The sequence below is a fragment of the Gopherus flavomarginatus genome, chromosome 2 (genome assembly GCF_025201925.1).
Source record: "Gopherus flavomarginatus isolate rGopFla2 chromosome 2, rGopFla2.mat.asm, whole genome shotgun sequence".
NCBI classification, from domain to species: Eukaryota; Metazoa; Chordata; order Testudines; family Testudinidae; genus Gopherus; species Gopherus flavomarginatus.
Window position 1 is genome coordinate 231,759,727 of NC_066618.1, and position 72,089 is coordinate 231,831,815.

The window sequence follows — 72,089 nt, forward strand, 5'->3', positions numbered from 1 at the left end:
GAACTGAGGCACAGAGAGATTAAGGTCAAAAGTTTCCATTAATTTCAAGTGCCAAATTTGAGTTATCTAGGACCTAATTTTTCAGAGTACTTGGCATTATATAGCACTGCATATGCTCAAAACATTTTACACTGAGTTTCAACTCTGACTGCTCAGCACTTTTGCAAATCAGGCCCTGGAGCTCAAGTCAAACTTCCAGAAAATGAGGCACACACACTTTGTGACACAAACAACCTTAATTCTGGTGTATATTGACTTGAATGCTTGACTTTGCACTCTTAGAAGTGTTCTTTTAACAATGTTTTGGGTGTGTCAAAGATTTAGTCCCCCTGTGGCACCCCATTGGGGTGTGACAGGGTCATGTACTTGGGTTCCAATTATCCAGGTTGGGGCAGTTAACATCACCACACTGAGGACAGAAACTTGGCCCTCTGGCTGACTTCCTCTGGAATCTGCCCTTCCGAGATTCCAAAAAAACAAAAAGAAAGAAGACAAAGGGTGGGGGTGGGGGGGAAAGAATAACCTACCAGCCCTAGACAAGCCATTGGCCACTCTACCTTCAGAATGGTCTTGGGGCAAGCTGCAGTCCAACTCAATATCTTCTGTTAAACCAGCAGAAAATGCCTTAAGCCAGGTAATTGGCTGTAGTCTGTTCCACCTTTCTCTCAAGGTGCTCAGACATTATATAGATAGAGGAACAGGTACTGCTTTACATTTGGCCTCTCACTAGGAGCTGTGGGGGCTGTAGCAATCTGTCCTCCTCCCAGAGCTGCCTCCTATTTAGCTGGGCCCTCCCCCTCTTTTGGGGAGATAACTTATCCTCCATTCCTGACATGCCTTGCAGGCATAGGAGTAGCTCCAATTGCAGCCCGTAGCAACTCCTTAACTCATTCCTGTCTGGTGTGGGGTGCATCCAACCCATCGCAGTCTATAATAATACTAATACACACACACACACGCACACAGTCTCTCTCTCTCTCTCTAGTTATGTTAAGATGAACACTAGTTAACTGTATTTCTCTGGAAAATAAATCAGATGTCATTAGCCATTGAAATCTTTCTTCCACAGTCACAAAGGTTCAAACACTGTATTTAATCAAGGGAATAAATATAGTAACTAATTGCTGCCATCTATACTTTAAAGTATTTGTTGAATTATGGTGTTTATGAAAGGTACCAAAACACCATTAGAACTGAATGTTCAATACTTTTATGTTTGTATGACTTTGTATGACTTGTACAGTAAGGCAAGTAAGGCCCCACTGGTACCTTTGAAAACTCTTGGTTAAGAACTTGTGTTAACCTATTTGTGCACATATCCATGTCCACACCAAAATTGATCCCTGGCTGAAGTAAGTGCCCCATTATGGCAATGCAGTAAAACCACCTTTCTAAATGGCATAGAGCCATGGTAAACCTCGTGAGGTCAACACAGTGTGAATGTAGACACTGCACAACCTGTGTTGACCCTAACAGTCCTCCAGCAGCTATCCCACAATGCTCCATTCCTTATGGCACGGACCTCTGTGGTCACAATTGTAAACTCCATTGCCCAGGGTGTCACATAGACTGGAAGTCACTCCCCCTACCCTTTAAAAGTCTCAGTGTGTTTTTGAAATGTCTTTTCCTTGATGAGCACATCTAACAACTTTCTCTTGTTGTTTGCAATTGTCCAATTGAGCATGCTGGCTTCATGCACTAAACACGCTCCTACCCAGAGTAGCCAGGAGGTATTGGATCTCCAGGACCTGTGAGGAGAAGAGGCTGTGCAAGCACAGTTATGGACCAGCCATAGAAATGTGAACATCGTTGAGTAGATTGCATGGTGGATGCAGACAAAGAGGTACAACAGGGATCAGCAGCAGTGCCATATGAAAGCAAAAGAACCTCACCAAGGATGCCACAAGGCCAGGGAGTGCAACAATAAATCTGATGCTGAGCCACAGACCTGCTGTTTTCACAAGGAACTGCATATCATACTTGGTGGAGACCTCAACAGTACTCTGTAGACCAATACGGATACCTTGGAGGTGCGCAAGACAAAGACCACTGCCATGAACAATGAAGAGGAGGAAGTGGTGGGGGGGGATACCAGCCATGCCATGAGTTAGCACAGCTTCATACTGGGCTCTTATAATAGTCAACAGACATCCACTCCACCTCCGCCCTGGCAGCAGCTTCTCCCCCTTTGCATCACAGGTATTATGCAGGACACAGCAGGCACCTATAACCACTGGGATATTTTTTCCCCTGAGATACAATCTAGTGAGTAAACACCACCAGAAACTCTTCAGTCTACCAAAAACACATTCAGCAATCATTCTGCACCTGCTGAGACAGTAGCTGAATCATTCCTTGGCGTTGTCAAGGTGGCCAGTGTATGGCTTCTTGAGCCAGGGGAGCAAGGGGTAGGCTGAGTCCTCCAGAATCACGCTTGGCATTTCAATATTACCAATGATAATCCATCAGCTGGGGAAAAAAGTCCCTGCTTGCAGCTTTCTGAACAGACCTGTGTTCTTAAAGACATGAGTGTTATGCACCTTCTCTGATATTGGAGAAGTGTCCCGTTGCTTGCATAACCATGGAAAAGTCACCCTTTCTGTTGAGCTATTTGGTGGCAAGGTGAACTGGTGCCAAAACAGAGATATACATGCCATCTATCACGCTGCTGCATTTTGGGAACCCCATTGCTGCAGATACGTCCACAATGTCCTGCACATTGCTGAAAGTCACTGTCCTGTGCAGCAGGAGATGATAAATGGCCTGGCATACCTGCATGACAATGGCCACCACTGTGGACTTTCCTACTCCACAGTGATTTCTTGCTGACTAGTAGCAATCCAGCATCACAAGCTTCCACAGTGAGATCGCCACTCACTGCACCACTGTCAGTGCAGCTCTCTTTTTTGTGTCCCTGCGTAGGATGGCTGGAGTGAACTCAGCACTCAGATCTAGAAATGTGGCCTTTCCTACCTGAAAGTTCTGTAGCCACTGCTCATCATTCCAAACCTGAATTATAAAGCAACCCTACTAGTCAGTGCTTGGGCTCAGAAGTGGCACTCCACCATCTTCAGTTTGCCTGGGAATGCCACCAACAACCTTAAATTGTTTTTTATTATGTCCCTTAACAAGCTGTCCTTGAAGAAATCATTATGTCCCCTTATTTTTGTGATTCTTTTCATGGGTCTGCAAACACTGGAGGATTGTTCTACCTGTATTTGCAACATTCATGAGAATAGTGCAGACCTGTGTGGGCTCCATGCTTCTGCAAGAGATGACCAGAGCAAAAGTGCTATGTGCGTTTGTGGGATTAAAAAAAAGACGCAAAAATTATGGGATATGGATGGCATTATGGGATGGAAAATTGCATGCTGAGAACTTGATCCCCAGCTCCCAGAGGTCCCTGGGCAAGTCATTTCTATCCCCAAAAACACTTTAGAAAAAGCTTCCAAGAAGGCATTGCACTGGATGGTGTCACATGCCACACTGGGTTCTCTCCCTGGTGTACCACACTTGGCATCAACGCAAGCCTCCTGGCGAGTAGGAGCAGAGCTGACGCAAGCAGCCAAGTGTGCATGTGGATGAGTGATAGCATAACTTTGGCAGCTTTGCTTCAATGTAACTTACGTCAACCAAAGTTTGTAGTGAGGACTTAGTATCCAATACCAAACCCACACACCTTGCACTAGCTACATTGCTGTTGAGTCCTTTCATAGCATATCAAACTCTGCTACTGCAACCAGAGTTGTTTCCTCTGACCTCCCTCAGGAGATCTTCAATCCTTAGGGGGTCTTGGCACGGGTAAATCTAGCCCTGACACTTCCCTATGAGTGCTACATCATTACTAAAAACAGCACAGAAATTTCAAAGAGCAAAAGACAATCTAGGAGATTAAAGGCCATTGGCTTTGCAGCAAATATTAACAGGTTACAATGCTGACGAATATCAGGGATAGCATGGCCACTAAGGGTAGGTCCACACTGCAGCTGGGAGCATTCTTCCCAACTCAGGTAGATAGACACACGCTAACTCTGCTTGAGCTGGCATGCTAAAAATAGCAGTGTAGCTGGGCGAGTATGGGCGGTGGCTTCGGCTAGGCACTAGGTATGTACCAATGGGGTCCAGGTGGGTTTGTACAGAAGCAGTGCCCTTGAGCTGCCCCGTGTGAAATCCCGGGCGATCCTGCTATTTTAAGCACGCTAGCTCAAACAGAGCGAGCGCCTGTCTCTCTACATGAGCTGGGAAGGACACTCCCAGTTGCAGTATAGACATACCCTGAGCGAACCATTTCTCAGAAAAGTGCATTCGCAACCACTCAATATCACAAAGGGTGGCAATAGGGTTACACCTCCATTCTATGTTCTCAGAAGTCACACACATGCATCTCATAACAATAAAAATATCAGACAAAATAATGTGTTTGCTGCCTAGCTGGCACAGCCCAACGCAGAATAGACATGCAAAACATGGCACCTCAGCTAGCCAGACTGACATAAGCACTCCACTTGTATCACGTGTAAAAGACCACAACGCCTACAACAGACTCATTATCATCACAAAAGGAACCCTACAGTTCCATATTGTATCCACATTTTACAATCCTGCTCCTCAGGGCACAACTGTTCCCTAAACCTAATGAATCTTCACACATGACTGACACAGAAGAAAGCTAGTTTCTCTCACCAGCAGCAGTTAGTCCAATAAAAGATATTGCCTCACCCACCTTGTCTCTCCAATATCCTGGGATAGACATGCTACAACAAAACTGCATACAGAAGATACATGTCCACTCCCCCTCATTAGGCTGTGGCCATGCGATGAAGGGATCAGACAGCTTCATCAAGAAGCGATCACATTTCATCAAAAGGCTATTTCACCCCTGAATGCCAGCATGCTGACAGGACTCCACATGCCAGGCAATAAATCCATCCTCTTCAAAACTTCTGTGTCCCTGTGGTACATTCCAATGATAGCAGATTTCATTTTAACAGTGAGTCGAAAGGAAAAAGGCAAGACAACCAAGCATGACACATAGAAAGCATTGCCAATATCTGCAGACACGGCACTGTCCAACTAGGAAGATCCTCACAAGACATTATCTATGTGTTCATCTGCCTACTAAAATCAAAAGAGGGACAAGTATATGTTGACATGGGCTGAACTAACACACCTAACAGATCTGTAGCAAGAACAGTGTCATTAATGGGACACGTGCTTTCATGAAGGCAGAAAACTGTGTATGAGATAAGATGAAGTGTGGCTTTCAACTGTTTGCTAAATTTACCAGAAATACACCAGATATATAGTGCCAGTGAATACATGTTCTCTATCATTCCATAGAGCATGACCACCAAATGGTATCTTGAGGGAAATCTAACAAGCAGGTCAATAAGCAGCCAAACAAATGTATGTGTGTATTGGTACAAAACCAGATAAGAATAGTGGGTTGGAGATATTCTCCCAGAAATTTTTGAAACAACCAGAGCATTTCCTGCATCTTAGAAGATTAAAATGTTTCAAAAGACAGATTTTGCATAGAATATCTGATACATTATTGGTCTGTCTTTCGTCTAGAGGGGAAAGGAGGTGGTGGCTAGCTTGTGTTGCCAGATCTCTTTCTTTTCTCTTCCCCCTTGCAGTGGAAGGGAAGCAGGTGGTGGTATACATTTTTCTGCAGAGACTGTAGATAGAGGAGAAAGGCTATTTCTGGCTGGACACCTGTCAGATGCTGCTGCTGCTCCACCCACTAATACCCAGAAACACCTCAGCTAGACATAAGGTTCTCATGGTTCTCCCACTTCAGATTTCTCAGCCTGCTGGGTCTTCACCTTTCTTGCCAAAGAGGAAGGGGAGCAGTTTTCCTTCAAGCAAAAGGAAGGGGAACTAAAATCCTCCACACTTGCTCCACTCAAAATAGCATCCTTCACACAGTGTGACCTTGCATGAACTATACATATGAGGTCATGCCCTGGGGAGGATGGCATGTCCTGTGGAGCTAAATGACATCCTCCAAACAGCGTGAGCTCACATGTAAAGTGCATGTGAGGTCATGCTGTCTGGGGTCCCAGGAGGAAATATTTCATTAAAATGGGATTGTGCCAGCAAAAAGTTTGGAAACTCCTGGTCTAATGATTGCAGGGACATGCGACTTGGGGTGATCAAGAGGTATTTTGTCATGTACACATCCTCAATGTGAATAAATAACTCAGATTTAATAGGAAATGACATAATGGGCACCTGAGGACTTGCTTGTGCCTCTGTAAAGCATGTTCTCAAAACACACACTTCTATAGTGTTATAAAGTTCAGTCTCATTGAGGTGGAATTCCTAAAAATATAAATGTACACCAGAGATCGGCAACCTTTCAGAAGTGCTGAGCCGAATCTTCATTTATTCACTCTCATTTAAGGTTTTGCGTGCCAGTAATACATTTTAATGTTTTTAGAAGGTCTCTTTCTATAAGTCTATAATATATAACTAAACTATTGTTGTATGAAAAGTAAATAAGGCTTTTAAAATGTTTAAGAAGCTTCATTTAAAATTAAATTAAAATGCAGAGCCCCCAGGACTGGTGGCCAGGACCTGGGCAGTGTGACTGCCACTGAAAATCAGCTCGCATGCCGCCTTTAGCACCCATGCTATAGGTTGCCTACCCCGATGTACACAATGCTTTTTTAAAAAAACTTCAGCTTGGAATAAGAAATTGGGAGCAACTTCAGCCTAGTCCCTTACATGAACCTCTCACCAGTCCGGCTCCTGCATCTGGATCATTAGTTCTACAGGAACAATCAATCATAGGTGGAAGCTACTCTAAACCCTCAGTGAGTCTGATTTGTCTGGATACCATCATATGGGGGAAATGAGAAACAATCTTCACATGACTGCTCAGGCTGAAGGAAGCTACTACTATGGGGTGGGGAATGAAACTGCATTTTAGAATTCCACAAGTTCTGTTACAGAGTATAGGCAAGGAGGCCTGCTTGCTAGGTGTCATGATTACTGATTGCAGACATGCTACAGCGATCAGCAGTATTGGAAGCAGTAGGTACCTATTATGTCCTGCAAGAGAGACAGAATAGCATTACACCCTATTCAACAGTGTGTATTGCTATTCACTCACCTGTTCAGGTTACCTATTGCCCTTGCCCTTCTCTTGCAGTTTTTAGTAATTTGCACAGCACGTTAGGCTTTGGAGCCAGTGACCATGAAAACACTCCAATTGGTTCAGAATGCAACAATTTTCCTACTCAGCACATGACCCCCACCCATCCTCTCTTCTTGTTGGCTCTGAGTGGAATGCAGAGCTTTGTAGTTCTAAGCAGCGTTCTGTTTCACCGCCAGTATGATCTACACAGTCACGCCCAGATGCATTAGCGGTTTGTTTTTCCCCATGTAAGCGTTATCCTTGCAACTGTTTAAATAGTAAAACTTGCTGTCCAGGGCCATTGAGAATAAAGATTTTCAGCTTTTTTTTTTTTTTTTTTTTTTTAAACAGTGGTAGTGATGCTATTGTGAAGATATTTGTTACACTTGGCTTCCTACAATTCTTGCTGGCTGAAACATTGTTCATTTAAACTGTTTGGTACCTCTTTCCTTACAAGAAGATTAATTTTTTGCATAATGTAGCGTTGTTTGAAATTATACTAAAAAACCCAGCAATTTAAAGAATCAAGATTCCCATACCACCACACATTCTGCCTTTTTATGCTAATACAAAATCACTAGGCTGTGTCATCAGCATACAGAGGGGATCTACACTCTACACCCTGGATCAATGTTTCCCAGACTTCTGAAAGTTAGTTTCCCCTTCAGGAAATGAAACCAATTATGCCCTCCACAGCTACACCATGTGTTATTAAAGGCCTATCAATTTTAATTGATGTGTCTTCTCCCCATTCCTCCTGAGCTAGTCCTTCATGCCCATTCTCCTACTTCGGGAAACACTGGGGTAGATCTTCACCCAGTGGTTCTCAACCAGGGGTACGTGTACCTCTAGGGGTTCGCAGAGGTCTTCCAGAGGGTACATCAACTCATTGAGATATTGGCCTAGTTTTATAAGAGGCTACATAAAAAGCACTAGCAAAGTCAATACAAACTAAAATTTCATACAGACTTGGTTATATTGCTCTATATACTATACACTGTACTATAAGTACAATATTTATATTCCAATTGATTTATTGTATAATTAGATGGTAAAAAGCAATATTTCAGTAATAGTGCGATGTGACACTTTTGCATTTTTATGTCTGATTTTGTAACCAAGTAGTTCTTAAATGAGGTGAAACTTGGGAGTACGCAAGACAAATCAGACTCCTGAAAGGGGTTCAGTTGTCTGGAAAGGTTGAGAGCCACTGCCCTATGATACTTCCTCTCTTTTCATACATATTTTGATAAGCACTGAGATCATAAGCAACAGTGACATTTAAAGCATTATAAGCGACATTTGAGTTAGCACCCATTGAAATGCATGGAGCAGTTCACACTTCAGTTCTATTGTTTCAAGGTCTCTGTAAGCTTGGACAGACATCATTCCTTTGGTTGCACTCCAGATTTAAACTTTTTTCTTTGCAGTATAATAATTTTGTTTTAAATGAAAGCACAGACTCAGAAGAACATTTGAAAGGTCTGTATTAACCCCTCAAAACTAGTGCTTTATTGTCCTCCTTGGACATGTCCCTCACTTTGCGGAAACACTGCCTCAGATACAACATTTCAAATTACGGCCTATGCGTGGAATGGAAGTGAAATATTCTGCAGAACTAATAAGTAAAGGCAGTGGCAATGTAACTTGTTCAATTCAGCCCTGATTATAATATATAATATTGTCCTGGAGGGACTACCTTTAACAATATGAGATTAGATCAATCTCTCCATGCCCATTAAATCCCACAATCTCTTAGCTGTGAGTGCCCATAAAGGTATTATAGATTCATAGATTCTAGGACTGGAAGGGATCTTGAGAGGTCATCGAGTCCAGTCCCCTGCACTCATGGCAGGACCAAATACTGTCTAGACCATCCCTGGTAGACATTTATCTAACCTACTCTTAAATATCTCCAGAGATGGAGATTCCACAACCTCCCTAGGCAATTTATTCCAGTGTTTAACCACCTTGACAGTTAGGAACTTTTTCTAATGTCCAACCCAAATCTCCCTTGCTGCAGTTTAAGCCCATTGCCTCTTGTTCTATCCTTAGAGGTTAAGAGGAACAAATTTTCTCCCTCCTCCTTATGACTCCCTTTTAGATACCTGAAAACTGCTATCATGTCCCCTTCTCAGTCTTCTCTTTTCCAAACTAAACAAACCCAATTCTTTCAACCTTCCTTCGTAGGTTATGTTCTCAAGACCTTTAATTATTCTTGTTGCCCTCCTCTGGACTCTCTCCAATTTCTCCACATCTTTCTTGAAATGCGGTGCCCAGAACTGGACACAATACTCCAGTTGAGGCCTAACCAGCACAGAAATAGAGCAGAAGAATGACTTCTTGTGTCTTGCTCACAACACACCTGTTAACGCATCCCAGAATCATGTTTGCTTTTTTTTCCCAACAGCATCACACTGTTGACTCTTATTTAGCTTGTGGTCACACTGTTGACTCATATTAGCTATGTTAATTTGTGACCGGGATACCCATTACCTATGGAACTGAGACAGATAATTAAATTCTTTTTTATTTGCTTTAATGACTTACATATATATGTTGAGTGGAGAATATGCCTGTATTGATAGAAAGAAGAGAGAACAGCTGAGGATGAAAAATACTGATTAACAGACAGCTATCAGAACAACGACGACATCTTTAAACACCTAAAGTATCATATAGAAGAGAATTGATCTAAGGAAGAAATAAACCCAAAGAAATAACTCATTATGTCCATTAAATGTTACACATGAATTTGGATTAGCTGGTATCGGACATCTTCGGAGCAGTGTGGTTTTGGTCCCTTCTCTTCCGGTCTCTGACACCGTCCAGATTGTTGAAAATACCAGCATACTCTACAGCAAGGAGTAGCACTTTCTTAGGTACAAAGCTGAGGAGAAAAACAACATTTCCAGTTAGTCTAGATAGTGAAAAAATACCATCCACCCACTAATTCTAACTAACGCGGAAATAAATTAATACTACATATAAACATAAAATCAAATATGTCAGAGATGGTCTAGGTATACTTGGTCCTGCCTCAGCATGGGTGGATGATATAGACGACCTCTTGAGGTCCCTTCCAGCACTACATTTCCATGACATAATACTTTACATCTCCAACATTAGTCTTCACAGCATGTTTAACATTCCAAGTTTACAAACGAGGAAACAGACGCAGAGATATTAAGCCATTTGACCAAGAGCACAGAGCCAGTCAGTGTCAGAGGCAGTTTTAGCACTTGGGACTTCCTGACTTCTGGCCCCGAATGCCTTCCTGCAAATCACACTGTCTTATAATCTGAGAAGTGTGTTGGAAGCAATAGTTGAGACCACCCTTTCTTCATAGTTCTGTAGGTAACTAGTCTGAAAATTGATAGTCCAGTGTCATATCTCATTGCACATTTTTACTAGCTTTGCATTCTGTTTAGCTACCAGGTACTTGGAGGTGGGGGCAGGGAGAAGAAATGCCGGAAGAGAAGTCCCATTCTTACTTTTTCAAAGCAGAAATGCAATTGGTCAGAGGCATGAACACATAAAACTTCTCCTCTCGAATTGCATCCACAATCTTCCTGCTTGCATACTCTACATCCAAAATAGGAAGTAAAAGTGGCCTCCTGGTAAAAGAGGACATGTAGCTGTTACAAAACTGTAAAACTTTACTCTTGGAATCACTTATTTCAAAACTGATAATTTCCCTCCTTCCTCCCACTTCAAATGGAAAGTTTTGCTTCTTGCAATAAGTAAAGATTCTCTATTCTTAAGCCAGGTTTACACAACATTTAGGCTGACCAAGTTACATCACTCAAGAGTGTGAAAGATTCACACCCCTGAGCAGTATAGGTAAATATATGCTATACTGACTTTCCATAGGTCTTGCATTGACCTAGTTACCGCTTCTCAGAGAGGTGGATTAACTAGTGATGGAAAACCCCTTTCCATTGCTGTAGGAAGCATCTACGCTAAGGATCTAAAGCGGCACAGCTGCAGCACCATAGCTGTGCTACTGTAGCACCTGTAGTGTAGATGTAGCTTTAGAGTCCCCCTGTAAGTAAAACGATTAGTAAAATCTGTTGATAACTGTGAAATTTTAACTAATAAATAGCACTCATACAGGGCCAGTTCTGGAGCTCACTGAAATTAACAGGAGTCTTACGCATAGAAGTTTATATGATAAATGTTTACCAAACAATGCTCTTTTGTGGCTAAGTTGTCCGATCTCTGTATGTGCAAATGCACCCATCAACTCTTACTGCAGTTACATATACAACTATGTGGGCAATTTATGCACTCACATGCACACAAAGAGGTCACAAAATTTGGCCCCTACATCAGAGTAGTTGTCTTTTATGGTCTGATTTTCATTTGGTCTTATCACTGACCATTTGAGTTGTACGCTTTTGCCAGCTGTGTGTCAAAGTGCTGCATAAACTAGTTATTTTATAGAGAGAGCTAAAGTTTAGTGCTGGTGAGCTGTGCAGGTGGCAGAGCTCTAAAGACTAAGTTCTTTCTGCAGAATAACTTCCTCAGCACATCTGCCAACAAGGCTTCTTGCCTGCCTGAGTGAGGACAGTTTGTAACACCAGCAGGTGTCCACTTCAGGTTGATTCAAGAGCAAAATTTTACTTCAGGTAAGGCCACGGAATTGATGTTGGTCCCTATACACTTTGAGATGAAATTTGAAATAGTGACCTATAAAATAAGGCTATCTTGCTACCAAATCCAAGCTAGTCATTCGTGTTTGAGTGCACACAGTGCATGGTGTCCACACTCCAGGGTTACAGGGTCTGTGAACTGTACCTATCCCACAGCATCTGGTATTATTAGACTATGTCTACATTATGGAATGTATGCCAGCATAGCTGTGTCGGCACAGCCCCCTAGCACAGACACAGCCAATACCAACAGAAGGAGTTTTTCTGTCAGTGCAGGAACACCACCTCCATGAATGACAGTAGCTACACTGACAGAATCACTCTGCTGTTGACATAGCTGCGTCTACTCTGGTGGTTTTGTTGGCATAGCTATGTCAGTCGGGGGTGTATTTTCCTCCCCCCCCAACAGCTGTGACTGACGTAGCTACACTGATACAATTTAAGTGCAGACCAAGCCTTAGGCATGTACATAATGATATCATTATCTCTTGTATATACCATACATTTGGACATGTCACATTTCTCATTTGTTCCAGTGGATGATTTCAAGCTATCAGGACTAAACCCTGCTGAGCCCTCCCTCTTGCAAAATACTATGTGGAAGTTCCCCAACGAAGCTCTTGCTGGAATGTTTGTTTGTCTGACATGGCAGGGCTTCCCCTTAGGTTCCAAGCATATACTGCCATGCCCAGTGTCCTTTAAGTAGGTATATTATCCAAACGTAAGCAAGTAAAACAAACAAAAAACAATCCATCAGTTCACCTTATGCTCTACAGTTTCGTGGGCTCCCCTCCCAGGGGTCTCCGATAATCCTTCTTGCAGCTTCCCAGGCCCAGCCAGCTCCTTTCTCAATCACGCCTTGTTTGTTAGCTTTGCTCTCTTCCAGCTCTTCTAGCACAGCAGCTCCAGGACACCCTTTCTGAGCACCTGGCCCCCACCACAGGAGTTCACTTCACTCCACTGTGGTTCCTCTCTCCTAGTCACTCCCCCTACTCCTGTCCTCTGACAGGCCTTTAGAGATCCAGGTGTAGCCGCACCCCTTCTGATTGGCTTCACTGGCCACAGCTGCTCTGACACAGGGAAGCTGGACCAACTCGACCTGCAGGGGTCAGTTACTCTGTCACAGCATTTGCTACTCTGGGGGTTGTGGAGAGAGCCCTGGAGAGGACACTGGGCAGAGCCCCAGACTGGCCAAGTACTACTGCATGCAGACAGCACTCTGAACTGTCAGAATGGTTACTGACTGACTGACAAGCAGAATCACTGCGGAAATGCACAGAAAAACCGAGAACAACAACAATTGCATTGCTTGCAGCTGCTAGACCAGTGCTTTTTGTCTACACTGCACTACCATTGCAGTGCCATTAGGGTGGATAACATAGTTGTCAGTCTTGCTCAGAGGAAGAGCAATTACAATGATCATGTGAACATCTGTGCACCATTGGTAGTGATTGTATGTGGCCACGTGATGTGTTACAGGTGGCTAGGGGGCTGGGAAAGTGATTGCAAGGCCAATATTCTCTAGTATAGGTAACATCATACACCAGTACACGTTTAGACTTCTGTGACAGTTGCAGATGTTTTAAGGGATGACTTAAACAAATTTGACTAAGTTTCCTTCCAGGAAAAGCAGCACTGAGGTGTGGCTCAGGAGGATGGGAGGCAAAGCTGGCTTTAAACGACCTGTGTATTTCTCACATTTTGGGCTGCTCCGGGGGCTGGAATGGCCTCCGAAGTAAATCAGAACAGCTCCAGGGCTGCTCTGACTTATGGAAGTCTTCCAAGAGCCATCTATGGGTCACTCCACACCCTAGAACAGACTCAGGTTTTCCTCTTATTTGCAACATTCCTGCATACTCCTATATAGGTTTGGACATGGAGTTCAGACATTAAGGCTTTGTCTATGCTAAAGAGCCTATGCCAGCATCACCCCCTAGTGTAGATACAGCATACATGGACAGGAATTTTTCTGTCAGCATAGGAACACTACCTCCCTGAATGTCATTAGTTATGTCAACAGAAGCACCCTCCTTAGGCATAGCTGTGTTTATACTGCGGGTTTTATTGGCAGAGCTACGTTGCCGGAGGTGTCTTTTTCACACCTCTCACTAACATGGCTAGGCCAGTACAAGTTTTAAGTGTTGACCAAGGGTTAGTGTTCTGCATTTCTCAAGCTGATGCAAAAGTGAAATGAACTAAGGCCACTTTACTTCTTAATGAGAGAATCCACATACGGGTACAATGCACTTTAACTAATGCACTTTGAATTCATACTTTTAGTTAATGCAACTTAACTTCTTGGGTAGATAAGTCTTCGATCATCGACACACTACCATGCCTAATTTTCACCTGCCTGAAAGAAGTGTCCAGTTGAGGCATTATCCAAAAGCCAATTTAAGTCAATGGGCTTTGGTTCAGGCACTTAGTCCTCCACTTCAGCAATGTCCCGCTTCTTTACAGGTAAGTCAGCTGGACCACATACATGCTGTAGAAATGCATTTCTGAGTAAGAGTCCACAGCCAGTAAGACTTTTGTGCCCTCTGTGCTCATGTCAATTATTGGTCATGTGTGCTTAAGTGGATTCATTATTCATGGTTTTGTGCACTTATAAGCCATACAAATGGTATTAAAAAGCAAAGCCAACCTTAAAATGGCTGGAGACTGAAAAAATGATTTCTACTGTATACTAATTCTATTTTCATACATGCTGTGACAGACTGACAATTTCCTGCAATGTCCTGAATGAATTTCATTGAATTAAGTTAAACCATATTGAATTAGGTTAATACCTTTGGTGTCCATTATATTAAAAATGCAATTGTGTATGTGTTATTGTAGCATTGCATATATTTCCATAGGAAGAGTAAATAGGAGAACAGCATGGGCTGATAAGGCAAATGCACTCAGACCATAACATTGTTAGAGAAACCACTCCCCTGGAGAGGCTCACATATACTAGTTCCAAATGGATTATCCAGGGACCAGACAAAGAAAAGGTTTTTGGATAAATAACTTGATTTTCAACTGGCTCAGGGCCTTCTTCTTGATCCAACAAATTGACAGAACCTCTGGTCCACAAAGGTCCCCCATCTTTAGGGTAGGGTTGGAAGGACAGGGCAAACTGAGGCCCCATAAAACTGTGCTTGTTCTGAACTCAAGCAGTGATGAACTTGTGACCACAAAGGAAACCCCTGGATGTGGTGTTGTAGGACTGCTGCTGCCAGAGCCCATGTAAGATTACGGGGGTGGGGATCTTTGGTAAGCTTATTAGCATGCGTATAGGTCCTTTATTGATTTGAATGTGTTTTCTCTGTAGTGTTTTTACGTTAAGAATAAAGTAAAGTAGGCATGCACAGGAAGTGTTGTGTGGTACCTTATTACTCTAGCAATTATACCTGTTAACTGTCTCTGAGGAGAAAGCAAGCAGGTGTCCTCAGGCAACCTGTCTGTGCTGGGCATAACAGAGTGAAGGCAGGGAACTGTGCTGCCTGGGAATATCTTGGTCAGAAGGGAGAGAGATGTGGGTCTCCACCCAAGAAATACAACAGCTGGGGAGCTGGAAGCATGAGAGTGGGTGCCATTGGCTGAACCACGGAGGGAGAATTAGACCACTGAGAGGGCAGTTGCCCTGAATGGTGACAAATGCTAGATCTGAAGTCAACCATTTTTAGTATTCCAGATGCAATTGCTTAATATGCAAAATATAAGAAGTTTTACTTACGACACACGAATACCTGTAGATAATTCTGTATTTATGAAAGAAGGACAGACGATGGTGGTTTTAATGCCTTTCTTTCCTGCAGCCTGCAACTCAAAAGTTAATGACTCCAGAAAGCCAATTATTGCAAATTTACTTGCACTATAATCTGTAAAGAGAAGAAAAAAAGAATATTCAAAACACATTATTAGCATCAGAGCAAGTGTTACTGCCTGAATTTAAATTTTTAGGATAAAATACTTAAACTTTGGTAACAATGAGTTATGCTATGCTACTTTCTGTTTTGTTTTAGGGCCCAATTGTGCAACCCTTACTCATGTTGGTGAGCATTTATTGATGTGAGTTCAACAGAACTATTCATGCAAGAGCTCACTAGCATGAGCAAGGTTTTCACAACTGGACCATTAGTTTGCACAGCATAAGACCTATAATCTGACAACATACTCTGACAAGAGTAGCTGAGATGTTGAAACAGTTCGGTTTGTTACTGGAGCTCAGGTACAGCATTGGTATGCATGGAAAGAGCATCCTGGATATTTACATGCAAATAACAGACCAAACATCCTATTAGTTTCAGAACACCTGGAACCAGAACTACCCCAAGAAGCTTACACTGGAACAGAAACTGTTTCCTTTGCTAAACTCTAAGGGCACTACCTCCTCAATGCTGCCTTTAACACAGACGATTCCCTTCAGACCCTTCATCCAACAAACCATACTTTTTCTCTTCCAGGTTCTCACTATTATACTCTTCCCCTACCTTACCCATTACTCCATCAGAATCTTCACTGATGTCTCTTAATCCCCCATTCTTTCATGTTCAATTCCCTTCTCTTCCCTGGATATAACCTCATCAAACTCATCTGCTCCCAAGACTCTCATCATCATCATCCTCTGATAGTTAGTTAGATTTGAGATTCTTGCTATCTCTTGTCCAGTCTTGTGGCTCTAGTTGTCTTCGACATCTGCTCTTGGATATCCTTCTGCATGTCAAACTTGATCTTTCCAAAAATGAAATTCTCATCTTTCCTACTAATCCTTCCCCATGTCATCTTCCTCCATTACCAACAGCAACTCCATTATCCTTCCATTGCCCAGGCCTGCAATGTGGATGTCATTAAGGTTCCACAAACATCCTTAATACAGGCTATTCCTAACTTTTCGTGTTTGTCTTCGCAATTTTAAGAACATTCTTTTAACAAGTTTTTTTAAAGAATAAAGAGAAGTGTAATATTCCTCTCTCTCCACTTGTGCTTGAAGACTAAATTCAATAAATGATAGCAGGTGTAGTCTTATTCTTTGAAGCAGTGTGTTACATGTGCATGAGTAGCCTCATTTTACAGACAGAAAGATTCTGCCAAATCTAACTACTCAGATATGCTGACAGGAAGTGTAATTAAGTGGCTGAAAGTTAGGTCGGCCACGTTAAAGGCATGATTGAATTCTTAGATTCTCAATGGAGTATGCCTAACAGAAGGTTGGAAGAACACAGAATTATTAATACCAATCAATGGAAGAAGGAAGATATACTCCTAATTGCCTGGTTGTTAGCACAATGGTATTTTGAGAGGAAATATGTGGAGCTGAATGATCCATTTTGTCTGCGTGGAATGCAAAAGTGAGAGGTCGGGAAGCATACAACATGCGGATGGTCTGTTCAGGAACTTTAATAGCAAGCTCGACTGAGAAAAACACAAAAGGAAAATGGAGCATTTTAACAGCTTATAACGCATTGAATCAGAATGGATTTTCATGGTGATCATAAAAGGCACCTCTTATGACATCAGGAACATCCCCCTACTAAATATAAAGTTCTAGTTGCAAACCATGGAGGCAATAGAGCTCTTTTCAAAAAGTCAGAAAAAACGATAATGGGAAATTTTAGGCAATGTTCTTCCAGGGATCACCGCTGTGTCCCCGTAATAATTGAATTACTGGTTTGCTATGGTGCATATTGCTCTTTCCAGTCCATGAAGCCTGCAGGAGGCTTGTTTATGCTAAACAGGCATAATCATCATAGTTCTCTCCTTCAATCTGCTCATAATTTTTTACAACTACTTGCAGGCTTTTTATGAGTTTATACTATCTTTGCATAATAAATTAGGACAACTTTCCTTTAAAAAGCTGGATGAGATTTCAGAAGTAAAATCATTAACTCTGAGTGTACATTTAAATTGATTCAGAATACCTCTATAGCACACTAACCTGTCAGTTTATTGGCACCAATAAGTCCAATTCCACTTGAGATACTAACCAAGTGTCCACGGTTACAGGCAATCATAGCTGGAAGGAAGGCTTTGCAAGTCTATGGAGTACAGAAGAAACCACACAATTAGGCATCAGTTAAAATTAGTTCATTCTATAATTAGGTTTTACAACTTCAATTACTTTTCAAAGCTTCACTTTTGAAAATAGGAGACTTTTAAGATAATGACTTTTCAAGGAGTAAGCTTTTCCCTAAAATCATGGAGGTTTATCAGCACAGAGATTATTCTTATTTCATCCGTTTAGTGTTTCCTTCTGGCTTTACTTTGCAAGACTCACTGAAGTGTTTTCAGTTAGGTTTTTCCAGTCATATTGATCCACTAGGGGGAGGTAGAAGCCAACTTGTCAGGCAGATGGAGGGAAAAGGATGATAGTTGTAGGCAGAGGTGGCCTGTTAGCCATGCGGCAATTTTCCAAAAAGAGCCATATTTTTGGATTTTAATGTATCTACCCTAAACGCCCCCACATTATACATCATTTGAAATCTGATTTTATGTACTATGGCAAGACACCTTTCACCTGAGCTGGTTTGGTGTTTCTCCCTCTGACTGTGGGGGTCTGGTGCCCCACTCTAGCAGTTTTTAATTCCACACTTTGGTTTATTTTTCAATATTTACAAGGTGGGCCTCAGAGTAGGCCAGAGGAGCTCTCTTGAACAAAACAAAAGACCAAATTCACAATGCAAAAATAAATACCTTTCCCTGCCCCCTCTCCGTGGTGTTGCCTTACCACGCTGACTTCTCGTTGGCAGTTCTTCCACAAACAGAAGTTAACTTGGGTTTTTCCCCTATGGGGAGGAGAGCAGTCTTCCACCCAGCAGAAGCCTTCCCTCCCTACTGCCACAAGTCCTCCTGCAACTTGTTTCTCTACCCTCCCTCAAACCAGAAAAGGGTTTTTTTTTTCTTTTTTAAGGATCACCAGAGGCCTTTAATTGGTTCAGGCATCTCAAGCTAACCTGAGAAGTTCTTTTCAGTTCACACGGAAAAGGGCCTTTACCATTCTAGGGCTGATATATCTGTCTTCCACCACTCTTTTATAGCTGTCTGGTCTGATTTTGCCACAATACATTTAGATGAAGTACGATGTGAAGCTGTCAAGTAGTGCCGCAAGCCTGCAGGCCGGGTGAAACAATGGTACCCAGAATGAGAAAGTGTCTTTTTTTGCACTGTTCCAGAACATGGCTGCAACATGGCTACTGTTTAAGTTAATTTCAACACCTTACTGTGCTGTTTATTGGTCAAATCTATCAGACAACAATTTAATAAAAGACTTTTATTGGTTTTGCATGGGCAAGTTTGTTTTTTTTCCCTCAGAAGTGATGAAGCTGTTTAGCATGTGGCAAAAATAGTGACTAACACTTTGCAATTTGCTAACATGAAATACTTCGACTATTAAGAATATGTGATGTGAAAACATCTCACCGCAGATTATAAAGTTTCTATACAGTATTTTCGATTAAAATTTGCTGATCAAGTCATTCTCACATTGAAGGTTGTGCACCAGTATCAGTAGATTGTGTGCCCATAGCCTGTAGTGCAGAGTGGATAGATATAAATGTATGAGAATTCCTAATGCTTCACCATTAGTACGCTTTTGTACACACAGAGTAGCTTCTAGCAGGGCCAGCTCCAGGCACCAGCATTCCAAGCAGGTGCTTGGGACGGCAATCTGCAAGGGGCGGCAGTCCATGTGTTTTTGCCCCCAAGCAGCGCGCTGAATTGCCGCAACGGATGGCGGGGGCAGTCCGTGAGCCGTTAGGGCAGCACGTTTGTTTCCGCAGCAGCGGAAATTCAGTGACAGCTTCTATGTTCAGCTGTCCGCAGCGACGCAGCTTCTGTCTTCTGGGATGAAGAGAGAAGCTGCTGCTGAATTGCCGCTGCTGCGGAAATGCACGTGCCGCCTTAACGGCAAACAGACTGCCCCCACCATCTGCAGCGGCAATTCGGCGCGCTGCTTGGGGCGGCAAAAACAGCAGAGCCGGCCCTGGCTTCTAATCTGCCTGGTAGAAGGTTTTCATTTGTAATTGTCTATGTATGTAGTACTAGCCTTTGAAATATTCTAGAAACTAGCCTTTTAATTGACTTATACATAGGTCAGTATTAGAGATGACAATACATGGCTTCATATTATGAATATGCAAAAACTATGAGAGAAAGAAGTGATATAACAAAAGTAGTGAAAACAAAATCCACAAACAAGTCCTTGCTCTGCGGTGAAGAGCATGGTACAGCTTCACCACCTGTCATGGGGTCACTCACCACACCGGCACCTCCTGCTGGGCACTTCAGGAATTAGCTCAGTCCCAGTGGGTGCACCCTCAGGTGGTGGTGGCTCTCCTGTCCTCGCCTCCGCCTACAGACCTGTTACGGCTCCAGGACCGGCGCTAGGGGTTTGAGCGCCCTAGGCAGACGGCAATTTCGCCGCCCGGCGCGCTGGTCCCACGACTCTACTGGAGCTGCCGCAGTGGTGCCTGCGGAGGGTCCGGTGCTCTGTGGCTCCAGCAGAGCTGCTGCATTCATGCCTGCGGGCAGTCCACCGGAGCCATGCGAGCAGCCGACCGTCCGCAGGCATGACTGCGGCAGCTCCACCGGAGCCGCCTGCCTCCCCCTCCGGCAAAACGGTGCCCACCAATTATTCTGGCGCCCTAGGCAATTGCCTAGGCTGCCTAAATGGTAGCGCCGGCCCTGTACGGCTCCTTTCTCTCAGTGTCTGCTTTGTGGCACAGCCCTCCGGCCATGTCACCATCCGGTTTCTCCCTCTTCCAGGAGACTCCTCCAATAAAAGAGTCCAGCTGCTTCTCGCAGCAGCTTGGTAGTCCACAGCCGGGCTTCTCCTTCAGCGGCTAGTGTGGCGGAGGGATCCAGGCCTGCCCACTACTCCGGGCCCCAGTCCAGGGACCCTACAAACAGCTGCTTCCTGCTGCCTCCTCCTTCCACTGTCTCTATTCCCTGGCCACTTCCCCGCAGCCTCAGTGCCTTCTGCTCTTGCCTCTGGCTCCAGCTCCTTTGCCCTCTTCCCAGGGCATCAAGGCTGTAAAGCCTGGCAGCCTGCCAGGAACCCTCTAGGAAGCCAGTTGTCTCCCCAGGGCTCCCTGCAGCAGACTCCTTCAGTTTGGTCTACAGCTTCCTTTTATTTGGGCCAGCTGGGCCCTGATTGTCTGCAGCCACCACCCTAATTGGCTGTTTCCTGTGCAACCACTCCTTTGGCTGCCTTGCCCTCAGCCTCCCTAGGCTGGTTTTAACCCTCTCAGGACCAGTGCGGGGCAGGTGCCCCGTCATACCACCATATCCACAACAATATGACAAACCCATTTGACCCTGAATCACATCCAGAGGTCCTTATCAACATATCTAGTGGAATATGTGTAACATCAGATGTATAAGACTACTGGAAACAGATAATGTTGGTGAAGAACAAATTCAGTGGCAATTGTTCTTAGTCACTCAATAGGACCTGTGCCTACGTCCCTCTTGCATGCTGATGGACCACTGAGAACAACATACAAAACTGAATTAGGACATCAGCTGAAAGATCAGGCTGAAAGAAACCATGACCTAAGATCATGCAACAGAGAAACTACAGTATACATCAGAGATGCTATGGCTGTCATACAAATGATGTCTAGAGACAAATTCCACACATCTGATAAACTGGCTGCTGAGTACTTGAGGCAGATTCTAAAAGGATTTGACAAAGCCAGTTCTGCAACCAAAGTCTGACCAATATGACAACAGTAACCCTGTGAAAATTGGAGAAAAACAGCATCAGACAGGATCTAAGGTTGGCTGCAAGAAATATCAGGCAATTGGTGGATGTCCTATACATCCATGGAAAAAGTTTCTAAATATGGCATCCAACAAGCAGTTGCTTGTAAAATTCCTCTGTGAATGTATGGTTCAAAATGCAGCTGAGAGTGTAGGGACACATACAACACAAACAATCCTTCTTGCTGGAGGCTTTTCCAATGGTGAAGTAACAAAGTAGAAGTATCGAAGAAGCCCGAGTTTGTACAGTACTCAAGAGGTAGCGGACACAAGGATGCTCTTTATGTGTATGTGTCAGTACAGCTTTTGGATCTCTTAGGGTCAAAGGAACCATAGTAATTATGTCACCTGATACAGATGTTTTGGATCTTTCTGGAACACATGGATAACACGTGGATTGAAACAGGCACCATTACCGGCACATCGGACAAGTGTAACTTCATATCTGCCTATGCAATCTGTGATACACACACTCCTGACATCTGCAACATACTTCCTGCTTTACATACAATAACAGGATATGACTGTGTCATCCCTAACTGGTATCGGGGGAAAAAAATCTGTGTTTAATCTTGTCAAAACAAAGGAAGCGGACTTCTTCAGAGATCTTGCCAAATAGGGAGAGGGTGACGGAAAACTTCTTCATTAGAGAAGTTGGTAGCAGTGCTGTATGATCAGAGCGAGAAAGGACAGGAGACTCACAGAGACCTGAATCTAGCCATCATAAAAGGACAAGTCATGGGCCAAACTCCTCACCATTTGAGAACAGTTTTGAAGAGCATCTCCAAAGAGCATCTTCACAAAACAAAGATTTGGATGTCTTCACACATAGGTAAACGAGACATTGGATCGTCATTGCAACATGGATGGAAAAATGTGGATGATTACTTTCTGTATTCTTCATGGGCCCAAAGGCACCTGAGCTTCTACAAGACCTATCTGTGCCTGTACCAGTAGGGTTTGATGCACAATCAACTGTGTCTGTGGTCAGAAATTCTTTCTTGCACAGAGCTGTGTACTTGCCAAGGCAATGAAAATTGAGGTAACTCACATACTCTTGACAGAGATCATGATGATAATGACGACTAGAAATGTCAAATTATATCTGTATAAATTTATTATTAGGTTTTATTCTTTAAACTGTTGTTGTGATGCTTTGAAGCCACAAAAATCTAGTTTTATGTCTTGAAATAATACATAGTGTCATTAAGCTAACAGAAAAGAATGCAAATATTTCAGACTGGTCAATTTACCGTGTTTATGGTGTCATTGTTTATCTTTGTTGCTATGGTACCAGCACCACTTGACAGCGCCACATCATACTTCATATTTAAGTAGACATAATAAGCTTTTAAATTATGCACAATGTGGATGTGTGTAGATAGGATACATTAAGTCGACCAAATTGGTGGTGCCTGCCGCTCGCCTATATGAGGCTATAATTTTCCTACCCACAAAGAGTTCAGTCGCAGCAAACTGCTGAGTAAAAGCTTCTAAGTGTAATAAAGCTATTTTCCATTTTGCCCTTAAATATCAATCAAATAGAGGAACCTGGTAGTCACAGATTTTCCATAATCACTAACAGATTCAGTTACGCTCTGCCCTGTTTCATTTCTCTATTTTCCAGCAGGTGGGACAAAGCAGAACACTTTGCATGACCCCTCTCCAGAACTTTGAAACATGAGGGTTGGCTTCCAACACAGGAAGACACAGGTTGGATTACCTATAACCAAAATAAAAAGTGCTCTGTCAGAGCAAGCACGCCAAAATTAAATAAGTACAGAGTGCTTTGAAACTTGCGATTACTAATTATGACTCATTCTTTGTAAAGTAAGCACTCTTTGGCAAATCCTCTCCCTCAGCTTCTCCAAGGCCATGGAGGTCACTGACAGCTGCAGAATCAGTGTGGACCCTCTGCATATGTTGGGAGAAGTACTATTATAGGACCTGGCATAGAGCATCCATGAGTCCTACATGCTGGGGAACTGTGCTGTTGAGGCTTATTGCAGTCCAGCACAAAGGGATGGAGGAAGAGAGGCACAGAGTAAGGAGATTTGCATGGTCTGAGGAGGAGGCGACCCATGATGGTCTCATGGAAGCTGTAAAGTAACCTCTGCTTCTTCTCCTATTACTTAGGCTTTGTGCAGTGACCAGGATTTTTCCCCGTGGAAGAAAATCTTGTGAATGTTAATCTGCCAAAATCCCAGTGGCTCAACTGGCCAAATTCTCCAGGTATTTTCTTCCCCACCTGGTACCTGCAGAAACATTCTGAGAAGGAATTGTTTGCAATGACGCTCTGTAGAGAACTGGATCTTTCATTACTGGAAACCATGCACTGAAGGTGGATAAGTGAGTCTTTTGCTTTGTCTCTATAGGCAGGAGAATGCTGAGAGATGAGAGAGCTCTCTACTGAAAACAATATTAGCACATCTGTGAAGTTGCTTGGTGTCTCTTTCCTTTCCCTTTCCTTTCTATGCACACAGAGAAGCTAACTGTGGTGGCTTTATATTAAAGGCATTCACTGTCCACATTATTTCAGCTACTACTGTTACAAACACTTTATCTCTGGAGGGCTACAAGCTTGGAACTATACAGCATGCTTTCCCCCAGTGGCAGCTTCTCGCTGAGCTGGAAGTGTTAATTCCACCTTGAGACATATCTACGCTAGCTCAAATAGAGTGTAGCCATGTTGGTGTGAGAAGAGGGGAGGGAGAGCTGCCCTGAGCACATGTTAAGCATCTCAGACATGTACATGTGTGGATCGGCTTGCCCATCCCGCTCCCCACACCACCTCAGCTATGCTCTATTTTTAGGATGCTAGCTTCATCAGAGCTAGCAAGGGTATGTCTCCTCAAGCTGATATTTACACCTTCCAGCTCTAATGCTGACAAAGTCATAATTATCATTGGCCCAGAACGAGAGAAAACTCTTGGATGGGAAGTGCAAATGGCTTCAGTACTAGCGAACTCAGAAGTAAAGTTACTGATAGTACTATTGACCTCATTAATTCCCAGAGGACTCAGTTACAGTGTAGATCAGGGCAGGGTTGGGTTGCTGTAAGAGCTGTTATACCAATTCTAAGCCACTGGAGGATCCCCTGTGCTGGGGTGATAGGCTTGTGGCCCTAAAGCCACCATAGTCATGTATTTTGTGTACGTTTTCATATTACAATGTGCCTTCAATGCAAGCGAAGATTTGAGCCTGTGTCTTCTAAAGGTGTCTGTCAATTCTAAGGAGGCAGGGATGCACTGGGAATAAGATAGTTAATTAAATCTTACTTGCAAGTGAATTAAATATAGAGAATGGGAAGTTAGAGCAGTAATGGAAAAATATGCAGCTTGAGTATTATTACTATATTAACAACCACTTTTATTACAGTAGCACCTACAGGTCCCAGTCAAGACCCAGGCCCATTGTTCAAAAACAGTGAGAGAAAGTCCCTGCCCGAAGTACTTGGAACTAGATTTTCAAAGATATTTAGCTTTCTAAAGATGCAAACAGATGACTACTGGAATTTTCAAAACTAGCTAAGTGCCCACTAGGAGCATACGTAACTTGCTTAGCTATTTTTGAAAATCTCACTAGGCACCTATTGTTCCTAAAACTTTTGAAAATCTATCTCTTATAATCTAAATAGATAAGATACAAAAGCACAAGGGAAAGGAAGTATTACTATCCCTATTTTATTATTGGGAACTGATGTATAAAGAAGTTAAGTAAACTTCTCGTTATAGGGAAAATAGGGTGTTATTTTAATTACTTAAAATATAAGAGGGGCTCGGGAATAACATTTAATGATTTTTACCTCTATATAGGTTACTTTGGATTGAAGCTGTGAGAAATAACCCAGTTTGGTGCACCTTCTATAAATGTATTAAAAGACTAAGCAAGCAGTTATAGAACAAATATGAATTTAAGCAACATATGTCACAAGCTAATTTAAGTTAAAGTTTTCCTAACAACTTACAATGGTATAATGCAACAGTCACATTAAGGCTATAATTAAAACCTAATCAGTAATTCAATGGTTCAATTTATCTACTTTGCCAGTGAACAAGTTAAGTAAAACAATTCTGTTAAGATTTTGCAGGAAGGTTAATGGGAGAAGCTATTCCCTTTTATTTTAAGCCTTTAGCTAAGGTTCCATTAAAGGCAGAGGTTATTTCTTGGTCTTTATTTTGAGGAAGTACAGCACTTAAAATAGTTTCTTAGTAACTTCTTCCTCTGGTTGCTTTCTCCTGCTAAGCTTTGTGTTCACAGAAATCACATCAAGCTTCTATTCATTTACTCTATTTCCTCTCCCCCCTTGACAATACCTGCATTTTTCTGCCAGTCATACACAGTTATAGAAAGTTTTCTAGAGACCTATACTTAAACCAATGTCATTCTAAAGCTGCTATGACCCAGGATCTCTTCATGTTAGATAACACTTGGGGGTTCAGTGTCTACTTTGAAGGGCAGTTGCGACACACATGCACGTGCATGCGCGCGCGCACACACACACACACACACACACACACTAATGGGCCCTGGAGCGATTTCAGTGTCCTTGAATTGCTCTACAGAAGGATTTTCGTATCTTCTTCTCAAAGTCTTTAGCTCATGTGATTGGTCTTAGTTTGGAACTATGTTTATTGATAAAATGTAGCTTGGAGTTCTTTTGCATGTCATGAGGAAAGTTTGGTCTCCTATTTCTCAGCTATAGACTTCAGGCTTGGCTTAGCTGGCGGTCAGAGTCTTTCACCTCTTCTTCTTTGGATGTCTGGTCCAGGGAACAAAGCATGATACAACTTTGGGTGTTATGTGATCTGAGAGAGCCCCACCTTCTTTCTGCATGGTTAGCATCTTTTGAATCAGTGACTTCTCTACTCAGCCTTGGGACACTCTTGTCTAATTAGGGGTTCCAGCATGTCAGCTATAGTTCATTGTGCACCAATGACTTGACACCTTGATCCTGAAGTCATATAGAAGATGCCAGTTCAGTATGTATGTATCTTGCACCAATTTGTTGATAATCACAAACGGATGTTCTCGAAAACAAGACGCAACGTGCCGCCATGTGATAAGGAACTGGTAGGCAAACTTCTGCTTATGACCAAGACATGTCCTAATTGTTTAAATATAATTAATAGCTATTCAGCATCCACACATCCACTCATTCCCACACACCATTGTGACTGTGAATTAATTATGACAGGGGGAATGCAACTCTGAGAAGTGGGGCAGATGCTAGGACAAGTGAATGACTGTACTCTAATAACCTGTTGCCTACAAGCCAGAAAGCTGCTTCAAATATCTCTTAGTAATGCTAACTTTCATTAAGCATTGAACATTAAACTATCATTAAATATTTCACACAGGACATCTGTAAAAGATCCAAAGAATTTAACCTAGATTGCCTCAGGTCTCAGTCCAGTGTCTTAACCCCAAGCTCATCATCCTTGTTCACAGTTAAGCCCCCTATGTTTTCAGTCTTTTTTAAAAATTGGGATGACTACAGCTACAAGACTGTATGGAGTCAGTTGTGGCTAATGATTTCCTGTCCAATGAAAGTCAAGTCACTTAAGGCTAAATTTTCAATTTTGTTGTTTAATGATGAGTGCCTCAGTTTTTGGGTGCGCAGCTTGACACATCTATGGCCTGATTTCTGGAAAACTCCAAAACTCCAGCTGAAGTCAGTGGAAATTGTGAGTATTCAGCAACTCAGAAGATCAGGCATTATGGGCCAGATTTTCAAAAGGACCTTAGCACCTAAAAACGGGGTTAGATTTTCAAAATAGATCAGCTCCCATTCAAACACCAAAATAAGTGGCCAGATTATTTTTTTTAAAAGCACTCAGCACAATGGATAACAATCCAGTCATAAATGTCACAGTGGGAATTACTGGCTGCTGAGCTGTTTTGCAAGTCGCATACAGAGTTCTAAAAATATGCACTAGAGTTAGATGACACTTTTCAAAAGCTGACACTTCACCACTTTGTGTCTTTCCCTGACTCCACAATCTCTAAAATGGGACAATTCTCTATTAACCATTGAAAAGTGCTTTCAGACCCTAAGAATAAGGGATCTGTACAAATACCGGCTGCTGAGGACAGATGGTACAGGAAAAAAAACAAAAAACCCAGAATTCTATTTGAAATTTATGGAAAGCAAAGGAAAAATACCAGTTACAGATGTGCAGTCCTGCAGACTGGTGTAGGAAGTATAGTTTAAATATGTAACAGCTTGTGTTTTATGAAGGTGAGAATAGGAAGAGACACAAAAAATAGAATTCTATCATCACTAACTGCAGTCACAGCTGTTATAGAGAGTTCTGTTTCTTGACTTAGCAATACAAAGCCTTTGGATTTACACTAAAGAGCATTGTCATGTTTTGCTTTTAAGATCAATGCACGTAATTTTTTGGCAAGAACAGTTTGGATGCCTGCTCCTAGTCAAATCATACCTCATAGAGGAGCAGAGTTTGCAAGCTAGTATTTTTTCAGCCTGGCATTTGTCACAAGTTGAACCAAAACCAAACAGTGCTCCATTTCTAAAAGGAGTTTCTGAATACTAGACAATCTAAGTTAAACATATATTGCCCACTTCTGAAGAAATTGGGTGCTAGTGCACTTTCAGAGTTATCCATGGAAAAAATATATTACCCAGAACTGGGCCATGATGTTCACTCTTATAGTTTTCTCCATATCAGCATCTGGAAGGTCGAGAAATGTTTTCATATTTGCTATGCCTGCATTATTGACTAGGATATTAACATCCCCAACTTCTTTTCTAACCTGAAAGGAAAGAAGGGAAAACCAAACTATTATATTCATGCTATTTGTGCTTTATGTTTATAAAAACATGAAGTGATCTATTCTATGTACTGCCTGAATATTTGCCATTATTATTTATTACCAATACTGTGGAAGCAGACTACATTTGGCAGGTGTTTTACAACACAGAGAAAGGCAATCCCTCATCCTGAAGAGTTTATACTCTCAGAGGATTACTTTCAGATTCACATATGACTTTTCAATTAGTGTACATGCCTAGAAAGGAGTTAATGTGAATGATGGTATTTTACCAACCAACTTCTAACGCTTGAGTATGAAAAAAATCTTCAAGGAATAGATTTCTGCCTGTAGTTTAAGGGTGTAATTTCTAAAGTGTTGCACACTAACTGGCTTAGGTAAACCCTGCTGGTGAGAACTAAGCACTACATTAATGTGCAGTAGGAAATGCATAATTTGTGTCAGCAAGGTCTACGTGGGCCAGTTAGTGCATAACATGTTAGTACACTTTAGAAATTACACACCATCTAGCACACATTGTTCCACATGTAGACAAGCCTGAAGTCTGTCCATTTAAGAATAATCCATGCTCACAGGAACACAGAAAATTCAAGGTGCTTGATCCACTTATGTTTAGCTGGCAGAGTCAATGTGTTGGAAATTTCATATGGACCTGGGATAATTTCAGTATATTAGCTTACCTGGTAATGTGTACTGTGTGCATATGATTATTCTTGTATTCCATTAAAAAAAACAAATCACCAACATCATTACTAGCATTGGATGAATTTTTTCAGAGGAGTAGTTTATTCATAAAAAAATGCAGTTTTGGGTGGACTCAAACTATTTCCGAATTTGTGTCAAGCTCACCAAATAGTTTTAACTGAGCTGAAAGAGTCTAAATGTTTTGATAATGTTGAAACATCCTTTTGATTTTCAGGCATTTTGACAAAAGCAAAGCACTGACAAAGTAGCTAGAAGAGGAGGTGCTTCCCTTATAATCTTTAGCCTAGCAGTTAGGCCACTCACCTAGGATTTGGGAAATCTGGCTTGAGTTCCACACTCTGCATGATGTGTTGAAGGTATTTAGGTAGTGGTGTACTCTAAATACCTTCCACACTGCAGGAGAGCACCATAACCACTGGACGATGGGGCTTTCTTAATCTCACCTGTGGAAGCTGTTCCACTTTGGCCAGGTATAGACTACAGACCTATATCGCTCAGGGGTATGAAAAATCCGCACCTTTGAGCAATGTAGTTATACCGACCTAACCCCCCATGTAGACAGTGCTATATTGATGGAGAGCTTCTCCCCTTGACATATCTACCACTTCTCAGGGAGGTGAATTAACTATGCTGACAAGAATAGCTCTCATCAGTGTAGTAGCATCTCCACTAAAGTGCTACAATGGTGCAGATGCACCTGAAGAAAAGCCCTTAGTATCAATAATTAAATAGTCATGGAGGAAGGACTTCAACTTGGGTCTCCCACATCTTAGGTGAGTGCCCTAAGTACCAGGCAATAGAGTCATACTTACTCATTTTCTCTCGCCCAGTGGCTATCCATTGTCATCCACAGTATCCAGTGGCATTCATAGTCATAGAAAAGTCTTTGGGCCTGGGAACGAGACTGAGAATAACTCTGTAGCCTGGTAGTTACGGCACTCATGTAGGATATGGGAGATCCAAATTGAAGTCCTTGCTCAAAGACTATTAATGGCAAAGTGGAAAAGCTTCAACAGACGAGACTGAGAAAGCCCTACACCAGAACAGTTCAGAGGCTTGGCACTCTCCTGTAGTGGGGAAACCCAAGTTCAAAACTCTTCTCCATATCAAGCAAAGTAGGGAAACAAACACAGGTCTTCCATGTGAGTGCTTTAACCACAGGTCTAAAACTTATAAAGAGAGGCAACACTATCACCTCCTCATCCAGTGGTTTTTGCTTTTGTCAAAATGCCTGCAAATCATAATGGATTTTTTGGGTCAAAATGAAACAAAAACATTTCAATGTGACATTACCAAAACGTGTCAACTCTTTTTAATGTTTTGATTTGCTGATAAGTGTCATTTGACAAAAACAATTTTTTTTCAGCATTGCCAGCAAACCAAAAAATAAATACTTTCTTCACCCAACTCCACTCACTACATTCAGCAGTCAGTTAGGAAATGCTAATATTAAGATTGCATCTACCAGCTTAACTGCCACTTTTGCATATGCTTTCACAAGAGAAATAGAGTACACCACTACCTAAATATAATGCCACCAAATATAACGTGAATTTGGATATAACACAGTAAAGCAGTGCTCTGGGAGGCGGGCAGAGGGGCTGCGCACTCCAGTGGATCAAAGCAAATTCAATATAACACAGTTTCACCTATAACGCGGTAAGACTTTTTGGCTCCCAAAGACAGTTCCTATATCAAGGTAGAGGTGTATATGGAAATTCAGACTTTATATCAGTTTTAAAATTGTATTTCTTAAATGGTTTAATTTTGATAGGTTTTAAAGTAACTTCAAGATGAAGATTCCAGAAGATAAGCGGTTTGATGTACAGCCTAATTTCAAAATAGAAAGATTACTGTAAATTGTCTTGTTTGCAAGAAGAATGACCCCATTGATCCTTAGTTGTTTAAAACTTATTTTTAATGTAGTGAAGGATGAATGTTAAGTGACTGAAATAGACCATAGCAACAGTCAGTCAATTTTATAGGACTTTTGTTGAACTTTTCGTAACCTGATGATTCCATATCATCATAAGACCTTTTCACCCAGATAAGACCATGTCAGCTTCCTCAAAAGTAGTCCGGTGTTCAGGGTTTGTTTTTTTTTGGGAGGGGTGGAGGACCCTGGAGGAAGGACACAGTGTAACAGTCTCTGTAGCATGGGAAACACTGAATATTTTTTAAATTGCTGATTTAAGTGGGACTTTCCCCAATATAGATGCTAGTTTGGGGTAACCTAATTTAAACCTGATTGAACCAAGTTGAATGGCTCTAAGGTAGGTCTCACACTCAAGGTATATGTTGGACTTAAAGACAGGCACTGCAAGGCAAAGTTTGAAAATCATAAGAATCAAGGGTAAGGCTGAGAAGCCTTTACTTTTTGGGTCAACAAGCCACCTGGGGGAAGACTGATGTTCCTGAATCCTCAAGACCCAGCCACATTGGGGAGAAGTTGTCAAGATATCAACAAACAGGCCATGCCAGCCTTAGGTCAGTCTCTCTACACCTGAAGAAGGTTTGCTAGCAAGAAGTGCTGTGCCGGTATCATCATCCTCTGGTTCCTTGACTGCATACTCTGTGAGAGAGACAGGGTGAATGAGGTAGTATTTTTAAATGGGCCAACTTCTGTTGGTGGAAGAGACAAGCTTTTGAGCTGCATAGAGATCTTCACCAGAAAAAGAGATCTGTGCAGTTCAAAAGCTCGTCTTTTCCACCAACAGAAGTTGGTCCATTGAAAGAAATTACCTTACCCACCTTGTCGCTCTCATATCCTGGAAACAACATGGCTAGAACAACATGTCCTGTGTTACATGTTTTGAAATTGTATTCCGTAATTTCGGGTAAGCAAGGGTTCTCAAACTTATGCTTATGAAGAGTGTTCTGTTAAAGTCTATACTATACTGTCTCTTTTAGGGCATGGAACGAGGAAATTATTAGCCATTCCATTGCAACAGAATTCTAAAAATAAATCTTTACAATTGGCTTTGAGGATGTGATGCAGACAGATAAAAAATTGGTTTCAGTATTAAGATTCTAACAGGTACTAAGTTGTAAATTTCACTAAAGTTGGTAAAATTCTTTAGTTGGGATTTATAACCAAATAGACAGCCACCTTCTTAAAAACTCTCTAGAATATCTAAGGATTGATTATTTGTACTTTGTTAAATCCTTTAATTGATTACTTCATTTTATTCCAATGATCTTTTTATTGTATGTGGAGCTTGCCAAGCCAATTTGCAGCAGCCCTCATCAGTGAGGTGCAGAACCCTCAGACCACCACCAAATCCAGTCATCAGTGATGTGTCATGTTGTCTGTCTTTAGCCACAGCTACAAGTGGGATCCTCTCATTGGCCTCAGGTGTGAAGGCTGGCTGCACATTGAACCAGGCTTATTCAAAATTGGCTTAGAAGGTCCCATGAGCAGAATGGCAAATCAAAGCCAGATATACATGCGGTCAAGTCAGTTAAAAGAGACTGGTTTCTGACGTCAATGGCAGACCATTCTTCATTCTACACTGACATCACAGAGAAAGTAGTGTCAAGTAAAGGCACAACAGGTGCCTCAATAAGCACACTCTTGGGCAGTGGAAGAGGTCTGTGTAAAGTGATAAAGTTGGATTTGCCTGATCTTTGCAACCATTCTGTACGTAATATCCTCACAATGGATGTGAGGAGAAGAGATGTTACTTAACACAGGAAGCCACGGTACTGGGGCTGGTCAAATTGTCCTAATTATGATGTGCATAGTTGAGAGTAGTTGTGTATCAACCAACTTGATGTGAGATGAATGAGGCTGACTGTGTTTCATGGCATTTCTCTGTCTGAAAGGATGGATCCCGCACAGCTTTCTACTGTTGAGATCACTGTTATAAACACATTGCAGATGGTCATGCAGTATATCAGGAGCTCCCACTCTGAACAGGAATCAGAGCTGCCTGACCTGCTGCGTGCCATGGAAAGAAACACACCAGATTACTTCTGGCATTCACGGAGCAGCTGAACATGGTGGACAGTTGCTTCTAGGCTCGGAAACAAGCACTAAGTGGTGGGATTGCATCATTGAGATCACACAGGTTTAAGATGATGAGTAGTGGCTGCAGAACTTTTGGATGTGGAAAGCCACCTTCCAGGAACTGTATGAGGTGCTCACCCCAGCACTGTGGTGCAAGGACTCCAAAATGGAGAGCTGGCCTCTCGGTAGAGAAGTGCATGACAATCACTTTGTGAAAGCTGGCAACTCCAGACTACTACAGGTGGGTCATGAATCAATTTGAAGTTGGAAAGTCGACCATTGGGGCTGTGTTAACGTAAGCGTGCAGGGCCATTAATTGTATCCGGCAATGAAGGACTGTGACTCTTGGCAATGTGCATGGAATAGTGGATGACTTTGCGACAATGGAATTCCCTAACTGTGAAGGGGTGATAGATGGCACACACATTCCAATTTTGGCCCCGGACCATCTTGCGACAGCGTACGTCAATAGATGGGGTACTTCTCTATGGTATTGCAGGTGCTTGTGGATCACCATGGGCATTTCACTGACATCAACATGGAGTGGTCCAAGAAGGTGCATGATGCACGAATCTTCAAGAATGCTGGCCTGTACAGAAATCTCCAAACAGGAACTTTTTTCCCAGACCAGATTCCAGTGGGGGATGTTGAAAGGACAGTGATCCTGGGAGACCCAGCACACCCATTACTTCCATGGCTCATGAAGCCTTACATGGGAAAACTGGACAGCAGCAAGGAGTGCTTCAAAAATAGGCTTAACAGGTGCAGAATGACAGTGGAATGTGCCTTTGGCAGATTAAAAGTGCGCTGGCGCTGCCTTTATGGCAGGTTAGGGCTAAATGAGGAAAACATTTCCATGGTCACAGCGACTCGCTGCGTACTCCATACTAGAGTGAAAAATTTCTCCCAGGGCACAGAGGTGGATTGCCTTGCTGCTTAATTGAGCAGCCAGATACCAGGGCTACCAGAAGGGCACAACGGTGGGCTATTCGAATCAGGGAGGATTTGGAGGAAACATTTGATAATGAACACCAGTAATGTGTCTTTCTGTACAGCACTCTGCCATGCTTTGTTAACTTGCTGCCTTGCATGAAAATTCTGATGATTCCTAACTGGGTTTGTAGTCAGCAAATGATCAAACAGCCACTATGTATTATGACCAGTAGCAACCACCTGTGTAGGAGACAAATAAAGATTGGCTATCTTTCAGAGAGTTTGTTTTTATGAAATACCAATTAACAATACACACAAAAGGATTGGTGGGAAGGGAGATAACAGTGCAGGGTAGTGTAGGCTCTCATAGCTGTGTGTAAGTCCAGCTGTCACTTTGGAAGCAGTTCGAAGTGGTGGAGTGAACAGGGTACTGAGACGTTCCAGAAAGTTGCAAAGAATGTGTGGGAGGAGTTTGAAAAGCAGTTCTGTATTGGCTGCAGGTGGGGCGAACACATGTGTTTGGCCTCAAGCTTGATTAGGAACTTCTCTTTTTGATCCTCCATGACTTTTATCATCCACTCCTGGCCCTTTACAGTGCGCTTCTCACTCTTTTTTCTGTCTTGCCTTTCTATTTTAAATTTTTCCTTCAGAGTCTCTCTCCACTCCCTGCATTCTCTTTTGCCTCTGAGGATTGGCACACCTCTCAGAACATGTCCTCCTTGCTCCACTTTGGTCACTTCCTTATCTGGCAGAGGGACTCAGCTGGTGTACAGTGGGTTCCCCTGAAGTCCACATCTGCAGAAGCACAAGAAACAATAAACAGAAGCATGATGGTTAGTTCATGCCCAGCATTGAATCATTACAGTAAAATACACCTCTTAACATATGAATCACTCTCATGTCCCTTGGCAAGCACACATCTTGACGAATACCCTAAAAATGGTGAGTTCGGCCCGGGTGGGAGTTGGGCATTTAAGATGGAGCATAGGGTCTAGGTGGTTTTTTAAGGGGATCAGTGCATGCGACTAGGGACAATATTGTAAATTCTGCATGAGTGCAACTTCAGACTCAGGCCCTATGCTGCTCGCCTGCGTGCCACTTTGGTCCCTGCACAAGTGATTGCCAAGGGAAAGTTTCCTACAATGGGGGAAGACACAAAGTAGCTCTGCCAAGGAATCTTCGGCAGAGGATGTCAAGTGCCTCCAGGAAAGTTTCCTAGAGATCTCTCTGGAAGATTCCAATGAAATCTCTGTGTGCATTAACACACTGTTCCGCCGCATTGCTTAGCTGCACAGGGGAATGTGGAGCACACTCAAACACAGCCAGTCTTGTATGTTGCTATCCTTTCACCCACTTCTAGATTATACAGAGCAAAGGACAGCTCAACCTCATATAACCGAGCAGCATCAACTCAAAAACATCACTTACCAGGGCTCTCTCTCCTGCATCAGGCATGCCAGAGATGAACTGCTGGGACTGGCTAGATCCCTTTGGAGTGGAAGAGGGGTCCTGACTTGCCATGCCACTGGACGATCCTGTCGTGTTCTCCACATTGTCCTCCAACCTGACCTCCTCATCCACAACTTAATCCTTGGGGTTGAGTCCACTGCCTTCAGCCCATCCTGAGTATCCACACGGTTCCTGGTGGTGGAGGTGGGGTTGCCACCAAGGATAGCATCCAGCTCCTTATAGAAGTGGCAGGTCTTTGGCACAGCGTTAGAGTGATGATTTGCCTCCCTTGCCTTCTAGTACACCTGCCTCAGCTCCTTTATCTTCACACAGCACTGCTGCATAGACTTTATCCGACAAGCCATGAGAAATCTGACCATAGGTATCAAAGTTCCTACAGCTACAGCGGAGCTGGACTGCACAGCCTCCTCTTCCCACAGTGTCAGCAGAGCCAACAACTCAGGTGTGCTCCAAGCAGGAGAATGTTTGCTGCATGGAGCTGCAATGGTCAGCTGGGCAGATGCAATGTGAGCTCTCCACACTAAGCAAACAGGAAGTGGAATTTCAAAAATTCCTGGGACTTTAAAGGGGGAGGGACAGAAGCCTGTGTACCTGGGTGCAGGGCAGTGGAGTTCAAATTGCTGACCAGAGTGATCAGGATGGGCACTGTGAGACATCTCCTGGAGACCACTTACAGTGACATAACCAAGCATGGTGTCTACATTGACACTTTGTCAATATAATTTTGCTGCAAAAAGCTCTATGCCTCTTGTTGAAGTAGTTTTATTTTGTTGGCCAAACAGGAGAGTTTTGTTGGAAGAAGGATCATTCCAGTGTGTACACCTCCACTGTTTTATTGACGAAACCTGACTTTTGTTGACAAAACAGTGTTTACTTAAGATATGGCAACAGAGCAGCAAAAGTTAAGTTTGTAGTGAGATCCTATGATGTCTTCTTTTCCAGCTTACGCTGAGGAAGAATAAGTCCAAATTGTACATCAGGAAAACTAGGATGAGACCCTCCTGGTTGCTTTTTTGAAATGGTTATATCCCAAGGCATCCTTACTTAACTATAATTCACTGATAACATTGACAAATAGCAGAAAAATCTCTTTACTGTGTTTTACTGTTTCTCAGTAACATTTGCAAATTTTGAGGCTCAGCAATGAACATGTGAAGTCAACTACAACCATATGCTTTACCCTGGTCTTGACTTGAAGCAACTATTTTCCTTTAGAGGGAAAACTCACAGTATTTCAGTCTCCACCGTACATTAGATCAAACCCAATTATTTTATTACAAAAAACAGATTAAGCATTTACAAATACCTTCAATTTTTTTTTTGTTAAATTGCAATAAATGGATATAAGTGGTAAATCCCTTTACCAAACATTACTGCTTCTAAAACTAATTCTTTGAAAGAGGTAACTTTTAATTAGATACAGTATTATACTGGAAAGACAAGCAATGTAAAATATTACCTGATCTGCCACTCTGTAGACTTCTTCCCTATTGCTGCAGTCACATCTGTAGGCATACACTCCTTTGGCTCCATTTTCTTTGGCCAGTTTAATCGTCTCTTTGTTACCTTCTTCATCAATGTCCCAGAAAACCAGGGTAGCCCCAAGACGAGCAAAATTTAAGGCAACCTGCCTTCCAATCCCATTTGCAGCTCCTGTAATAAGCACTATTTCACCAGCAACATTCTTTTTACATGGAGGACAAATAAACAGAATGAAAGCCTCAAAGCAGTAATATCCTAATAAAATCAGGAATTCGAGAGTCTCCAAGATGCTGCTTAACTTGCACATGATTTTTCAGATATGAAGGATAATTTTTCTAATTAAAAAGATAAAACAAAAATGCTGCAGTGAAACTTCAGAGATAAAAAAAGGAATTAGCTTGTACCCTAAGGATCTAGTTAGTTAATAGGTCACAGTTCTTTTCTGCAAAAATGCATTTTATTGCTAGATATTTTTCTTGTCTTTTCCTAGGAAGTCATGGTATAGTACCAGTTGCTAAAGATTGCTTAGGCCAGAGGAGCAAGATCCCATAAGTCTCCTATTCTCTTCGTTCCAACACTCCATTTTCCATTGGTTATAATGTCATTATAATATATATATATATATATATATATATATATATATATATATATATATATATATATATATATATATATATATGGACTTTTGTATAGACACATTTTGTGTAATTGTTCACATTTCTGCCAAATAATAGATTGTTTTTGTAGTAGTTTGTTTAAACGGAGTGAAAGTCACCAGAATTCTCAGACTGCAATAACCTCCGAAGATAGACTGCTAGAAAAGTTTCCTTCTCCCAAGAAAAAATGTGCACCACAGTTTCAAAGCACTGGAGAAAATGATTTGTCCAAAAACTGCAAATTTTCCATTGATATTATTATTCGTATTTTCATAGTACCCAGGAGCCCTAGATTTAAAAATCACACCCAGTGTTTTATGTTATGGTAAGGGGCACCAATGCTCCTGAGCAGCGTAGCATTACAATCTTACAATTTTATTATGACATCACATCATTCTGTTTCCTTTAAATTGTTCTCTGTTGTACATATCTATTGTGCCTTTAAATTGTAGGCTCTTAATTCTAGGGTCCTGTTATAAATTTGGCACATTTCACTTCTGAAGTTGCCCTGTGTAAACAGACAGTGCTATATAGTTAGTTTGTGATAAAACTATCTCAGGTTTTTCGGGTTACTTTGAACAAATGGGTGAAATCTCACCCTTTCCAGCAGCAGTCAAGATGTGAGGGAAAACAATGTTTGCCAAATGGAACAAAGCAATAATTTGGGAAATAAGTTTATTTTCCATAGATGACAAGGCCAAAAAGGATCATCAGAATATCATGATCTCCCAATTTGACTTGCATAAGACAAGCCCTATTTTATCCAGCAATTACTGCAGCCAGCAGATAATTTCTGTTTGAGTTATAGCATATGTTTTTAAAAAATATTCCATCAAGATGTAAAGACTTTAAGTGACAGAGAATCCACCAAGTCCCTAGGTAAATTATTCCAATAGATAATTACCCTTATTGTGAAAACCTGTGCTTTATTCTGAATGGGAATTATGAACTAAGAAAAAATTACTTGTCTCTGTCCTTTATAATACAGTTAAAAATCTCAGTATAACAAGTTGTGAGATACTGTTACATTATAAAAAGGAGTACTAACAATATTTTTTAAAACAATCAAACAAGACCTAAGCAAGGATCACATATATAAGAAAAGTATAGTATTGATTCCCCTTTCTTTTTTCTGTTGCAGTGGCCATTACATATATACAAACGTTTTTGTGAATAATTTTCAACCCTCCAAGCTTTATGCGGATTTTGTTTACAATGGTGTAATGAGGGATAGAGGATATATATCAAAAATAGTAGTCCAAAGCTAGATCTAAGGGGGACTGCCCGCTACCATGCCTAAGCCTAAAAGCACTTTTCAGATTTTGCATTTCTAAGACCGGTACTTTATGGGGTTGGAGGGGGGGGACGGAAGATCTCCCTTGTACAAGGCAGCGATACACGCGATTCTAAAGTACCACTGAAAGATACAATGTGTTTGTTAGTTCTCGGCACACTTTTAACTGTCTTCTGACACAATCGCAGCTGCTGTAGCTATCGTATTTCACAGAGCCTGCAGCCAATTTTCCTCCCAGCCCAAGAGATCCCACAAGCCACGCGTTTGCGCCAACTGCATGCACAATTGTAAAGCACTGGAAAGACCAAGTTTTCCTCCTTTCAGATCCGCTGCGGAGAATTCCCCCCAACCCGCTCCTCCGCCCATCCTCCTGCCGACAGACGGGAGAGGCTGATTTCCACCCGCCCGTGCGTACTCTCCTCTGCGGGAGCGCTAGCTCAGCGGCGGCGCCAGCCTCGGGGGGTGGCTCCCCCCTTGCCCTGTCCCGCCCTCGGCGCATAGCGCCAGAGAACGACGCTCGGCGCTCCCGCCAGCCCGGGAAGCGCCGCAAGCCGGCGCCGCTGCTAGCTGGGGGAGAAGCCCGCCCCGAAGTGGCAGCGCCGCGCCGCGCCTGGCTCCGGTCCCCGGCACCGCCCCGCCCTGCCCCGCAGACCGCGTAGCTCCGCTCCCCACTCACCGGGTTGGCAACTCGGTCCAGTGGCGGGCGCTACGCGCGCCGGCGACGTAAATAGCTCCCCGGTCCCCGGCACGGCGCCCCCGCGCGGCTGCCCGCCAGCAGCCCTGACTCAACGAGGCGCTTGGCCGGGGATTGCAGCCTGCAGCGGCCGGGAGCACCGAGGGGTCTGCGCCAGGGAGCAGGGGCGGGTGGTGCCTCGACGTGGGGCAGTTCCCAATGTGCCCAAGTATTCCCCGCAGCGGGGGGGTGGGGGTGTTGTAAAGCCAGGCGGGAGAGTCAGTGGCCGCTTTGGGTGAGTCTGCATCGCAGTTTAAGTGCAGGGTTGTGGGACTTGAGTCAGCTGAGCTGTGTTAGGGAGCCCTGGGCTTAGGGTGACCAAAGGTCCCAATATTAGAGGCTTTGTCACATATAGGCAATTATTCCCCTCCCCCACAAAAAAAGTGTCCCAATTTTTGACACTTGATATCTGGTCACCCTACCTGGGCTTAAACATCTACCTTGTATTTTAACCCTACGTTAATACTTTTCTAACCCATGCTCACACCTAGGCTCTGATGTCCAAACTGAAGTGCCCAAATGTGAGTCAAAGTAACCATAGCCCAGTGTCCCTGGTGCCCCCCAGAATATGGCTGCTCTAGCCCTAGGACTGCAGTGCACCCTAGGAAAATTTTACTGCTTGCCATGCAGTGTTACCAGGAAGTAGCTTGCTTTGCAAAAGGCTTGTTCAGTTCATTCCCAGTGCAAACCCTGGAGACTCTCTGAAAGTGTGCTTGTAGATCAGTGATCAAAAGAGACTGGGTTAATGCTGACCTGAGCTGGTGCTGTTTGCAAAAGGGGGACAGAGGGGAGGGCGCAAGGGGAAGGGTGGCCTCTGTTTTAAAAAGAGTGGTTTGAATATTGTTGGGGTAAAGAGGACTAAGGAAGTTGTCCCATGGAATTGTGGGATATTTCTGACTGATTCCTGGGGCCTCAGGCAGGTGGGGCTGCATCTACACTGCAAAGCAATAGGGCTTGGACCCAGTATCATGGCTTAATTCAAGCTCAGAGTTTCTAGCCCCAGGGGCGATGAGTTGTATGTGCCCATGCTCCACCAATATGAGAGCATGGGAGCCTGGCTCCACCAAAGTTCAGAGCCGGGTCTTCCCCCTGGCCTGCTGTTCCTGGGCCATTTAAAAGGGCCTGGGGCCCCCGCCGCCACCATGAGCAGCACAATGGGTCTAAGGTGGCTTCCTGCTCACCCACCTGCTCCGCTTCTGGAAGTGGCCGCACGTTCCTGTGGCCCGTGGGAGAGAGGGGGTGTCTCTGCGCAGTGCCTCTGCCCCGAGCTGCAGCCAATGGGAGCTGTGGGGGCATTGCACTGGGGCAGTGGCACGTAGAGACCTTTCCAGCCTCCTGCCTAGGAGCTGCTGCCAGAGGGGGATGTGGGTCATTTTCGGGAACTGCCTGAAGTAAGCGCTGTGCCCCGACCATCTGCCCCAGCCCAGACCCCACACCCAAACTCCCTCCAAGAGCCCACCTCTTGCGCCCCAACCCCCTGCCCCAGCCCAGACCCTGCACCTAAACTCCCTCCCAGAGCCCACCCCCTGCACCCTCTCCTGCACCCCAACTGCCTGCCCCAGTGCAGAGCCTGTACCCAAACTTCCTCCCAGAGCTCAACCCTTCCCCTCTCCCACCCCTAAACTCCCTCCCAGAGCCTTAGGCAAGTTGGGGTGGAGGGAAGACTTGGATCCGTTCTGGCCACCACCAAAAAGTATACAAATCTGCCGCCTCTGTCCAGCCCTGCAGGGTTCTGGGACCTTGGGTCCGAGTCCTGGGTTAGTGTAATTGCAGTGTAGACATGGGGTGGGGGAGGGGGCGGTTAGGCTTGAGCCTGGACTCAAGCATGGGCTTATGTTGCAGTGTAGACATACCCTGAGGAGGCAGCTGTGTGCCTGGCAATTGTACCACGTGGCTGCATAGTGCCTGAAAAGAGTAGCATCGAGAGGGTTCCTCAGCAAGGGGCCTTAGGGTCATCAGAGTCTTGCTGCTATTAGAAAGTTACAGTTGTATTAACCACCACTGTGCTAGCCCCAGCTTTGCACTTAAGGTAGACAGGGCCAAGGCATTGCCCCTGCCCTCATCCCACCCTCCACACCGCTCTGCAAACAGGTACCCTTGAGCAGAGGTGCAGAGTCCTCCTATGCTATCTTGCTGCATCAGGGTTCCCATGAGGTTGGTATGACGCACAGACATCTCATCCCACTGGGGTAGACGAAGCCTCCTGAATCAACGGGTGCACTCTACTAAACCGCCCTTAATCCCGTGATGGAGGGAAGGCCTTGGGGTGGGTGGAGTAGGGCTGGAGAACAAGTATACCTCACGTTCGCTGTCCAGTAATAGCTCCTGTTCTGTGGGTCTGGACCAAGCTGTCCTCTTGAGGTGCTGTGACCTGGTGCATAGGGCTGCAGTGCCACTCACGTGGCTCAGTGATGCTGGAGGGCCTTGGCCAAACCTGAGTGATGCTGCAACCCTGTGTGCCCGGTCCCAATGCTCAGAGAGGGGAACCACGCCCAGCCCTGCAAGACAGGAGTCACTGCTGCAGAGTGAGTGTGTTCACAGGCTTGTGCTCCTGACCATGTTATTGGCAGAGTTTAGTTTTGTGGTGGGGCAGTGAGCAAACCTGGCATCCTTTGCCAGTTCGCCCAGTTATTACTTTTCCACATGAATCTGCCGACATGGTTGTTATGCTTAATCCGATGACAAGGATGCAGTTCGTTACATGGAGTGGCTGCCTGCAATAGGTTGCGAACCCTGAGTTTGCTTAATTTCCTCAGCTTTTGTGATGACCTGTGTCTTGCACTTGCATTATATAACATTGGCTGGAGACCTCCTGTATCCTTTCAGACTGCGTCTGGCTGCTGGAGCTACAAGTGAGTACTTTAGAGCCCTCTAATGCAATGTGAGCTCTGGTGTACTGGTTACTGGCCTGTCCATCTTCTTGGTACATGATAGGAGGCCTGCCTTTCTGTAACAAGGCTGCCTACTGCCACAGTGAGTGAGTACAATGCACCTGCACCTCATCCCAGCTCTGAGATCAAGTTGGAATATAGAGAATAGCCACTTGCAAATTTATTTATTTGTTGATTTGTATTACCACAGCACCTAGGGGCCCTAACCATGGATCAGGATGCCACCGCATTAGGCCCTGTACAAACAGAACAAAAATATGGTTCCTGTTCCCAGGAGCATACAATTTAAATATAAAACAAGCAACATAGATACAGACAGACTGGGAAGAACACAGCAACAGTGACGCCAGCATGGTATTGGTCAGCATGACAAGCAGTGATATCAGCACGACAGGCAGTGATATCAGCACACCCGCAGCTTAACCAGTGCCAATATTTTTTTAGGCATCACAGCAAAGGAGAGTTTTCAAGAGAGTTTTGAAGGAGTGGAATGAGTTAGTTTTGTGGATGTTTATGGGGAGCACCTCCCAAGCACATGGGGCAGCGGAGAAAGTATGGAGATGTTGGTTTGAAAATTTAACAAGCTGGCAGTGGAAGCTGGCAGCATGTGCTGATTGGAGGTGAGAATCGACAGTTTGGTAGCGAATGAGAAATGATAGGTAAGGTGGAGACTGTGAAGGGCTGTGAAAGTGAAAATAAGGAGTTTGTATTAGATGTGATAGAGAAGGAGGAGCCAATGGAGGGCTTCAAAGGGAAGGTTGATATGGTCAAAGTGATGGGATAGGAAAATTATCTTTGCAGCAGCATTCTGAATGGATATGAGTGGATGAGGCTACATTTATTAAAGCTAGAGAGATCTGTAAAGTAACTATTACGGTTGAACTTGCTAAACACAACAAAGGGTATGCTAATAGTTTTGCAACGCTGAAAATTACATCTAAAGCAAAGCAACTAGCTTACCCTTGTTTCAGGTCTTTAAGGAGACACCCATAGCAGTCAGTTTTCCTTGCATCCTAATTAAAACTATTTCTTTTTCCTTAGTAATTAAGTGAATGCTTCTATGACATTTAATTTAATTTAGCATTCTACATACCTTGCCCTAGCTAGCAGTTTTAAAACTAGTTTAACTCACTTTAATTAGTGTTTGTATGCAAGAAGATCAAACATATGGTGGATAGACCCACCTAAACTTCTCCAATTTTACTGTGTATAACATTAGTAACTTCTGTCCACACGTGCTTCCTGCCTATTTACGTCATGATCATTTTAATAGCTTCCACGGTATAAATTAATGTTTACATCTTTTTGTGTTTTTTAAAGAGGTAAGTAAGGTTATTTTAATCTCTGGATCTCCATTTTTGAATAAAAGTGCTCTGGTCCCCTACACAGTCATGAGGAAGGCCATAGAGGGAGTGGATTTTTTAAAAAGTGCTAAAATTAAGTTGAATTCCATAATATGCCTTTTCTATGCAGTATCATTGGATATTTTTCATTTCAAACATTTAAATATTTAAATCAAATGGGTTTTGATGTAATTGAAGTTTGAAAATGTAAAGGCAAATTCTGCTCTGTAAGCATTGATAGCATATTTGCGTAGGGGGTATTTAATGAGATTTACAAATAACCACTCTATGTTCCACTACATCTGCTTATTGTGGCAGAAGACAGGCATGTTTTTTCTATTCTATTTGGGTTCTTATCCTTTGCTCATCACCATAGCATCTCAGCACCTTCCAGTGGTGCATTAAGCAATGTTATTGCACATTTATCACGTTGTGTCATTTCTCATTCTCTCCACAAAGAGTGAAGTGTGTGCAGTGGAGATTTAATTTAATGTAAATAGTCCTTTGTATCTATATAAGAGAAGGCAAGGTCAAAGAAATGCACTTTACATTTGGAGTGGAAAGTGGTGAGGTTTGTGATGGTCTTAATTCCTGGGGGAGTTCATTCCACAGTCTTGAATTGTCCCTGGAGAAAGTTCTGTCTCCCACACAGCCAGGCTTTGCTTTTACTGTTTAGAGTTCTGTTGTGCCGGAGGAGCATAGCTGTCGACCGTGGTTTTTTTCCTGGGCTTCAGATGTTCTTTTAGATATCCTGGGCCCAAACCATGGAAAGCTTTGAACATGAGGACTGAGACCTTGAACTTGAGATTCAATATTCTATAGAAAGCCAGGGTAGAGAGCAGAGGACAGGTTTGATATGTTTTCAGTAGCCTGTGTTGCTGAAGAGACACACTGCAGCATCCTGAACTAGCTGGAGTTTCTTAAGGGCTGAAGGCTTCATGCACAGGTGATCCAGCCGAGAGGTGACTAAGCATAAATAACTGAGTTTTCTAGCAAAGCGGAGATGGCAGAAAGCATCATAGGAGCTCAATGTCAGTGAGTAATCCAGGAATGCTCCTAGATTATAGACTAGTGGACCATTTGTGGCTCTGTATAATCAATAGAGACATCACTGTGGCTGAAAGCTCTTCAAAATACTTTCTTCTGCCCACCAGCATCACCTCTGTGTTGCCTGGGTTCAGCTTAAGTCAGCTGTTCTTCATCCAAGAGCTGATCTCAACTGAGCCTTGGGCAAGGTTGGTGGTGGTGATGTGATTGTACGTGATGAAAGATAGGTAGAGCAGTGTATCACCTGCATATTGCTGGCACTTGAGTCCACATCATCTGATCAGATCACCTGGTGATTGCATGTAGGTGTTGAAAAAGATTGGAGAGAGAATTTATCATCATGTGATTTCACAAGCAAGGAATCTAGTGGAGGAAATGCAGTTTCCCATCACCATATGTTGCATCCCTCCAGGAAGGACTCAAACCATTTTAGCACATTACCTTGGACCTCTGCCATCTCTCTCAAGTGAGCAGCAGACTCTCATGATCAACAGTGTCAAATGTTGCAGACAGGTCCAGGGGGATGAGTGGATGAAAGTCAGGCCCCATTCAACTATCTCATGGTAGGAATCCAAAAAAAATCAGGGCACCCAAACTTGCTTGTTACTCTTGAAAATCTGGGTTAATGGATATTTGACAGTGTAAATGCTGTGGTGCAGCAGCAGGAGCCAGTGCAATGTTTAGGTAAAAGGAAACACAGAACATGGCACAAACACATGCGAAAATTAATGCTAGCATGGTACCTTGCAGGAAAGAAAATCATCCGTAAGCATCAAGTTCCCTACCCAATGGACTACAGAATCGTATTCTCTTTTGCTTTGGCCTAATGACTGTTTAAGTATTTATCCATAGTGAAACAGTCATTTTTAGGGAGGAAGAGAGAGAGTGACTTTGTAGTCTAGTGGTTTGGGCACCTATCTGGGAGACCCAGGGTCCAGTTCCCCTGCTCTGATCACTCTTTCATTATTTATCTAGAGTGCAACAGCTTCAACAAGTGAGACTGAGGGAGTCTGCACAACAGACTATCCCATAACTCAGTGGCTAGAGCATGCTCGTGGGAGGTCCCTGTTTAAATCCTTTCTCTTGCTTTTGGCAGAGGGGGGGAATTGAATGTGGGTCTCTGTAACAAAAAGATCTGCCCCTTTAATAGCTTGAGGGGTGGGGAAGAGGGAGCAGTCAGAGAGAATTGTAGCAGACAGGTACTGAGAGTTAGGTGACCCAGCAGATCATCATCATATGATTGGCTCACACTCTCAGCTGAGCAATGTAAAGGGGGAAAACCAGGAGAGAGGAGTGGTAACTATAGCAAGAGGCTGCAGGCAGGCTGGCTGGCTGGCTGGCTGGCTCTCCCTGTGGAGCCCACTGCAAGGTCAGAGAGGGTCCTAGATATCAGAGGACCCCAATCTGAACTGCTAACCAGACTGTTGTTTGTACAGAAAGTAACACACTTTGCTTTTCTTGTTTGTGGAGGCATAAGCACAACCCTGAAGAAAGGGACTAACCTGGGTGTGGCTGATTTTCTGTTCCCAGCTGGTGACTAGAACCACCAGTGTATAGACTCCCACATTCCAGGTGAGTGCTGTAACCACTGGACTAAAAATTATAAGGTTGACATCACCACGACCACTTCCTCCCCCCCTTCCCCCATTTTGTGTGGTGTACCTAACTCAGTCCCACATGAATGGGGCAAGGGGCAGGGAGGGATAGCTTAGTGGTTTGAGCATTGGCTTGCTAAACCCAGGGTTATGAGCTCAATCCTTGAGGGGGCCATTTGGGGAATTGGGGTAAAAATCTGGAGATTGGTCCTGCTTTGAGCAGGGGGTTGGAGTAGATGACCTCCTGAGGTCCCTTCCAACCCTAATATTCTATGGTTCTATGATGTGCCTTAGGTACTGTGACAGAGCTTCCTCTCCACCTCAGTGGGTCACTTGTTTCTGTTTAGCAGCAGGCTGGGGTATTCCTCTTTTCCCTCAGAATTTTCCCCACACCCCTGGGTCTACTGTCCACACCCTGTTGGAGCAGGGTTCCTCTTGACCTCCCTGATAGGGGGATGGGGACAGGAGCCTCTCAGTCTCTGGTAGCCCCTCTGGGTATGGTGGCAACAGACCAGACACCCAGTTCAATCTTTCTCCTCTGGCAGGGTCTCTTCCCTCAGACAGCCAGGGCACAGAAGGGCTGTCCATCCTGTTGGGCAGGGATTCTCCTAACCTTTAACTCTGTACCTGCGTTGTTTCTCTCCTAATGCTTGTCAGTGTCTGCACTGCCCAACTCTCTAGTAGCTCACCTTACTCCCTCAGCTCTTATTGCATGCCACTATCCGACTGGAGGGGAGGCTTTTAACAGGTTCTAGCAGGCCCTTGATTGGCCCCAGGTGTCCTAATTAACCCTCGCTCCTCTTTGCCCAGGTCGCTCCATCCCTTCATGGCCCCTGGCTAGTCCTTGGCTCCCCTCTTCTCCCACCTAGACCTTGCCGGGTGGTCGGTCATCCGAACTCCCAAGATCGAGGCTGATCATGTAATTTAGAGTGAATCTTCCCTGGGTGGTTGGGAAAGTTCCCTGGCCATCATCCATCTCTTCACCAGTGTGACCCCCTCGTTGTAGGAGGAAGGGTCGTTCTAGTCTACCCATTTGCAGAGGTCTGGTGGCAGTCCCCTCATGTACTGGCCAATGACCAGAATTTCCAGAGTTTCCTCTGGACTGTGGGCCTCGGGTCGCAGTCACTTCCACGTGAGGTGGGTGAGGTCGAATAGTTGGGACCAGAGAGACTTGCTCTGCTGGTACGTCGCCTCATGATACTTCTGGGCCTGCACCGCTGCCATCGCCCCCGACTGGGCCAAGATCTCTGCTTTCAGCTGGGGGTAGTTGGCTGCAACTTCTGCAGGCATGTCATAGTAAGCCTTTGTGGGCTCCCCACACAAAAAGGGGGCAAGGATGCTAGCCCACTGGTCCTGGGGCCAGGCCTCATGCAGTGTGGTCTTGTCAAAAGAGGTATGCCTCCGCATAGTCTTCCACAGTCATCTTTGCTAGATAACTGGTGGCCGTCAGGGCTCGCATCCCATTGGGCCCATGGGCTAGGGTGGTCAGGGCTTTCAGCTAGTCCATCACCTCTTGCAGGAGGACTCAGTCCTGGGTCACATGACTCATCAGTAATTGGTTGCTCTTGTGCTACAACCACATCGATTCTTGCTGGGATATCATCTGGGCCTGGGTGGCCTCCTGCTGGGCCACTGTGAACTGTACTTGTGTCCTAACCAAGTAGTCCATTGTGGTGAGGACAAGAAAATCTCCCTCTCCCCACATTGACTGTATAAGGATCCTAGCTGCCTAATTTGGCTTTGTGGATTGCAATATTGTTCCTGTGACTTACTAGAAACACTTAGCATCACGGCACCTAAGAATCTTCGTGGATTCCACCCTTATGTTTTGGCCTCCTGAAAATTGCACCCAGCATCTTTTAGACTTGCCGTGAATGGAGAATCTGTGTTGATTTTGGGGGAGGGGAGAGTTAAAAATGGGGAGCAGGGTCTGGAATTTCTTCCTTGGAAAATTTTGAAATACCTACAGCAAATCCTAGCATTTTGCAAGATGAAAACATTTCAAAAGACAGACTTAGCATGTGTGGAGGCATGGGGTGGGAAAACACGACAGTGACTGTGCATTTCCTGGTTTCTAATGTTTGTGTTTTTTGTGGGTCAGTGTTTCCTGGTCCTCAATTGTTGCTGTTTTTGGCTGTCCACTTTAATGTTCTAGAAGGGTATTAGACACTACTGAGCAACCGTAGCTACCCTGAACAAAGCTTTGTTAGTGATTTTCCCTTGTCTTTTGAGAAACTGGTGGTAAGAAGGCGATCATAGAACTAGAAGGGATCTCAAGAGGCCATCTAGTCTAGTCCCCTGCACTCAAGGCAGGACTAAGTATTATCTCTAAACCATTCCTGAGAGGTGTTTGTCTAACCTGCTCTTAAAAATCTCCAATTACAGATATTCCCCAACCTCCCTAGGCAATTTATTCTAGTGCTTAACCACTCTGACAGTTAGGAAGTTTTTCCTAATGTCCAACCTAAACTGCCCTTGCTGCAATTTAAGCCCATTGCTTCTTGTCCTATCTTCAGAGGTTAAGAAGAACAATTTTTCTCCCTCCTCCTTGTAACAACTTTTTATGTACTTGAAAACTGTTATCATGTCCCCTCTCGGTCTTCTCTTCTCCAGACTAAACAAACCCATTTTTTCAATCTTCCCTCATAGTCATGTTTTCTAGACCTTTAATAATTTTTGTTGCTCTTCTCTAGACGTTCTCCAATTTGTCCACATCCTTCCTGAAATATGGCGCCCAGAACTGGACACAATAATCCAGTTGAGGCCTGATCTGCTCGGAGTAGAGTGGAAGAATTACTTCTTGTGTCTTGCTTACAATACTCCTGCTAATACATCCCAGAATGATGTTTGCTTTTTTTTTTGTTTGCATCAGTGTTACACTGTTGACTCATATTTAGCTTGTGATCCACTATGACCCCCAGATCCCTTTCTGCAGTACTTCTTCCTAGGCAGCCATTTCCCATTTTGTACGTGTGCAAGTGATTGTTCCTTCCTAAGCGGAGTACTTTGCATTTATCCTTATTGAATTTCATCCTGTTTACTTCAGACCATTTCTCCAGTTTGTCCAGATCATTTTGAATTTTAATTCTATCCTCTAAAACACTTGCAACCCCTCCCAGCTTGGTATCATCCGCAAACTTTGTAAGTGTATTCTTTATGTCATTATCTAAATCATTGATGAAAATATTGAACAGAAGCAGACCCAGAACCAATCCCTGCGAGACACACTCAATATGCCCTTCCAGCATGACTGTGAGCAGTTAATAACTACTCTGGGAATGATTTTCCAGCCAGTTCTGCATCCACCTTATAGTTGCATTTCCCCAGTTTGTTTATGAGAAGGTCATGTGGGACAGTATCAAAAGCCTTATTAAAGTCAAGATATACCACATCATGATTGAGAAGCACCTTGGAGGTGGGGGCATCCTGAGCACATTTTGCTGCCCCTCAACTGTCATCTCCCTTCTCCTCCTAGCATCTACACCTTCAGTAGGGAGGGTCCGTGTGGATGAAGAAAGGAAGTAATCAATGGGCTGCAAAGAGTGCAGTGGGAGGCAACCAGTCTTTACTCCATATCAAAGTTTATTGCAGAGACAAGGAGCTTTACATATCAGTTGCCCCCAGAAGTAGGAAATGGAGAATCCCACAGTCGCAGGGAAGGATCTCAGGGCTACACTTTATCACAGGAACTGGGGTAAGGGAAACTCCACAATGCCTTACGTTCATCAGACCTTGTTCTTCACTAGGAAGATGGTATGCTGATAACTTTGAGCCTGAATAGTTGGAGACTTGCAAGTAGGAAGTGCAGAGCTTTTTTGGCAGCTGACCTGTAACTGTGGAGGTCACACCCTAAATATGTTAAAATCATCATGACTCACTGCCCTCAGAAAAAAAACGAACATATCTGCATTGCTTTCCCATGATGAAGGTAATAAAAATTCCTGTGTGGTAGGAGGGGAGAAGAGAAAAACAAATCCTAAGACATTTGTAAAACTTGTCTTGTTAGCTTTCTAAGATTGGAAGATGCATTGGCAGAAAGTGCAATGTGAAAACCTAGATATTGATTTTTATAGAACAGTTATGCAACACGTGAAGGGTGAGGAAACCCTATCATCATCATTGAAGATCCCAGTGTAAACTGAGATGGGGCCACTTTCTGAACATAGTTTCTGTAGTTAAGAAATCGAGAATGTGGGAATAATCATACTGCCAGTGGTTGTGAATAATCATAGTTTCTCATACTTTTCCACACCAGGACCCCCTTACCGGAATCTTAGCCTCTTCAAAACTTCTCATTTAGCAACATGGGAAGGGCAAGATGGTCGCAGCTACCTCACAACTATTCATGACCCTCTGGCAGCTGAAAAGCAAACACATCAGTGGATATGTAGAACAATTGATCACTGTCCTCTTTATAAGAGCCCTTAATATATTTGAGAGTCTCCCCCTCAGTTTTCTTTTCTCAGGACTAAACATGCCCATTTTTTAACCTTTCCTTAAAGGTCAGATTTTATAATTTTTGTTGAGTTCCTCTGGATTCTCTCCAATTTGTCTACATTTTTGCTAAAGTGTGGTGCTCAGAATTGGACACAGTACTCCAGCTGAGGACTCACCAGAGCCGAGTAGAGTGGGACAATTACCACATATGTCTTACATACAACACTCCTGTTAATACACTGCAGAATTATATTAGCCTTTTTTGCAACTGCATCATATTGTATAACTCATGTTCAGTTTGTGATCCACCTGATCCTATTCAGCAGTACTATCACCTAGCCAATTACTCCCCGTTTTGTAGTTGTACTTTTGATTTTTAATTCTTAAGTGTTGTACTTTGCATTTGTCAATGCTTCTGTCATTACTTTTTGTGAATAGGCTGAATTCATGGGAAGGTGGCATTGTGTTTCTAGCACTGGATTTGATTTGCTGCTTTTGGAGTATTGCTGGATCATCTTGGATAATTCCTTAGTGTAAGAGATGTTAGGTTCAGGTGTTGAATGAAGGCAAAGACTTACCTGCCTCTACGGCAGATGAGATGCAAGCTATTATAGCGTCCAGCACTGTGGTGGTGTAGTTTTAGAGGAAGTTACCTGGGGTTTTGCTGAAACCAAAGCTCTTGGTAACTTTACTCTTTGCAAGGTGGTGGCATGACACAAATCAATGGGGACACACATCCAACCAATAGATAGTTGATGCAAGCAGGCAAACAAAAGTGCTTTCACTTAAAGCTTCTACTTCACTTAGTTTCCAGCACTTACACATGTCCACAACAGGTTAGTAGAGCACCCCAAATTACCTCCAGATTCATATTTACCCAGGGTCTTAAGGAGATCTCAAGTGGATAACTGTAGATGTCCAATGGCCAGCCTTCTATCTGCAGGGGAAGTTGAGAGATATCCAAGTGTCCGCTGAGCTCAGATTTCTTCCTCTATGTATATTCAATTTGTTTATATTGCATAACTTGTTCACCAACAAAACTGCTGAATAGAAGCTAAGTGTGGAATTTTCCAGCCTGTAGTTTTTCAATCAGTTAACCAGTTGTATTTCACATAGCAACAGTAAATTATTGCCAGACTTTCCATCTTGCTTCAGTAAAAAGCTCAAGTCAGGAGGGCACAAAGTATGTTTACTCCACTCATTTTCCCCCTCCCCTCCTGGTCTGTTAGTTGTGCTAAGGCTGTTACAAAGGCCTTACAGCTGCTTTCAGCAATAAGCATAACAATTGGTATTCCAGCTGCGGGCAGTGGTTTAGGCATGTTACTGGGTTAACAATATTTCCTCTTTACACCAGAACACATCTTTTATTCCAACCCTGTTTGAGCTGAGCTTGTTTTCTGTTACATGTTGCCTGAATCTCAAAGGGTTCTATGTGGGTGATCAAGAGTGAAGGATCACTTCTGTACGAGCACTAATTCTTCTACACCCCTGTTCCTTGATTGAGTGTATGAGTAAGTTTTGGCATTTGTCAGACCTTAGGAGTTTTGGGGGTTTACTGTGATAGTGCATCTTCTGATCACTATGTAAAGGAGAATGAGGCCTGTGGCCTTAGCAAAAAAGATTTTATACTTCTCATAGCTACATTCAGGCTGAGGATGCAGCCCAGAGTATGTCCAGAGATCACCTATGTGAAACCAAAGGTGGAGAAATCAGATAGGACGTTTTCTGCTGTTGCATCTATGGTAGTAATACTCAGACTGAAGCTCACAAGCCACAAGTGGCTCTTTAATGTTTCTCTTGCCACTCTCTACATCACATAATATTAAAACACAGTGTGATTTAATTATTAGCTAGTCTTTTATTAACCAATCAGGATGCTTTTACTATGTTATTAACCAATTGTAGTTGATAAAATAATACTACTTGGTCAGTCATTTTGCTGTGAGAAAAAATATATGGTGTGTGTGTGTTTATATATATATATATATATATATATATATATATATATATATATATAAATGAAACAATGAATTTACACTTTTGGGTAATGTTGATTGCTAATTTGGCTCCTGATCCACTGAGGTCTGAGCATCACTGATTATGGAGTCATCTGCATGGTTATAGAGGGTCTCCTGGAACCATGAATCTGGAACCTGAAAAGCTGCTACAAACAGAGGAATGAAACAAGGGCAATGTAGGAAAAAAGTAAAAACTGTGTCCATAGCCGAACAGAAAAAAGCACTATAAAGACACCTCGGAAGTTATATGGTTCACAAAATGATTGGTTGCTCCAATGCTATGCGGGGCCCTCCACTGCAAGTCACCAGCGTACCTAAGAAGAAGAGGTTTGTGCAACATCTTCCAAGCTGGGGAAATAGAGTCACTCAGTGGCAGAGGCATCCTCCAGGCTATATCAGGGAGATTAGAGAGGGTGGCATAAGGTCGCACCTTGACATGCAGACTATAGAGTTACTTCTTGCTCATGATTGCAAAAGGAACATTTACCAAATCCTTCCAGGACAACAATCTTCCTTGCTGCACAAGGATCTCCTCCACTGAAGAGGAGACAGCTAGTGAGAGGAACTGAGGATTTCCTCCTGGGAGGACATTACCTACAAAAACTTTCTGCAACTACTAAGCAGCCTACTGAGGGAGCACTGCCTGGAATTCAGTGAGGATCTTTTCCATAAAAAGAGATGCACAGACTGGATTCTGGTCTGAACAGCGAGAGCCATCACCAACTTCCAACTTTATCAACTAGGAACAGTCAGATGGGACAGCTTGGTCAACCTGGCCTGGGTAAAGGCAGAAAACAGGCTTCTGGAGGAGAGAGCACCTCAGCAGGAAAAAGTGGGTTAAAAAACATCAGCTCTTCCAAGAGCCATTAACTGGGAAAAGCCTGGTGTAGCCAGTTATTTTATGAGAAGATTTATCATTGTAGTTCAGAATAACCAATTAATGTGTGATGAATATGTCTTTAGTACATGTAAAGTAAGGCTGTAATACAAGGCCTACAGGCTGAGGCCTGTAAGATTTCAGCTTAGCCATACTAGGCCTCAGGAGAGTTGACATAAATAGCTGACCCAGCAATAACTCTGTATCGGTAAAGTTACAAGATTACTGTAAAGAATGTGCTGGTGGGTAATGTTTGGGAAAGCTGTGACCATGTACCCATCTAGACCACAAGACACCTAATTGCAACATCGTGGGAAAATGTGCTGTAACCTCAGGTTACCATGGGGAATTGCATATATAGATACTAATGAGATTAAGGGGAACTAAGAGGACAACCTATTAAGGGCATCGTGGGAAATTCTGCTGTCATCTCAGATTACCATGGGGATATGTGTACTTCAGGGGCGGCTCTAGGCATTTTGCCACCCCAAGCACGGCAGGCAGACTGAATTCTTTGGCGGCTTGCCTGCGGGAGGTCCCCAGTCCCGTGGATTTGGCAGCATGCGTGCGGGAGGTCCGCTGAAGCCATGGGACCAGCAGACCATCTGCAGGAATGCCGCCAAAGGCAGCCTGCCTGCCGCCCTCATGGCGACCGGCAGAGTGCCCTCTGTGGCTTGCCACCCCAAGCACGTGCTTGGCGTGCTGGTGCCTGTAGCCACCCCTGGTGTACTTAGATGCTAATGAGAATAAGGGGAACTAAGAGGACAACCTATGAAAAGGAGGACATCCCACTGTTTATGGTGTTTTGTGGTCACTGTATTCATTCTTCATGTATGCCTAAAGTCTCCTGACCTAAGGAAGTCCCTCAGGGTGACTCTCACCCAGTTGATCTTAAAACTGCAGCAACACAGGCGACTGATTCACTCACCAGGGACACTGGGTTTAACACAGAACTATTAATTACTATATCAATTCAATTTAAATAAAGGTTACACTGGACTGTCTGCACACTTTGCAGAAATCGCCACACATTGAAGAGACCATTATAGAATGAAGGTAAATCTAGACTCTAATCAACTAGATACCATTCAAAAATCTATGCTCCTGCACCCTGCCAAAAAACCAAACAAACAAACAATCCCAGCTACCCCAGCAATGACATTGTAGGCAAGGCTCAAGAAAGCTTTACCTTGTCATTCCTTCAACCAATTCCCCTCATTATCAGGGTCTAAGTGCATCTTTTCTAAAAGGACATCAGCCCTTTTTTGTCTGAGAAATTCAAAGAGTTATGCCTTTTTATGACCACTCAGGCATCCATTAATGTTTAGAGAGCCAAAATCAAGCAGTAGCATCATAGAGACTAGAAGGACAGAGCCAAGGAGCAGAGATAAACAATAGAAAGTGGAAATACTTTGAACAAAATGAGCCACTGGGAGGCGAAATCAGGTAAATAGGCCTCAACCTCAACTCCCTGCTTCCCTGTAGTGCTATCCAAAAAGTCAATGATCTCCTTTGCACTTGTAACCCCTTTGGGGTTTAGACAGCATGGCCCCTATAAATCTGTTTCCCAGGGGGAGGGGGAAAGTAAGAAAAAGGAGGGAAACTCCAGGGGACAGCGCTGGAGCTCCAGGGAGAGAGAGAGGCAGCCGGCAAGCCCTGGAAAAGTGAAGCAGGGAGAACCTGCCTGAGGCCTGAGAAGGACAGCCCGATCGGGGACAGCCCAGGACAGGAGCCCGGAGCAGACTGTGCCAGGGGGAATTGCCCGAGAAGGACAGACCGGAGCTGGACCCAGTATCACGGCTGCCCAGAGCTGCATGGGGCTGTGAGTACTGGGGTTTGTGACTCTGCATTGGGAACAAGGAGGGAGGTTGTAGCTAGTTAAGTGGGGAGGTGGTCGCTCTGTGTGGCTTTGCAGACAGCAGCAGAAGGCGGCACCGGAGGGGTTTGCTGGGGAGAATTCACTGGCACCGAAGATGACCAGGAGCACCCAAGACTTACCACTGGACTGAAACTTTGCTCAGGCCTCCTGAACTCTATGTGCAGACACATTGCTCAGTGTCTGCCTTTCCAGACTGTGCTACCACTGGGCCCATGGGGTTTTGGTTTGAATGCAGCCCTGTTTTACTGCTCCCCCTATATTTCCCCTTGTTGTTTTTCTCCTCTCATCCCTCTGTAATTAAATCTCTCCCTTTGTTATATCCATTGTACTTTTCCTGTGGGTGTGTGGGTTCACTCTGGAGGGTTTGGAACAGGTGCCCCTGGGGTAGAAGGGATTTCTCTTGCTGCATTCCTGCACGCATCTTCTCTTGGCCAGAGCTGCCTGCAGAGCAGACTCCATCTTGGCCACGAGGGTGCTAAAGTTACACTTGGTGGCCCGTACGGGGAATTTGCAGTACACACACACACATACCCACACCCCTACGTTGTGCACCCTGAGCTCTTCTTAACAGAGCAAAGAAACTCCTAAGTGACTTTCATCTCAGTTTAAAAAAAAAATGGAGAGAGGATTATTAGAAGACCTGAGCCGAGGGGCACGAATCCCAGTAACCAAAGCTGTGCTGGTGACAGGGTTCCCAGATGAAATGGAACCAAATGAAATTGAGGAGAGCCTAGATGCAGCTGAAATACTGGGGAGGGTAAAGGTCCACACCCATATTTACAACCGCAAAGTGAAGGGCATGGTAACACTATGTACTCACTCCAAGGAAGCAGATCTTGATAAAGTACCCAAAGAGGTGAAAGTAGAAGGTATCCTCTGGACAATTCTCGGTGCAGATCAGTCCCCTCCTAGTGTGCCTGTGTCACTTGAGTTGGATTCTTTAGCGCAGAAATTGCAAACTCTGATGGTGGATGAGAAGCGGACAAAAGAAGAATTAATTTTAGCATTAGGAGGGGCTCCAACACCTGCAGCACCCAGCCTGGTGAGATGGGCCAAAGAGCTGAGAAACGCTCTCAAAGATGCATTGAAGCTAGTATATGAAAGTGCTCCGTACAAATGGTTACGTTCATTCTCGGGGGTGTCACCTGTACCCTCAGGGGAGGATGATTATGAGACCTGGAGGGATTTTACAGTGCCACTTGTCCAAGAGTGGGAATACTCTGATGCTGAGAAGCAGAAACATGTGCTTGAGAGTCTGAGGGGACCTGCCATGCGAATTATCCGAGCCCTGAAAGACTCACAACCAACTGCCACAGTGCAAGACTATTTAACCGCTCTTGAGAGTGTCTACGGTACTACTGATAGCGATGAAGACCTGTATTATCGTTTCTGCTATCAGGAGCCTCATGAACGAATGTCGGATTTCATCAGGAGACTAGAGGATTTGCTACAGCAGGTAGTGCGGAAGGAGGGCATCCCCACCTAGCGCATTGATTCCGCTAGGTTGGACCAAATCCTTCAGGACATCCGACAAGATGAGTTGATGTTGTGGTGACTGCAGCTGAGGGAGTGGGCCCAAAACCCACCCCCATTCCACAAGCTCATTCATTCGAGAGATATGTGAAGAGGAGGAGCGATTGTTGCAAGTGGATGCAGTGGTGCAGCTGAAGATCGTAGGGAGTCACACCACTATAGTGCTTGGAGAGATGGAAGATGTCCCATCAGTGGCAGCAGCACTGAGAGATTTGACCCGAGAAGTGGCCATGATAAAGGCTCAGGGACATACTGTGCCATCCTCAAGAGGGGAGAGTAGCAGGAGAGGTGATAACCAGCGAGAAGGTTTCTGTTATAACTGTGGAAGAGATGGTCACTATGCCTTGGACTGTCAAAACAAGGCAGATCATGCAAGGGTATCTCAGAGATTGCAGCAGACCGTTAGGAGGCTTCAGGGAAACACCAACAGGGCTTGGGAAAGGAGCAACACAAGACCCTGAAATTCCAAGGCTCCCCAGAAAAAAACACAAACAGGGGTTACCCAGATGGGCTGATAGGCCCCCAGGCTATAGTACCTGTTAGTATAGAAGGACGGTTGTGTGAGGCATTGCTGGACAGCGGATCACAGGTCACCATACTTTATGAATCTTACTACCGAGAACACCTGCAGCATTTACCCTTGCATCCCCTGTCTGGTCTGACAGTCTGGGGAATTGGCTGTGACTCCTGCCCCTATCGGGGATATATCCTGTTAAATGTTCAGTTCCCAAAGAACGTTGTGGGGATAAACCAGGAAATAGAAACTTTGGCACTGGTCTGCCCAGATCCAAAAGGAAGAAAGTATGCACTTTAATCCTAGGGACATTTTCAAACCTGTTCCAGAGATTGACGTGGAAATGCCGTGAGATGGCAGGGAACAACTATCTGTAGGAGCTGCCAATGCACGCTTTATGTAAAGCCGCATACTAGTGAGCAAGGGGGCCCCCATCCCAAGAGAAGACCAAGGCTAGACCTTTTGGAAGCGATAGTTTCCAGTTTGGGGATTCCCCCATTCCTGCTGAGTGGAAGGACCGCCTGTGTGAGAAGTTAGTCAAGAGGAAGCCTGTTTTCTCTAGGCACGAATGGGATGTTGGGTGTGCACATGATGTGGAGCACCATATCCAAATTCAGGATGGTCGGCCTTTTTGAGAGAGGTCAAGACGATTAGCTCCCACTGGTATTGAAGATGTGAGGCAGCACCTACAGGAACTTGTTCAAGCAGGTATCATTGAGGAATCCAGGAGCCCCTATGCATCTCCGATCATTGTAGTATGAAAGAAAAGTGGAAAGGTGCGCATGTGCGTCTACTGTCGCTCTCTGAACCGGCGGATGATCCCTGACCAATACACAGTGACCTGGGTGGATGATGCTTTGGATAGCCTGAATGGTAGCTGCTGGTTCTCTGTCCTTGATCTCCGCAGTGGATACTATCAAGTGCCCATGGCACCCGAGGACCGGAAGACAGCATTCATCTGCCCTTTAGGTTTTTATCAATTGAATTGCATGCCTTAAGGAGTATCTGGAGTTCCAGCCATATTTCAGTGACCTATGGAATGGGTGGTAGGGGACATGCATCTGTTGGAGTGTCTGGTATACCTGGATGACATTACAGTGTTCGGGCATACTTTAGAAGAACACGAGACTCAGCTGTGCAAAGTCCTAGATCGTTTGGAACAGGCTGGCCTCAAGTTATCCTTAGACAAGTGCATCTTCTGCCAGACATCTGTGCGGTATGTGGGACACGTAGTGTCTGCAGATGGTATAGCTACAGACCCAGAGAAGGTGAAAGTGGTAACTACCTGGCCGAGGCCCACAACTCTCAAGGAATTAAGATCGTTTCTGGGATTCTGTGGCTATTACCGCAAGTTTATCAAGAATTTTTCGCACATTGTACATGCACTCACAGAGCTCACCAAGGGATTACCCCCCCACACAAATAAGAAGGGGAACTCACCTAGGCATCAGTACTTCAATGTGGGTGCACCTTTTGGAAAACAGTGGACTGCTGAGTGTGAAGAAGCTTTCCATAAAATCATTCAACAGCTCACACAAGCACCTGTTTTGGTGTACGCTGATCCCACCCAGCCATTTGAACTTCATGTTGATGCAAGCTACACTGGTTTGGGCGCTGTCCTTTATCAAGAGTGCGAGGGCAAACTCTGACCGGTAGCGTTTGCAAGTCAAGGTCTCACACCGCCTGAGAGAAACTACCTTGCACATCAAGTGGAGTTCCTGGCATTGAAATGGGCCATCAGAGAGAGGTTCCATGACTACCTCTATGGGGCCAAGTTCACTGTAAAAAACTATAATAACCCTTTGACATACATCAAGACAACAGCAAAATTATCTGTAGCAGGGCACCGATGGTTAGTGGCACTCTCTGCCTATGATTTCACTCTGCGGTATCGACCCGGTCGAACAAACATGGATGCAGATGCCTTGTCTTGGCAGCCTCACTCTAAGGATTCATTACCCAATGATCAAATGAATGTGGGGATCCCTGAACTGAAAGCTTTATGGCAATGGGTATCCATTGTGGAGGAAAAATCCACAGCCAATGGAGAACGAGCAATTGACTGTCTGGGTGCACCTCCAGAAGCCATACCCATAGCCTACTCAAGTTTTCCTAGAGTACAGGACCCACAGCTGCCCAAACTAAAGGATCGAGAGGTAGAGCATGGCTAGCGAGCTGATCCATGGATGAAGGACATCCTTTATGCATTGGAAAGGGGAAAAGATCCCAGGGCTATTTGACCGAGTCACCCAGAAAAGGCTCTTTTGCTGAAAGAATGGGATCGCTTATTGGTTCGGGATGGACAACTTTACTGAGGGCAGAAGCATCCTCAGAGGCCTCACCATAAGCAATGCGTGCTACCGTAGAAGTACTGGCGAGGCGTGTTACTGCCACGATCGAATGGGGCATCTGAGAGTCGAGCAATTGGAGGCCCTAGTTAAGGCAAGATTCTATTGGCCCCAAATGGGGCCTGACATGGCCCACCATATTCGCACCTGCACCAGATGTATGCAACGAAAGACTCTTCCTAAGCAGGCGGCTCCTCTTGTCAGCATCACGAGTTCTGCACCCATGGAGCTTGTCTTTATGGACTTTCTGTCATTGTACCCTGACCGCCGGGGTACTTCAAATATCTTGGTGGTCACTGACCACTTTACTTGTTATGCCCAGGCTTATCCCACCAAAGATCAAAAAGCTTCCACGGTTGCCGAGATCCTGTGGGAAAAGTTCTTTGTCCACTGTGGGTTGCCCGCCAGACTACACTCAGATCAGGGATGGGATTTTGAAAGTCAATTAATAAAAGAACTTTGTAAGATCATGGGGATCAAAAAATCATGCACCACCCCTTATCATCCCCAAGGGGATCCACTACCAGAAAAATTCAACCGCACACTACTGAACATGCTGGGAACTCTGGAGCCTCAGCAGAAAAAATACTGGAGCCAGCACATGGAGCATTTGGTACGTGTATAACTGCACTCGACACGATGCAACTGGGTTCACACCATACATGTTAATGTTCGGTCGAGAGACCCGGTTGCTGATCGATCTCTGTTTTGGAGTGTCTTCAGATGGGGCACTCCCAGAAACATACTTGGGGTATGTGACTCGCTTAAGAGATCAACCGAAAGAGGCATATCGGATAGCGATGCAAGCAGCTGGTCACTAGAATCAAAAGAATAAAACCCGATATGGTCAGCGAGTGAGGCAACAGGAAATTCGGCTTGGTGACAGAGTTTTGGCCTGAAATCTCGGACTACAGGGAAAACACAAAATTGCAGATCGTTGGGAGTCACACCCGTAAATTATAGAGAAGAAAGTTGGGGATCTACCAGTGTATCGCATACGTCCTGAGGGCAGTTGCAGCCCCACCAAAACTGTCCACCGGAATCATCTGTTACTTATAGGACAAGTATTGTTTCCCCGTGAGGATGTTTCCACAGTTTCTGAGACTCCCGGCCCTGCAAGTCGGACACGGTCCCAACGACGGAAATATACCTGTCCTCTGCAAACACTCAGCTCCTCGGAGAGTGAGGATGAAATAGAGTTTGGTGAACATCCAGTTGGGAATGCCCCGACCCTAATGGATCCTTTTGTTGTCACACAAAGAGATGGTGAAGGGGAAAAACCCACACTGAGCACTCCCGAGGCTTCACTGTCCCAAGCTGTGAAGACTCCCCAAGAACATGATGAGGAAGGTTCAGGGCAGGCAGAGAACCCTGTACCCCAAACAGCCACTTTAAACCCAGATGCACTCGAATTGTGCCTCCCATCATCTTGCCTCCATGTCCAGTGGTATCACCTCAGCCAATATCTGACAGCCAGCCTAGATGTTCCTCTAGGGAAGGGAAGCCCAGGTGTGTGCTGATGTGTGATTGTTTAGGGGAACCCAGTGACCTACAGATCCCTGGGGTGCCACAGGGGGCGAGTTGCCTCATGGGAAACCTGTTCCACCCCTCGGGGTCCTGTGGGATGGATGATGGGAATGCTTCTGCTGAATGAGGGCCCTGGATCTCCTGCTGGGGATCCATGGCTTAAAGTTGCCTACCTTGATGGGGACATCAAGGATTATTTCTTTTTTTGGGGGGGGAGAGTGTAACCCCTTTGGGATTTAGAGAGCATAGCCCCTTTAAATCTTTTTCCCGGGGGAGGGGGAGAGTAAGAAAAAGGAGGGAAACTCCAGGGGACAGCGCTGGAGCTCCAGGGAGAGAGAGAGGCAGCCGGCAGGCCCTGGAAAAGTGAAGCAGGGAGAACCTGCCTGAGGCCTGAGAAGGACAGCCCAATCGGGGACAGCTCAGGACAGGAGCCCAGAGCAGCACTGTGCTGGGGGGAATTGTCCAAGAAGGACAGGCTGGAGCTGGACCCAGTATCGTCGTTGCTCAGCGCTGCATGGGGCTGTGAGTACTGGGGTTTGTGACTCTGCATTGGGAACAAGGAGGGAGGTTGTAGCTAGTTAAGTGGGAAGGTGGTCGCTAGTGTGGCTTTGCAGACAGCGGCAGAAGAGGGCACCGGAGGGGTTTGCTGGGGAGAGTTCACTGGCACTGAAGATGACCAGTAGCGCCCAAGACTCACCACTAGAGTGGAACTTGCTCAGGCCTCCTGAACTCTATGTGCAGACACATTGCTCAGTGTCTGCCCTTCCAGACTGTGCTACCACTGGGCCCGTGGGGCCTTGGCTTGGATGCAGCCCTGTGCTACTGCTCCCCCTATATTTCCCCTTGTTGTTTTTCTCCTCTCATCCCTCTGTAATTAAATCTCTCCCTTTGTTATATCCATTGTACTTTTCCTGTGGGTGTGTGGGTTCACTCTGGGGGGTTTGGAACAGGTGCCCCTGGAGTAGAAGGGATTTCTCCTGCTGCATTCCTGCGCGCAATTTCTCTTGGCCAGAGCTGCCTGCAGAGCAGACTCCATCTTGGCCACAAGGGCGCTAAAGTTACACACTGTATCCACCCTTCCTACCTAAGTGATTAGCTGGGACATCAGGAACCAGCGAGGAGTCAGAGATCATCATCATCATCATCATCATTTTCATCTCCCTCAGACTTCACCCACACTGAAGACACTGACTTGCTATTGTAACTCTCATCATTCACAGAGGGGAAGGATTCAATGGGAGCAGCTGGCTTAGGTATTTCCCCAAGAGTGGTGGACAGTGCAGCGCCAGGCTGGACCCAACATCATCACTGCAGTATACAGGCTCAGGGGCTTGAGAGTTTATCATACCACAAGGGAGGCAGTAGCCCACTGGGAGTTTCAGACATGGAGCTATCACCAAGCGCAATGCTGTTCTCCTTTTCAGGGCACACAGCTCCATCCTCAGCTACTGCCAGCAGCTGAGGGGCCTCCAAAGTATTAGCCCTTTTAGAAATAGACCTGTATAAATCTGTCTTATTGATCTGTTCTTCTCTCCATCTCTAGAACCTCTGCTCATTCTGCAAGGAGGTGCACCTCAGCCTGCAGGACTTGCTTGTTGCCCTGACATTCCGCAGAATCCAGGGACTTTTCTGCAGAATTGAAGCCCAGCTTGTCAGAGTTCAGGGTAGAGCTGAGCTAATAACTGACTTTTTTGGTTCACTCATCAAACTGAAAAAAAAATTATTCTGAAAATGTTCATAATTTGTCATCTAATTGGAACAAATCAGTTCAGGACCAGCTCAGAAAGAGACAGAGTCCTTTTATAACCTTTAGTTCACTCCCCTGAAATATGGGAGACCCGTGTTTGAATCCCCGCTTGGGAGTAAGGATTTGAATTCAGCTCTACCCCGTCCCAAGTGAGCAGCCTGACTGCTACACTATAGGCTATTCTGAGGCAAGGGCTCTCAGTCTCTCCTGTTGAAACTATTTCACTTTGTATAACTATGTAAGTATTCTTTGGGACAAAGAACAAATGAGTGAGAATGACTCCATAATCTGCTGATTAAGGCACTTACCTGGGAAAATAGGTGAAATGGATTCAAATCTTCTCTCTGCTTGACTCAGGAGGGATTCAGTGATAGAGGCCTTGCTGGTGCCAGGAACATGTCAAGGACTGCTGCCTGCCAGAGCCTCCTTGTGGAAAGGAAGACCTGACACAGGACTAAAATTCTCTCGTATTGCTACTACTCCTGGGGGAATTCTGTGCCACTTTGCATGCGCAAGATTTATGTCCCCCACAGATTTATTTGCTTCCCTGCAGAAAAATTACTTTCTGACAGGGAAGCAAAGGGAAGCCACAAGAGCAGTCATGTGACCCTTCCAAGCAGTATGTTGTGGGTGCCCAGGGCAGCTGGCAGAGAGCTAAATCACTATGGGGCTGGGGAAGGGGCTGGGAATACTCAACTGGTGGCTCCTACTGTGCACTGGGCTCAGCTGCTAGTCCCAGCTGGGCTGGGGAGGACAGGACTTCCTCTTTCCCCACAGCATCCGGGGCCAAGTCAGACCCACCCCCAAATTTCTCTCCTAACTGTAGGAAGCTCTGTAAACTCCCTCACCCCCCACTCTTCCTGCAGTCATTGCTGCTCAGCTGCAGGGGTATGGATCACCCCATCCGCCCAACCCCCATGCATACAGACCTCCTCATACCCAGACCCTCCTGCCAAGTTTCACTCCCCCTCCACCTGTCTAATGAGCCCCACTCCCCCTGCGCCAGGACCACCCCGATAGCTATTCCCACCCAGATACCCACCCTACTGGGCCCCAACCAGCTTCACATGGATCCCCACCCCAATGAGCGCCACTACCCCAGAATCTGGACCCCCCCATTGTTCCTGCCACATCCAGACCCCCCCCGAGCATCAACTACCTTCACCTTCCCCCCCAGACCCATTATCATTGTACCCAGAACACCTCAACAAGCCCCTGTGCATCCAAATCACCTCCACATCCAGATCCCTCACTGAGCCACCTGCACCCAGATTGCCCCACACAGAACCCTCTTAACCCACACCTGGATCCCCCCACACTAAGCCCCTTTACACTTGGATCCTGCCTTACAGAGCCTACCTACCCCATCTGGTGCACCTGGCATGGAGGGGGAGGGCTTTGGGGTGTTTCTGGGGCAGGCCCGTCTTTTCACTGTGACAGAATTGGGTGCAGCCTAACTGCCGAATCCATGTCCCAGAGGAGGGAGGAGCTGCGCAATGATATCCCATCTCTGTGCAGCCAATGACCTATGCTCCCCAGTGCCATGCTGGAGCCTCCACATTTATTTGATAAATAAAATTTGCAGAATTTTAAAATTTTGTGTGCAGAATTTTAATATTTTTGGTGCATAATTTTTAATTTTTTTAGCACAGAATGTCCTTAGAAGTAGTTGCTACCAGTGACTTGCCTTCAGGTCTCTGCTCTAGCAGGGAGATTCAGACCGGTGTTTCCCCAAATCCCAGGAGAGTGCGCTAACCACTGGGCTACAGGTTATAAAAGGGGAAAAGCACCCTCAAACTCTCTTTCCCCACCAGAAACTATCAAGTCAAATTCATGAATAGTCTTGGGTCAACCACAATTACATTTTTTGGGCAAATAAATTATTTGTCCAAAATGTTGATGATCTCGATTCATGGGACTAGTATATTGGGTGCATATTTTCCTTGCTGTACACAGCTGCTCAGCTACAGCCCTGTACAGCACACCAGTGTGCAAACTAATCATTATTAAATTCCTGTCATTAAAGTTAATTAAAAGCTTGGAGGAGATGCTTTTGCAACACACATGCCCCACTTTGATCTCCAAGATGGATTATTGTCTAAATAATTTTGCTTGTCAGAGAATGTCTCTATTCTCCTCATTTCAAGCACTATGACTGAGCCATGCTCAGGAATCACAATTGTTACATGTTGTAACCTGATATGTTTCATACCTCATAGTAACTCTTGTAACTACATAATTCATTAGATGAATGGAAGGAAATAATAGCGCTATTACCTGGTTTTCTGACATTTCATTGCACCCCCTGAATGAGCCAGTACTTATTCTTGCAGCGTTACACTCATGCGCAATCACAAGTACAGTTTCTTTCACCTAGCTATTGGGGAGCCAGTAACACCAGCACATCAACAAGCAGCCAATGCACGTATAGCCTCTTCAGTCACTCACAGGAAACCTTCACCATCATTAGACATGCTGAGGCATATTAAATACATGCCTTAATAAATCTGAAGAGCTAGATACAGAAGGGGATCAGTGGCCAATTGCTGAGGCTGTCTCATCCTAACAACTCATCCCAAAGCGCCTGAGCAATGGGTATATGGTGTATTGAGGACTGTGTTGGAATTGCAAGCTATCACTTCAAGAATGTGTATGTGTGTAGGTAGTGGGGATGTTTCTTGTCCTACTTGCAGGCTAAGGGGCTCTGTAGGGAAGCATGTGAGCAGCAGTCATGTTAGAATCATAGAATATTATGATTGGAAGAGACTTCACGAGGTCATCTAGTCCAACCCCCTGCTCAAAGCAGGACTAACACCAACTAAGTCATCCCAGCCAGGGCTTTGTCAAGCCGGGCCTTAGAAACCTCTAAGGATGGAGATTCCACCACCTCCCTAGGTAACCCATTCCAGTGCTTCACCACCCTCCTAGTGAAATAGTGTTTCCTAATATCCAACCTAGGCCTCCCCCACTGCAACTTGAGACCATTGCTTCTTGTTCTGTCATCTGCTACGACTGAGAACAGCCGAGCTCCATCCTCTTTGGAACTCACCTTCAGGTAGTTGAAGGCTGCTATCAAATCCTCCCTCACTCTTCTCTTCTGCAGACTAAATAACCCTAGTTCCCTCAGCCTCTCCTCATAAGTCATGTGCTCCAGCCCCCTAATAATTTTTTCTGCCCTCCGCTGGACTCTCTCCAATTTGTCCACATCCCTTCTGTAGTGGGGGGACCAAAACTGGACACAATACTCCAGGTGTGGCCTCACCAGTGCCAAATAGAGAGGAATAATCACTTCCCTTGATCTGCTGGCAATGCTCCTATTAATACAGGCCAATATGCTGTTGGCCTTCTTGGCAACAAGGGCACACTGCTGACTCATATCCGTCTTCTCATCTGCTGTAATCTCCAGGTCCTTTTCTACAGAACTGCTGCTTAGCCAGTTGGTCCCCAGCCTGTAATGGTGCATGGGATTCTTTCTTCCTAACTGCAAGACTCTGCACTTGTCCTTGTTGAACCTCATCAGATTTCTTTTGGCCCAATTCTCCAAGTTGTCTAGGTCACTCTGAACCCTATCCCTACCCTCCAGTGTATCTACCTCTCCCCCCAGCTTACTGTCATCTGTGAAATTGCTGAGGGTGCAATCCATCCCATCATCCAGATCATTAATAAAGATGTTGAAGAAAACTGGCCCTAGAACTGACCCCTGGGGCACTCTGCTTGATACCGGCTGTCAACTAGATATTGAGCTGTTGATCACTACCCGTTGAGCCTGACAATCTAGCCAGCTTTATATCCACCTTATAGTCCATTCATCCAATCCATACTTCTTTAACTTGCTAGCAAGAATACTGTGGGAGACCATATCAAAAGCCTTGCTAAAGTCAAGATATATCACATCCACTGCATTCCCTGTATCTACAGAGCCAGTTATCTCATCACAGAAGGCAATCGGGTTGGTCAGGCATGACTTGCCCCTGGTGAATCCATATTGACTGTTCCTGATCACCTTCCTCTCCTTCAAGTGCTTCAAAATGGATTCCTTGAGTACCTGCTCCATGATTTTGCCGGGGACTGAAGTGAGGCTGACCAGTCCGTAGTTTCCTGGGTTCTCTCTTTCTCTTTTTAAAATATGGGCACTATATTTGCATTTTTCCAATCGTCCGGGACCTCCCCCAAGCATCACAAATTTTCAAAGATAATGGCCAATGGCTCTGCAATCATATCAGCAAACTCCCTCAGCACCCTTAGATACATTAGAGCTGGACCCATGGACTTGTGCATGTCCAGCTTTTCTAAATAGTCCTTAACCTGTTCTTTCACCACTGAGGGCTGCTCACCTCCTCCCCATACTGTATTGCCCAGTGCAGCAGTCTGGGAGCTGACCTTGTCTTTGAAGACTGAGGCGAAAAAAGCATGGAGTACTTCAGCTTTTTCTACATCATCTGTCACTGTTGCCTCCCCCATTCAGTAAGGGTTCCACACTTTTCCTGACCTCCTTCTTGTTGCTAACATACCTGTAGCAGTCCTTCTTGTTACCCTTCACATCCTTGCTAGCTGCAACTCCAGTTGTGCCTTGGCCTTCCTGATTACACCCCTGCATGCTCTAGCAATATTTTTATACTCCTCCCGAGTCATCTGTCCAAATTTCCACTTCTTGTAAGCTTCCTTTTTTAGTTTAAGCTTACCAAAGATTTCTCTGTTAAGTCAAGCTGGTTGCCTGCCATATTTGCTATTCTTTCTGCACATTGGGATGGTTTGTTCCTGCGCCCTCAATACGGCTTCTTTAAAATACAGCCAGCTCTCCTGGACTCCTTTCCCCCTCATATTAGCCTCTCAGGGGATCCTGCCCAACAGTTACCTTAGGGAGTCTAAATAAGCTTTTCTGAAGTCCAGGGTCTGTATTTTGCTACTCTCCTTTCTTCCTTTTTCAGGATCCTGAACTCAACCATCTCATGGTCACTGCTGCCTAGGTTACCACCCACTTCTACTTCCCCTACCGCTTCTCTGTTTGTAAGGAGCAGGTCAAAAGGAGCACGGCCTCTCCTTGATTCCTCCAGTACTTGTACAGTGTAAGTTATGTAGTAAGTTAGGCCTCACTGTTTTAAGGAGCAGACGCTTTGTCTCTGTCTGTTTTTTGGGTTCCTGTGTGTTATCATTCCGATAGCTAAGAATGAGAGTAGTGTTATGTTGCACCCTTCCAGCAAGAGGATTTATGTTTTTGCGTAACTTCTCTGTTTATACTATGAATATAATAAGATGTCTGGTTATCTTCTATGGAAAGTGGATCCTATATCTGAAACTTTATGAATACAAGGACTAAAATGTTTGTATGAACAAAGAATCCAATTTAATCTTAATGAATATTTACTGAGGCTTGTCAGCCACGGAAAATGTTTTAAGTATGTCTTTAGTTTTTTTGTGGTATAAACTGCCTTGTGTTTACACACGTGATCTTTTTTATTGTTTGCCTTATCTTGCATTCTTATCCTACTATAATTAATCTGCTTTGGAAGCAACATAAGTATTTCAGAATAAATTATATCATCTTAAAGTGTGTGTGGATGCATCCCCCTTTCTAATTAACTATACTGTTTCACATAGTCCTCCCACTGCTATCCTACACTGCACTGCTTCACATCTGTCTGGATCCTGTGTGCTCTCCATTGCTCTGGGGTCTTTTTGACTGGATGTATCCCATCTATTTAAATTCTGGGACAGCCCCTCAAGGCATCTGTTTGTGACTCCAGCTCTGGAAAGTTCCCAGACCCCAAGTCCATTAAAAACCCTGAGTCCATTACAACTACCATGTTCTGTGCTTTCCTGTGGTTGAGATCATGGATTTCCTTGATCTCTGGAGAGGAGCACATTCAGTCTTATCTTTTCAGTAGTTCCTGGAATATGATCTAGCAGCTGCTAGAGGACAAATGCAGAAGAAGAGCAACTCCTGGGACATATACTAGTGCCATGCCAAAGCCAAGGATCTATGGCAGAATTACAGAAATGCCAAAGACAAAACCGTCAGCTCTGGTAATGATCCCATGACATATGCACACTATAAAGACCTGATGGGATTTTTTTTCCAAGAGGCCATTACGTTGGCCAGTTTGGCCACAGCTCAACATGAGGCAGAGACACCTCCAGAAACCACATAAGCAATCACTGACTCTAACCTGGAGGAATTTCCCCCAGACTGCCAAGTTCCTTGGCACACCATACAACTAGCCAGCGACCCAGTTGGAGGTTACACCACAGACATTCCTGAGACCCCACCAGATATATCCACAAGACCCCGCCAGAGAGCTAGAGTGGCACTGCTGCAAAGGGGATCTCTTCCAATAACTGTTAATGCTGTATTACAATTATCTTTCCCATTAGTACCTGCTCCAGGGAATTTGGAGTGGCCTGGGATCTGACAGTACCTTGCAGTTGGAAGTGAAAGGTAGACTGCCAGGATACATGGGACAGATGTAAGACCTGAGAGTTCAAAAGACTATATTGACAATGTGCTAGACAAGTACAGACTTCTGGGACAATAAGTGTTAAGTGGATTTCCTGGGTAAGTCCCAGGGAAAGGTTAATGCAAATTACCCAATTCTGATTATGCAAAAACCCAGTGTTTGGAAGCTATGCCCTGAGGAGATGGTGATTGTCTGCTGATTATCTCTTAGAGAAGGCCAAGATCAAAGGCCTGAGCTGCATAAAGAAGTGGCTGATCTGTCCAGTATGGATTCAGGGTCCAAGAGAGAGATATAAGCTTGTAACAAGGGAGAAAGCCCCAGTTGTGGGTTTTGAAGGACTAAAACCTAGACCCTTCAGTTGGAGTTGGGGTTAGCCTCTGGTAAGCTTTTTAACACCCGTGTAGGAATTATTGTTTACATTTTTCTGTCACACTTTTATCTTAAGAATAAATATGCTTGCTTAGAAAGACTTGTGGTAACTTACAACTGTGGGCAATATACTGGTCGTAGCTATTGGAGAGAAAGCAAAGTGCAGGCACTGGCCAGTTTAGGCAGTCTGGCTTGCTGGAGATATCAAAGTGTAAGGTGGGAGCTGTGTGTGTCTTAAAATCCCCAATCAGGAGGTAGTGAGATTTGCAAAACACCTAGGCACCTAATATACGGGAGGCTTTTGGAACTTATCTAATAAACTAGATGTGCCACCTGATTATACAGACTTTGAAAATGACAAACACTTTGGCCCTGTGAGAAATTTTTGGTGGAATATTGTTTGCATTGAAGAATGCAAAATCTAGAATGAATTCATAGGTACGAAATGTAATAGACTAGTCAGGTTTGCAGAAAAGTTAACTATTAGAGGCATTTTTTGCTAGAAGTTGGGAACAGGTCTTTTAAAGATAATTAGAGTGTGATGAATCCAAATATGGTTGTTACTAATCTGCATGTCGTGTCTAAAGGCCTCTGCAAAGAGAACAAAGTAACACAAGGAAATCGCTGAAGTGTAAATCTTCATTTCCTTTTTGTTTAGGATTAACATATTTCAATGTGATCTTAGTGAGCTATAGGATGTAATAAAAGTGATCAAATAATATTCACAACCTTTTATAAAAATATTGAATTTCAATTTCTTGTGTGCAAGAGGTATTTTAATGTGTTATACAGCCATGGAAGAGCATGGCTCTTATAACAAGCATTAGCACCTTGAAACAAAAGTATACAAGCTGATTGACCTATTAAAAATAAAACACAATCTGAAAATACCTGTTTTTAAAACAAATGAAAACATTGTCTTTACAAGACATTAAATAAACATTTTAATGCACACAAGTTAAGAAAACATGTTGTACTGTTTCAAGAAACTTTGGTATACAGTTGCAGATTGAATCATCTTTTTACTAGGACAACACATTTACTTATTAGATAATACTGTCCTTAAGTACTAAGTTTCAGGTACATTGACACCACCTTGTTCCAGTTCTCTGTATTTGTATGTTCCTATGCAAATAACTCGTACTGTCCTGCATCTGCACTGCTCACTTCTGCACCCTATTTTGCAGCCATAGACTATTGCCTCTGTGCAGTCTGCTAGTATTAGTGACAATGATATGAGCTGTGGTACCAGACTTCCATCCTCCTATTTCCAGCCTATTGTATTTAGAGGAGGAAGTATTGGATTTGGGCTGTGGGCCTGTCTTTAAACTAGTGACTGGAAATGAGTTTCCTGTATGTGGAAGAAAGGAGTATCACTTGTAGTGCTGGATTAACTCTCTTGTGGGCCTAGGGCTATTAGATTTTGCGGGACCCCTGTATACAAGTCTTTTTCCTGGGAGGGAGTTTGGTGCAGGAGGGGGCTGGGGCAGGGGAATTGAGGTCTGGGAGGGAGATTGGGTGCAGGAGGGGGATTCTGATCTGGGGTAGGGGGTTGGGGTGGAGGAGGGGATGCGAGGTATAGGCTCTGTCCGTGAGGCGCTTACCATAGGTGGCTCCCAGCTGGCAGTGCAACAGGGCTTAGGCAGGCTGCCTGCCATAGCCCCAAGCTGCTCCCAAAAATGGTTGTCTCCTAGTATGTCTCTGCGGCCCTGGGAGGAGAGGGGCAGCGTGTCTCCTTGTGCTGCCTGCACCTGCAAGCGCCGCCCTGGTACCCGACATTGGTCAGTTTCCAGCCCATTGAAAGACAATCTACTGCTAAGGGCTGAGCAAGTCATGGTGATACCTACAATTTCATCCCTGTGCCATTAAGCCACTCTTGCTCTGAT

The 72,089-nt window shown here is 44.4% G+C and overlaps 2 protein-coding genes across 2 annotated transcripts; one reads left to right on the forward strand and one right to left on the reverse strand.

The window, feature by feature from the left end:
- Positions 1 to 9,726: 9,726 nt before the first annotated feature.
- LOC127044289 (epidermal retinol dehydrogenase 2-like) lies at positions 9,727 to 37,247 on the reverse strand. Its single transcript, XM_050938924.1, has 6 exons — positions 36,918 to 37,247; positions 28,192 to 28,323; positions 17,723 to 17,822; positions 15,521 to 15,665; positions 10,639 to 10,761; positions 9,727 to 10,034 (listed from the first exon to the last, which is right to left on the reverse strand). The coding sequence occupies exons 1-6, from the start codon at positions 37,245 to 37,247 to the stop codon at positions 9,905 to 9,907; spliced, it is 960 nt and encodes a 319-aa protein (XP_050794881.1). The 3' UTR covers positions 9,727 to 9,904.
- A 19,079-nt stretch (positions 37,248 to 56,326) lies between these two features.
- On the forward strand, positions 56,327 to 57,196 carry LOC127044717 (paraneoplastic antigen Ma1 homolog). The gene has a single exon (XM_050939782.1). The coding sequence runs from the start codon at positions 56,327 to 56,329 to the stop codon at positions 57,194 to 57,196; it is 870 nt and encodes a 289-aa protein (XP_050795739.1).
- Positions 57,197 to 72,089: the final 14,893 nt, after the last annotated feature.

Excerpts from the sequence above, each read along its gene's own strand:
- LOC127044717 (XM_050939782.1), top strand. The coding sequence starts at position 56,327 with ATGGAGAGAGGATTATTAGAAGACCTGAGCCGAGGGGCACGAATCCCA.
- LOC127044289 (XM_050938924.1), bottom strand. The coding sequence starts at position 37,247 with ATGTGCAAGTTAAGCAGCATCTTGGAGACTCTCGAATTCCTGATTTTA. Across the intron at positions 28,324-36,917 it reads TCTACAGAGTGGCAGATCAG|GTTAGAAAAGAAGTTGGGGA; the intron begins GTAATATTTTAC and ends CTTTCCTTTCAG. Across the intron at positions 10,035-10,638 it reads TGCATTTCTGCTTTGAAAAA|CTTTGTACCTAAGAAAGTGC; the intron begins GTAAGAATGGGA and ends TTTTCTCCTCAG.